Source organism: Symsagittifera roscoffensis, chromosome 2 (assembly GCF_963678635.1).
Source record: "Symsagittifera roscoffensis chromosome 2, txSymRosc1.1, whole genome shotgun sequence".
Taxonomy (NCBI): domain Eukaryota; kingdom Metazoa; phylum Xenacoelomorpha; order Acoela; family Convolutidae; genus Symsagittifera; species Symsagittifera roscoffensis.
The window spans coordinates 44,850,751-44,919,202 of record NC_087063.1 but is presented as its reverse complement, the minus strand read 5'-3'; the positions used below and the strand labels follow the sequence as shown (position 1 = coordinate 44,919,202).

Here is a 68,452-nt window from a genome sequence, read left to right as displayed (position 1 = left end):
TGTAATTGAATTGAAAAAACTGTATTTGTAATTGAGTTCAAGCGTTTTTTATTCAGTAATGTAAAAAGATCACAAAAAATTTTAAGCAAAAGAATAAGAAACCACTTTGTGGTCAGGATAGTTTAAGTAAAGCAATTCTTAAACTAATTTCACTAATCCCTGATTTGAACACCTAGTTTTTGCTTTGAATAAAAGAACAACTAAGCGCACTTTCAATTTTTGTCTTTTAACGGCAAAATTCGTGCCATATAAAAAAAGCTGGAACTAATCAAAGTTTTTTCGGCTCACTTAGACACGTTGATTCGATTGTTTGCTTAAATGTATGCTTATATGCTCAAGTTTTTTTAACTTCCAGCAGTTTTCACAGCAACCGTTCGGTTTCCATTTAAAACACTCGTTCGTTCATGTAAAACGGGGAAAAACAGAGTTTATGCAGACTGCGACTGAAGAAAAAATATATTTTCATGCAGTCTTATTTGACGTTATAAAAAAATTCCATACTCAAAATCATCAATTAATTTTTTTAACTTTAAAATCTTTTCCAATTTTAATATAAACATATAATTCTCCAAAGAAAAATCTAACTTGCTAAGATCCCCAAGTTTGTTGGTGCTTCAATTTTTTTTCAATTTTCTAAAATTCCAACTAAATAACTTATTTAGGATCAGTCAGTGATTGGCTTATTGCTAACGAAGTATCAATTATTTCGTCTAAAAATTAATTGATTTCCTTCGAAAACGTACATCGTAACGTAGTAGAAACCAAACCTAAATTTTAACGTAGTAGAAACCAAACAAAAATTTACGTGCTCACTTTTGTAACAAACCAATGTCCGATAATCACATATATCAAGCGGTCAAAATATTGAATAAATTTTGTGCTGTTATCTACAAAATAGGAATTTTTCCCCTTGATGTTTCGTCTAAATTTCTACCATTTTTCTGGAAAAAAAATCTTTTAACAACTAGCATTTTGATTTATGACACTATCTGCTTCACTCCCCTACAAATAAATGTACAGCGGCCTACAAATAAATTTACATCCTCAATCAAAACACGGCCAAAAAAGTCAATTAAAATTATTTTAAAAAACCCTACTTGTAGGCATGAGTGATGAGTCTTTTTCCAGCAGTAAAAGATAAATTCATTTCTAGGAAATTTTATGTATGTAGACGTGATCAAAAAATTGCGTTTAAGATGAATGAAAAAAATTCAGGACATTTTTTTCTTCTAATTAATACCTTAAATCATTCCTTCATGCAGACTACTATATACAAGAAACCACATTTGATCTCTCATTTTAAGGTTTGTTGGGTGAGATGACTTTAATATACTCTGCTGTTTCTTAATTTTTCTAAGTACAAATTTTCCAATATCGATTAACCCAGGAAAATAGAAAACAGAAAAATAAAGGGAATAAGCTAAAAAAAAGAAATGAACAAAATTTAATCAACGACAAAAATTTATAATCAGCATTTTCCAAGTAACCAGTTTTTTTCCAAATTAAAACTCTTCCGATTACAGGTGTTTGTAAATCTTAAAATAGCTTTCTGAAAAATTGAAAATCGGCTTGAAATAGGCAGGCACATTTGTGTACATCTTTTAACTTAATTATGCTTACCCGGGTTGACCAAAAACGCTTATCATGCAATTCTCATAAATGGGAAATTTATTTTCATACAATTTCATACAATTCCATACGTACAGAAAATTGTATGAAAACTCTATGATAACCGTTTTCCCATAAATGGAAATTGTATGATAGTTATTTTCTCCATAAACCAAAAAATTGTTTTTCTGAAAAATTTTTGGTTGTGTTGCAACCGAACACAAGTGACAAAGACCTTGGTTACTCAAAGCACCAAAGGTTGGACGGTTTTGCATTTACAAGGCATAGAAAATGACCTGAATTTTCTTCGAGTTGTCTTTCACAAATGATATAACAAAAGTAACAAACTTTTAATTTTTGGCAAAATTTTTCAATGATTATTTTTTTTAATTTGTGAATTTTCAAATTATCAGACATTGATCAAGGCATAAATAAACACACCATACAAAAGAAATAGGAAATTTCAGCGTTTTTTAAAAGAAAAAAAAACTTAAGTGAAAAGAAAAAAAGCCAATACTATGGTATCCAGGATTACGTTATGCACACAAAAAGTTAAATTTTGCATGCAAAAAAAACTCTTTCGGAAAATGTTTGTTTGCGTACAAATTCAATTTGCGCTTGAAAAAAACAAATTTTGGGGCAAATTTTCAAAATTACTTGTGTCGTATATGGAAATTATAAATTTTTGTGTCGTATATGGAAATTGTATGGTAAGCATTTTTTTTCAAAAAAAGTTGAAAATCAGTTTTTTTTTGTCACCAGTCTGTTCTCAAAAAGCCGCAGAGAGGGTTTAATTTTGTTTATCTTGTTTTTCGAAAATGTATGAAAATTATATTACAAGCATTTTCTCCATAAACTTGATGTATGTAATTGTATGATAATGATTTTTGTTGTATGGAATTGTCTGCAGAGGCGGATTTAGGGGGGGGGGGGCGGACGCCTCCCCCCCCCCCTCAGGGGTTCGACACCCTGCCGACCCAAAGGGTCCCCCCTTTGGTACTTTTTAAGAAATCCATTTTTGGCCGACTGACACTGAAATTTTTCTAAAGGCGCCTTTGGCGCCAATATTTACTAATTTTGAGGGGGGTCGCGCGCCGAAAAAAACGCATTTTTTTGGTCAAAATTTTCCAAAAAGTGCCTAAAACGGCTTTTTTGACTGTTTTTTTTTTCAAAAATTTGCCGGCGGCGCAGAAAATTTTGCCAAAATAGAGGCAAAACAGTGCTTTGGGAGAGCTCAAAAAAATTTGGTCGACCTAAAAACAAAAAAAAAGTCGTCAAAATTTTCGATTTTTTTTTGAAAATCCGCCCCCCCCCTCGAGAAAATCCTAGATCCGCCACTGGTTGTCTGATAAGCATTTTCGGTGTATGGAGGTCAACCCGGGTACCTTTAAAATGCATTCTCCATTTGAAATGTGTGTTGTCTTTCTATCGCTGCAAGTCTACAAAATACATTTAAAAAAATCTTAGAAAATAGAAACCAAAACTTATTTTTTGCGCCTTAGCCTTTTTTTATTGAAACGTACAAACTGGTTTCTAATTAGCATGTGATGAGTTCGAATATCAATCAGTAAAAATATAAAAAATAAAACCCATCAAATGAAAGAATTTTACGTGCTTCAAAAAAAATATTTACTTTGATTCATTTAACCTTAAACTCTTAAACTCGTAAAAAATCTTAGATGCCATATACAAACTTCTTTGCAACGTTATCTTTGCACAGCAACCGGATTCCTTATTCTATTTTACTATCTCTTCGGTATTTGGTTTCATTGATTGCACTTCAAATTAATCTTGTATATGGGTTGAAAGAACATGTTTGATTTGCACCAGCTGGATGACCAGCTCATCTTGAACTATTATGAAAAAATTTGAAAATGATCGTATTTTGGTAAAATTTTAGGTAAAAATAGTTACTTACATACGCATGCAACGGACACTTTGATAAAGAAAAAAATCATGGGTCCATTGCTCACTCTGTGTGTACTAATCAGAGAAAGTAAAACTAGAATAAAAAAAATTTTTAGGTCGCTTTGCGGTTTGTTTTAACTGTTCGCGTTTGTTGACTTTTGATAGAAGTATTTTCCATTGTACAAAACAACTCCTCTCACTTAAATGAAAGCGAAAAATGAAGTTCATTTTGTAATTGAAACGAATTGTGAGTTTGGCTGAATAAACAAAATCAAAGAAAAATAATTTTTCCCTAACCTTACAAATAATTCCGTCTCCTGGTTTAAATTTTGAAAAATTTTCAAAAATATACGTGTGTTTAAGAACGCTTAGATCATGCCTAATGCAAAATTTGGCAATTTATTTCAGAACAATCAATTTAGGTTTTATGATTTTAGAAGGTTTGTGAAAAACAGTTTGTGTTGTTTTATGCGGTAACAATTTTTTAATGCTACAAAAGGTTTGCGTTAAAAAAATTTTTTATGATAATTATCTCAGAAGCTTTAAATGGAGATTGGCATAGATATTTCCAAAGTTTTGCTTCAATACAAGCAGTTTTGTATGATTAATAGATAATTTACTAAATCGTAGAACTTTGTACTTAAAATAGTACAAACAATTTAGCTAAGACTTCGTTGCACAGATTTTTTGTTGTTAATATTGTATGCAAACGTGTCATACTTCATTCTGGTGATTTTTTTCCAATTCGAAACAGTAATAGGCATTTCCGCACAAAAAAAGGAATGGCTGATTCTGTAAAGAAGGGAAACTTATACTTAAAAACTGGTTTAGTATTTAAAAGGAGTGCTTTTTTGAAGGCGGGTTTTGAGTTTCGGTGTTAGGAACTGTTTTAAATAGCTTGCAAACTTTCTTGAACTTTGTTGAAGATATTAAACCTGTTTATAATTCTGGTAAAATTTTGCTAGAATAATTACTCAATTACGCATACTATTTGAACAAAATCATTGCTTGAATTTTACGCCGGCAATTTTGATAGAACAAACTTTGATAGCCGAAATTTTAATAGCATACTCAGATGAAATCAATGTTTTGTCTGTTCGGTAGTAATCATAAAAAATAAAAAAAGAGAAAATTACTTTACGTATCTTTGCGGTTTGTTGTAACTTTTCATGATCTTACCTTTTTTGAAAAGTTCTTCTCACTTAATTGAGAGCCACAAGTGAAGCTCATATTGTAAAATCTACAGACGGGTGATTTCGGCTGATTAAAAAAAGCTAAAAAAAATCTTTCTGCACTTTAATTTTTTTCTCCTGGTTTAAACTTTTAACCGTTACAAACATTCGGGTGTTTGATAACGTATGGATCATGCCTATAGAAAAACTGAGCTTTTTTCAATTATTAAATTTGTCGTTATTTTCAGATTCTCTTTAGATACTTTCAGTCGCATCAGCAACGCCAAACTTTTGCTTTGATACCAGAAGTTTTACTGATTAATTTTTTTTTCAAAATAGCAACATTCAAAGAGATTAAAATGGTACAAAGCGTATGCCTCATGTTCATTGCAGTAATTGTATTGCAATTTGAAACAATAGTAGCCGTTTTCAGTCAAAAAATGTACATTGCTGTTTTTGAATATGATGAAAAATTATATGTAAGCTAGTTTAATGATAAAAAAACTACTGTTTTTTTAGAGGCGGAGTTTGAATATTGCTGTTTTCAAATGTTTGTTTTACTCAAAGTTTAATTCTTGCATATCGTGTGTTTGAATAGTCGTTTTTTGGTTAGATTATCCCTTTTTATTAGAATTTTTTATATCTTCTGAAAGGTATTCTGGAACTGATAATGGTACTTATAATTAGCTGGCTTCAGGTAAAAAAGGAACAATTTCCGAGACAGTTTGAATCAGCGATCACCGTTATAAAAACAAAAGAAACTTTGCGTTAATTATCCTAAATTAGTCAATTTCATTAACTTTAAACCGCCATCAATTTACAAAAAATGAACGCCAGTGGATTTTTTTTCAAAATTTAGCTCAAACTATGATGCTTTGAGCACAAATTTTAAAAAAAATATATCCACTTGCGATCATTTTTGCAAATTTATGGCGGTTTGACTAACTTAAAATCATTAACGCATATTTTTTTCAAATGGACTCGGAATTTGTTCCAATCTTAACAGAAGTAAGCTAATTAGAAGTAACATTGTCAATTTTTAGCTTACATGGCGTGTGGCTGGAATTTTTTCAAAATGTCATCCTGAAGAAAATTTTAAGATTTTTTTTTTCAGTTCGTTAGTTTCAACTTGAAAAATTTATCCTAGACGTTGAAGGGCAATTGAAAAATTCAGATATTCGCCCTGTTTTAAATAGTCTTCTATGAAGTGAGTTTTTTTTCGTTTTTTAACGGAAAGCGAAATTCTATGTTAAAAAATTCAAACAGTCACGAGTTTTTTCAGAGTTGCTTGGTTGTTTCAGAAATGTCATTATTTAATTTTTTGGTTCGAACCTCAAAATCAAGTACCAATATAATTTTTGGTCTATTTGAAAATGTGCTTTTTATTTAAAATAGCCAATTATATCTTGCACTTTTTTTATTTGTGCTACTTTCCAGTAAAATGTGTCAAATTGGTTGATCCTGCAAGACAAGTCTGTTGATTTTTTTAAGCTACTATATATAGATTTTTATTCAATGGTGTATATAACAAACACTGAAAGACAAAAGTCCTTGAAGATACTGGTTTGTCTGATTAAGTCAGCTAGCTATCAAAAATTTTTACAGATTTCTGAGATTGTGGAGATCAATTTCAGTTCATGTTGACGGGAAAATGTTTACCCTCGTTTTTCAGACATTTTTTATTCAATGTCAATCTGTTTAAAATTGCCGATAATTTACAGATGTTGAAGCGGGTTTTTCAGCCCGAGTCTTGAAGGATAAGAGAGTGCATCAGATTTCGGTCCGCCGTTCTGGAACACCTTCGCGAGCAGAATGGACACTATTCACGGACACCTTCGCGACAATTCCAGGATTAGTCCAATTTGATCGAAATAATTCTGTTCCGATCGAAAAATTTCTCTTCCTCCAATATTTTTGCGAGCAGAAACAAACAGCAGCTGAATATTGCGAGCCATCTTTCTGTCACGTAGAAAAATCACTCAAAGCTTGCCCTATAACATCAGTAAGTGAATGTTCGGATGATTTTAAGGTGTTGAATCCTAATCACTTTTTGTTAGACCGAAATGGTTTAGGCCAAGATGCTTTCCTTCTCTCACTTTCCAGAAGCACATCGACCCGACATCTTTCCAGAAGCACAGAAGCAATATATACGACGCCAAAGCTACGCCAACGCAATTTGGAGTCGTTGGCTTCGAGAATATGTGCCAGCCCTGAATAAACGTAACAAGTCCTACTCCGATAGTGACGGTTTTTTGAAAACAGGGGGTTTAGTGTGGGTTGATGACTAACGCAGTTTGAGAGAACATTACCCTTTGGCTCGTATTAAAACCCTTAATTACGGAAAAGACAATATAACCCGATCCGGCGTAGTCACGACCCGCTCGGGGGAGCTAAATCGGCCAGCCGTACAACTCGCATCCGTTTTGGCTCTTTTGGGGGCGGAGGATGTTCGCGCTTAATTTAATGAGGTCAGTAGTGGCGCGAAAGTTAGGAAGCTTAAATTAGATTTTCTAAGACAAACAAAAGGCCTTGAAATTACTGGTTTGTCCAATTAAAGTCAGTTTGCCATCAAAATTGCTCACAGTTTTCTGAGATTGTGGAGAACGATGTGACCGGAAAATGTTTACCTCATTTTTTCAGATAATAGTTTTATTATGATAATCTGTTTCAAAATGCTGATAAATTACAGATGCTGAAGCCCGAGTCCAAAATGATACGAAAATGCATCACTTTTTGGTCCGCCGATCCCGAGCTCTTTCGCGAGCAGAAACGACACTGTTCCCGGACACCTTCGCGACTATTCCAGGAGTAGTCCGACTTGATCGAAAAAATTCTGTTCCGGTAGGAGAAACTCTTCCTTCAAATATTTCAAAAGACTGAGTCAAGTTTTTTCGTCTTGATTTTAGATTTTTGCGCAAAATGTCAAAAGCGGAACAGGTTACTTGAAGCGTTGGCTGAAAAAATAAAAAACTGGCGAGAAAAATTTTGGAAAACTTTCGGGAAAAAAATCCGAAACTTCATTTTGTCCAAGTTTATTCGTCCAAATTTTAGATTTTTGAGCAAAAAATGGCAAAATGTTGATTGCGGAACAGGTTACTGTCGGCACTTGAAGCGTTGGATGAAAACATTTTTAAGAAAAATTTGAAAAAACTTTTGGAAAATTCTCGAAAAAAAATCCGAAAACTATCCCAAAACGGAGCGGTTCCTCTGGAAACGTGGTGTAGCTAACTAAACTAGTTCATTTGAATGAAAATAACGTATTCAAGCCCCATACCTTATTATCAAGCAAGTCGTCTTAGTATTTGCTACAACCTTGTTAGCTCAGGGTTTTACGCGAGATCAGGTCGCGGTTTGCTTGACTTTCTCTCTTGAAAATTTGTATAAATCTACCAATGTTCAATTTAGCTGGCAGATTGCTATCAAAATACCTTCGCCCTTTTCGCAAAAGCGTGTATTGCAATCGTGCATAGCCGTTCTCGGGATAAATTTCAACCCTAAAGCAGTAAACGTCCGTAAAACTTGTCATTATCAACTTGATCACTAACTGTCTAACCGAAACGACATTATTAGTTTGTACGACGCCGTTAATAACTCTATCAGTAGACACCAAACTAATAATTTGAACGCATTAACACCTAACCAGCATAAAAAGATTGTTTAAAAACATAAACATAATATTTACTCAATCGTAGAAGATACTCAAAGTAGGTTGAAAGAGTCAGGTATACTATTTTCTTTGTAGTATCAGACTATATATCTAGAAAGAAGCAGATCCTCTATTGTTTAGGGCAAATGTTTTTGCGATTACAGTAGGATCCTTCAATGGAAATGAAAATACTTACGATCCTTAGGCGTTATAACAATGATTTGAGGTATATTATTTCAAAGAAAACACAAAACACCCCTAAACCAGGAGAACGCCAGCGAGAAGCTGAAAGAAACAAAACACTGCTGAGCAGCAACTACGAAATAAGTAAACTGTTTCTCTAAACTGAATTTTGAGTCATAATATAATTTTTTGATACAAAGATTAAAGTCTAACTTTAACTTTTTTTTTCAAATTTAGCAGTTGAGTAGAATTGAGCATTATATAATTATTCAATAGGACAGAACAATCTGAGTTGAAAAAACGACGGTTCACGAATGGTAGAAAATCACTAGTAAATGAACTTTCCGTAGTCCACAGTCGCATAGCTGAAAGTTTAGAAGGGCCAATTAGAAAAACGACATTAAAAACATTAACTGAACCTTGCATTAGCTTTCTCGAAAAACAATTTGCTGAGAATTATGAAATTGTGATTTTAGCTAATAAAGGGGATGAACAGAGCAGTTTAAGTTAGCTCCATAGTGGGATAGGATAGTTAAGGTACCCGATGAAGTAACCGGTAAAGCTCGAACTTATGTGGAATCAAATCCGGCTTCAGAGGCCTGTGTCAATGAAAATAGTCGTTCAAAAGCTTTAATAAAATTGGCGATTTCCGGGTTATACAAGCAAAACTCAAAGAAATCGTTGACCGTAAGCGTTGCAAGAACTGCATATAGAGAAGATGAAGCAAGAATAATTAGAAAAACAATATGCAGCAAGTAACATCAAGACTGAAACAAAAAGAAGCCATCATCAAAGAGCAACAGCATCAGAATGAAATTGAACAAAAACAACAAAAATTCAAATTTGAAAATGACCGTCGAGAGCAAGAAAATCGTTTGCGAATGGAAAATACTCGGCTTGAAATGGAACATGTTAGCGAAGAAAATCGTATTAAATCAGCTGAAACAAAAATTATTGAAACTGAATATCTCAAAGAGCCTGACTTAGATCAACATCTCCAGCTATCCTCCAGGATTGATCGTTGTTCTGAAAGGGTTGAAGATTGGGTTGGTCACGCACTAGAAAATCAAAAAAGAACCGAGGTAGTTCCATCTTTTTTGAGGTTTGTCATAGGAAGAAAAACGGAAAATGGTACGCATCAATATAGAAATGAGGGTTTCCCCTCGGCCATAGTCACAGAATCAAACTCTTGGTTGTGAGCAGCAAGATTACCTTTATCAGCCAACTGTTTCGTTGAGCGATGGCACTGGAATCAAGCACGCTGTATCCACTAACCTGAGCGTTAAGCACAGTCATTGCCTATTTTAAATAATGCTGCACTTTACGAAAACAAAATATCGTCATTTTTTGATATATCTGTAACAGCAGCTACCAACACTCTATAATTTCTCTGTATCCCATCCTTGGACTTCGATACAACAAATCCCCGTCAAAAAATTTAATAACATTGCTCGAGCTGTTCGAAACTTGCCCTCCATCTAGAGTCAATAATCTGGATAATAACTTCATACCAGTTTGTCACAGACACCTGCAAATTAAATCTGCGTAAATCAAAGTTTGCTACCACATAGTATAGCGACTCTGCGGCAGCAAATAATCCCATCAGTGAACAGTCTACCGTTATTAGTCAACCGAACATACCCCTAATGTCCCAGTGCCAACCCGCAGTGTAAAACTGGTGTAGCAAGTGAAGGTAACAAGAAGCCGTCAGTTTGTGCTTTTCATAGGTAACGCCATTATCGCAGCTTACGACGCACCAGCTGAAAAATTTCTGCGTATCAGTAGCAACATTTTGCAGCTAATCCTAGAAATTCATAGCCTTCGCTGCAACCAGCTCCTCAACAAGCCGTGACACTAAATGACTTAGTCCAAGCTTTGTAAGTCTCAAAGAAGGGTCCTCTTCCCGAATGGAAGCTGGCGCAGAACGATGTCAACCCGCTTCAATGGCATGAATGGTTCGACCAGTTTTGCAGTACTGTAGACGCAGCCTCCTTGAGAATTGAGCTGAAGTAAAGTTATTTGAAAACCCTAGTCACTGTAAACGCTAATTCAGCCATAGCAGAGTTCGCACACAATGGAAGAGTGAATAAGGATGCTGTGATAACTTAAGAAATTTAATTTGACCAGCCATAATATGTGATTACGGCCCACATTGATAAGTTGTCCAGTTTTCCGCAGCTCAAAAACCATATCTCTGAGAACATCATCAGCTTCTCGATGACCATTACCAGTCTGATGGCTGTCTTTAGGTCTCTTGACTATGAAGAGCATTTATTAAGCATGTCTTTGTTAAACCAAGCTCTTCCGAAATTATATCATCAAAAATGAGAGAATCAAAATAGTTTTTTGTCGTGAAAAGTATTTGGTCACGCCCAAACCTAATTGATTTTAACAAATTGTTAAAAGATAAAGCAAAGGCTCTTGAAAAATGAAATTTATGCCTAGAAAACCCATGGTCGAAGAGCCTTCCGAAGCTAAAGCTGTAACGACGTTTTTCTCCTCGACAACTACAGTTCAGAAAACACTTCTCCTGCTTACAAGAGCACCACGCACTCTGGCAGTGTCTTCGAGCAAAAAAAATGCACCAAGCCAGGATGCACTAGCATCCAAAAACCACTTCTGTATGGTGTTTAACGTTTTTAACGTAGTCCAAAGCCCGACAAAACTGACAGCCACTAGTTAAAAAAGAACTAATGCGGGCCCAGATAAAGCGAACACAAACGCTGATAGAAAATTTTTTAACAAGAAGAAGCCAAGCGCAAGTTCGAATCATGCGGACACCCATCCCCCTCCAGTGGATGTGAATTCCGCAATCTCGATTGTCCATTCATCAATCATAACTTCAAAAAAATTACTGCCTATAATAAATCTCCAAGTTTCCACATATTTCCAGAGTGCTGATTGTTTAACATTGTGTGATTCAGCATCTAGTCATTCCTGAATATAAGCTCGATTAGTCAAACTTATAAACCTTTCTGGTAGAGATTTGGAAATAACAGTAAATGGTATTATCACAACAACTATTCTTAGAACAAAACAAGTTCAAACGAAGGTCTCTATTTATTTCGATGGTTTTGAATACAGATTCGAATTAACTACTTTTGTCAAGGATGAACCTAAATTGGTACTCTACTGTCAACATCCTTGCGTTACAAAACAATTATCCGTACTTTGCTCCGATCAATCCAATTGAAAACAGTTACGCCAAAATTGGTCAAGAATTTCATGATATTCGGCCCGGGGAGTATTTTAAGAATGATGATGATCCAAATACTTGACCCGTCGTTGTCCGTCTTCCCATAGGCTGGGTCTTGAACGGACCACTGCCGACATCTACCGGTGTCCTTTCCACTTGTTTCAAGTGCAATACATACGATACGGAACTAGCAGTTCAAAGAAAACGCTGGTATGAAATAGAGTCAAAAGTTGCCTACAAACAATTAGAATACCCTTCCGGAGGATCCGACAGCCGATGTGGTTGTATACCAGAAAACCAGGCGTATCTTTGTTGCAAGAGGCTCGTCAACTCGTGCAAATTTTGTTTTGCAACGGAATGCAACGGATAATCATTTCCCTGACGCAGCGTCCGCAGTCCTTGAGAAATTTTTCATGGACGACTATTTACAGACTCCTTTGAGGATCCCGATGTTGCGTTTAATATGGTTAAGAGTTAGTTAATTTTTAGCACTTAAGTGGCCTAGGTTAACGAAGTGCATTAGTAATGTTTGAATGTTTAAAAAAATTTTAAAAATAATTAAAATGCTTAACCCGCCCGAGGAGCTTTGCAACAGGAAAAGAAAAAATTTGTAAAATGTGAAGATAAGTCCTCTCAAGTTCTTGGTCTGAGGCTCCGCAACCACTCGCTGTTTTAAAATTTCGTTAGCACAGCGAACATTGTTAAGTTTTGTATCATCCATTTTCGACCCGAGAGGTCTCGTAGCGTCTTATACCGTAAGATCACGACTACTGTAAGAGCGCGACGGCGACCGCACCAACTGAGTGTGTCGACTTACACAAGTTCGGTGTCAACTCAGATGAAGTTTTTAAGTTTTTTTGTGCTGCAGATTTTCTTAGCGCCCGTGCAAAACTTCACTCGAAGCACAAGTTTCCTTCGTCTTTGGGAAAGCAAGAGTCACGCCCATGAAAGAGCTGTCCATCCCGAACTTAAGATATCTTCAAAACTCTAACGATTCCGGTGTCGAACTCTTGGAATTGCAGGAAGATATCCTCGAAGCTCTAACCATTCCTGTGTCGAACATGTGGACTGAAACCACAACTGTGCTCCATTGGTTAAACTCTGATAGTAAGCAAACCACTTTTGTGGCAAACCGGATTGGAGAAATTGTAGGAAGTATGAAGGTAGAAGGGTGGTTTCATGTCTTGAGTGGGGACAACCCCGATGAGACAGGAACCAGAAAAATCTCAGCGGAGCCATAAACGAGCACGTGTGTGAACGGGCCAAATCTTTTGAAAAATGGCAGGGGGATTTTGAAGCCGAGCATAGAAAAACCTAAAAAAATCCGCCTGGCTGGTCGCGCGTGTGACCCTAATGTGGGCTTGGACCACTCCTCCAATTCTGCAAATGTTGTACAAAAACAAAACAATCCACTTTACTTGCATGGACCGAATTCAGCTGCTTTTGTAGGCTCCAGCGAAGGTCTGCCATCATGCTTAAACTGAGTCCGAAATGCCGGCACTACCGCACTTAAGTCAAGAAAATAACTAATCCGCCTGAATTAGAAACCGCCAAACAACGACTTTTGTTGCTTTCTAAAAAAAATCATTTGAGAGTGAATGTTTACTCCTGTCCAGCTAGAAAACCGTCAATCAATCTAGTCGTATCGCTCAGTATGCATCATTTATTGGTCCTGCATGCCTAATTCGTTCAACAGGGCTAACTTGCCACCTAGTTAAAACTGAAAGTGAAACAATAAACACATTAATCCTCGAGTTTGCATTTTTTAAACTTCGTTCGCTCTTACAGTCCACTGACGTCAACTGCAATACATGAAGGAAGCTCAAAGCCAAAACTGTCACGCCTATGATGGCAGAGCTTCCAGTTGAAAGTCTTGATTATCGCCAGCCTCCTTTCAAAGATTGTGGGTTTTTTTGTACTTTTTTTCTCGATCAGAAAGAGTTCTGAGAATCGATGATGCTTCTTCATTACATGTTTGACCACAAGGATTATACATTTTGAGATTGTCTCATCCATAGACACGAGTTCATGTGTAATGGGAATTAAAAAATTCGTTGCCCATCGCGGTACTCCATCAGTCATTTGGTCCGATAACGGCACCAACTTTGTGGGAGAAGAGAAAGAACTCTTAAAATGTATTCAGTCGTTGAAAACACAAGCACCCGCAGAGCTGGCGAAAAAAGTACTGAAAAGAATTAAATCCCCTGGCAGCCCGTTATCACAGTGGATCATGGGAACGTCTGGTTCGATGTTGTAAAAAAGTTTTCTTCGCAATAATTGGATATGGAAGACTCACCCCCGAAGCTCTCCAGACAACTTTCACAGTCCATTGACGTCAACTGCATTACATGAAGGAAGCTCAAAGCCAAAACTGTCACGCCTATGATGGCAGAGCTTCCAGTTGAAAGGCTTGATTATCGCCAGCCTCCTTTCACAAATTGTGGGTTTTTTGTACTTTTTTTCTCGATCAGAAAGAGTTCTGAGAATCGATGATGCTTCTTCATTACATGTTTGACCACAAGGATTATACATTTTGAGATTGTCTCATCCATAGACACGAGTTCATGTGTAATGGGAATTAAAAAATTCGTTGCCCATCGCGGTACTCCATCAGTCATTTGGTCCGATAACGGCACCAACTTTGTGGGAGAAGAGAAAGAACTCTTAAAATGTATTCAGTCGTTGAAAAGACAATCACCCGCAGAGCTGTCGAAAAAAAGTATTGAAAGGAATTAAATCCCCTTGCAGCCCGGTATCACGGTGGATCATGGGAACGTCTGGTTCGATGTTGTGAAAAAGCATATTTGAACGAAGTAGACTCTCAGTTTGTTCTGATTTGTTTTTGTTGTCCTCGGGAAACAATTTCATTTAGTTCCCGCTCATTCCCGGCATTTATTTATGGACTCTGCCCAAATAAATGGCTGTAATGCTAAATTATCGCTTTTGTGTTGATGTCGTTTTCAGGGGAAAACCTCCCGGGTCGAGGTTCGCGACTTAAGAAAACACCAGCGCGACTCAAATTTGGCAATTCCAGACTTTAAATTGGCACGACTTTAAATTGGCAATTTCAGACCGGCGCGACCGAAACTTGGCAATTGAAGACCGGCTCCAAAGTCCCGCCAATTGCCAGACATTTAAATTGGCGCGACTTTAAATTGGCAATTCCAGACCGGCGCGACCGAAACTTGGCAATTGAAGACCGGCGCGACCGAAACTTGGCAATTGAAGACCGGCGCGACTGGAAAAAAAAACACCGCTACCGGCGTGACTCAACACACCGTCGGAACCGGCGCAATCTAAAGTAATGGAGCGAACGGCGCGACTGAAAGTTTTCAATTTCAGATCGGCGCGGCTGAGAATAAACCGCCGCGACATGCGCAACTGAGCACAATAACAAACATGTTTTCTTAAGTCGCGCCATCGGTCTTATTTTAAAAAGCGCCGCTGAAGTTTTTTCTTAAGTCGCGGCGTCGATCTTTTCTTAAGTCGCGCGGCTTCAGTCTTCTCTTAAGTCGCGCCTTTAAGGTATTTTTTTAAGTCGCGCCGCTTAAGTCTTTTCTCAAGTCGCGCCGTCGTTCTTATCTTAAGTCGTGCCGCTTAAGTCTTTTCGTAAATCTCGCCATCAGTCTTTTCTTAAGTCGCGCCGCTTAAGTCTTTTCTTAGGTCGCTCCGTTTAAGTCTTTTCTTAAGTCGGGCCGCTTAAGTCTTTTCTTAAGTCGCGCCGCTTAAAACTTTTCTCAAGTCGCACCGCTTAAGTCTTTTCTTAAGTCGCGCTGTCCGTTTTATCTTAAGTCGCGCCGCTTAAGTCCTTCCTTAAGTCGCTCCTTTAAGTATTTTCTTAAATCGTGCCGCTTAAGTCTTTCCTCAAGTCGCGCCGCTTAAGTCTTTTCTTAAGTCGTGCCGCTTAAGTCTTTTCTTAAGTAGCTCCGCTTAAGTCTTTTCTTAAGTCGCTCCGCTCAAGTCTTTTCTTAAATCGCGCCGCTTAAGTCCTCTCTTAAGTCGCGCCGCTTAAGTCTTTTCTTAAGTCGCGTTGCTCAAGTCTTTTCTTAAGTCGCGCTGTCCGTTTTATCTTAAGTCGCGCCGCTTAAATCCTTCCTTAAGTCGCTCCTTTAAGTAATTTCTTAAATCGTACCGCTTAAGTCTTTCCTCAAGTCGCGCCGCTTAAGTCTTTTCTTAAGTCGTGCCGCTTAAGTCTTTTCTTAAGAAGCGCCGCTTAAGTCTTTTCTTAAGTCGCGCCGCTCAAGTCTTTTCTTAAATCGCGCCGCTTAAGTCCTCTCTTAAGTCGCGCCGCTTAAGTCTTTTCTTAAGTCGCGTTGCTCAAGTCTTTCCTCAAGTCGCACCGCTTAAGTCTTTTCTTAAGTCGCGCTGTCCGTTTTATCTTAAGTCGCGCCGCTTAAGTCCTTCCTTAAGTCGCTCCTTTAAGTATTTTCTTAAATCGTGCCGCTTAAGTCTTTCCTCAAGTCGCGCCGCTCAAGTCTTTTCTTGAGTCGCGCCGTTAGTCTTTTCTTATGTCGTGCCGCTTAAGTCTTTTCTTAAGTAGCGCCGCTTAAGTCTTTTCTTAGGTCGTGCCGCTTAAGTCTTTTCTTAAGTAGCGCCGCTTAAGTCTTTTCTCAAGTCGCACCGCTTAAGTCTTTTCTTAAGTCGCGCTGTCCGTTTTATCTTAAGTCGCGCCGCTTAAATCCTTCCTTAAGTCGCTCCTTTAAGTAATTTCTTAAATCGTACCGCTTAAGTCTTTCCTCAAGTCGCGCCGCTTAAGTCTTTTCTTAAGTCGTGCCGCTTAAGTCTTTTCTTAAGAAGCGCCGCTTAAGTCTTTTCTTAAGTCGCGCCGCTCAAGTCTTTTCTTAAATCGCGCCGCTTAAGTCCTCTCTTAAGTCGCGCCGCTTAAGTCTTTTCTTAAGTCGCGTTGCTCAAGTCTTTCCTCAAGTCGCGCCGCTTAAGTCTTTTCTTAAGTCGTGCCGCTTAAGTCTTTTCTTAAGTCGCGCCGCTCAAGTCTTTTCTTAAGTCGCGCCGCTTAAGTCTTTTCTTAAGTCGCGTTGCTCAAGTCTTTTCTTAAGACGCGCCGCTTAAGTCTTTTCTTAAGTCGCGTTGCTCAAGTCTTTTCTTAAGTCGCGCCGTCAGTCTTTTCTTTAAAAAAAAAGATTTGAGCGATGCGACTTAAGAAAAGACTGACGGCTCGACTTAAGAAAAGACTGACGGCGCGACCTAAGAAAAGACTTAAGCGGCGCGACTTAAAAAACGTATTAAGCGGCGCGACTTAAGAAAAGACTGACGGCGTGACTTAAGGAAAAACTTAAGCGGCGCGACTTAAGAAACGTATTAATCGGCGCGACTTAAGAAAAGACTGACGGCGTGACTTAAGGAAAAACTTAAACGGCGCGACTTAAGAAAAAACTTAAGCGGCGCGACTTAAGAAAAGACTTACGCGGCGCGACTTAAGAAAAGACCTAAGCGGCGCGACTTAAGAAAAGACTTGAGCGGCACAACTTAAGAAAAAACTTAAGCGGCGCGACTTAAAAAAAGACTGACGGCGTGACTTAAGAAAAGACTGACGGCGCGACTTAAGAAAAGACTGACGGCACGACTTAAGAGAAGAGTTAAGCGGTGCGATTTAAGAAAAGATTTAAGCGGCGAGAGCGACTTAAGAAAAGACTGACGGTGCGACTTAATAAAAGACTGATGTTGCGACTTAAGCACGCAGCGCGATGCCAAACCCAGTCTGAAAACGGTATGCTGCGCGACTCGGACTTTACGAAGTTGTAACTTTTTAAGACGCACAAAATCGTGTGTGTGTAATTGTGTGCCTATGCGATTGTGTGGAATCCAAAGGCACGCCTTTCACTTGACACAGTATGGAGAAGCCTCGTAAAGTAAATATTTGGATAAATTAGACTCAAGTACAAACTACATATCTCGGGCGCAATGTTTTCAAATTGGGTTGAGTTCAGACGTAAGAAGACGAATCGATGACTAAGTAAAAATTTCATTAGTGAGAACTATAACAATCCATTAATTGTACTGGTTCGTTCAAACGTTTTGGTATTAATTTGTGTGGCCATAATATGACTATGAAAAACGACATCAACAATTCCATTTAAATACGATAAGAGACCAGAGTTTTGATGGAGTTTTGAAAATTAATTTGTGTATTCCTTTGACCCTCTTTAATACAATGGCAAATTGTAATGAGCAAAACTTCACCTAAAATTTTTGGCTTCCTGGCAAATCTATAACGTGAGAGTATAACTTTCACGTTAAGCATTTTGAGGCAGCAAACTTTTCTTCGAAAAGCCATTCTTGAAACAAACTGAAAAATTCTAATTAAAAGGAAAGTCGTATATTCAAGGTTCCACCCTAACAATAAAGCTCTTGCACCTTATAGTTGCACAAGCTCTTTAATTTTAAGAAGAGTCCTGCTTCTTCAATTTTTTTACTGCATGTTTTTTTTATAGAGTCATGAAATGTATTTATAAAAAGAATGTAGAATAAGTGCAGCCACTTCTAAAACATGAATTTTTGTGCTCTCTTGCTTTTTTTTAGCTCATTTTTTTTGAACTTAATCTATTTTTACAGGCAATTTTTGAAGGATATTTTGAAATTTTAAATTCTCAAAAAATTTTTCCAAAACTCTGAAAAAGAGTTTCACCGACGTCTAATTTTTGTGAAACTATGGGGTTTGAAATTGGCCAAATTGGGATTTTAAGTTTTTTAACGCGTAGCGTAAGCGGCAATTAGTTCTGCTTTGAAAACCTTTCGTTTTAAATGTAAAATTTCTAATTGATTCAAATATTGCATTCCAAGACAAAAAGTTTATAACTTTATAACTTTTATAAAATTGAAAACTTGTGAAATTGTGTATGGGCGGATTTCCAAAAATCATTCACGATGATCTTATATCAATTTGATAAGTTTTTCTGAGAAGTACATAAATCCTATTGAAGGGCAGTTGCAACATTCAAGCCTTTGCTTGATACGAGCAGTCTCGTTACTTTTTACTATTGAAAAATCTTAAAAACAACTATTGAATTCAAAGATCATGCAAAATGGAACAATTTGGTAATTAGTATCACCGTTGTGTGATAATAGCTATCGGTTTTACAACACCGAATCTAATTAAGCTTGGAAGTTAATCGGACATAGAAATTTGAAGAAGTTTGATTGAAATACTAGAAACGCTTTGGATGTAAAATATGCTTTTCCACAAAACCAAAATACTGCGCCGTGAAATTAAAACTGAAATGACATAGAAGAATATCGAGAAAAACAAAGAAAATTGGTTAATGTACAGGAAGCATAATGTTCTGACCGGTCGCCTATGTTTGGCCGGGCGCCAATGTTCTGACCATGGTCAAAACAATCTACAAAAAATATATTTTTTTTCAACTTCTTATCGTTTTCCAGCTTTGGTGATAAAATAATAATAACAATGTGGTTCCTGTGAATCGGACAGGAGCTATCAGTAGGCCTAAGCAGTCCTGTCGAGGATAGTTTACTTGTATTTTGTATTATCTCCCCACATTCCAGACTGTGTTATTTTGTTGAGCGAAGCTCTTTTTTTGTGGATCAAGGCCGTTTTTTTGCGTCTAGAATTTTCACGTAGTACCACTATTGCAGCCGAAATTGGTCAGGCTAGTGTAGACCTGAAGCTGGAGGTTAAGTGACCGCTCGTCGTCTCACGCTATCATTGCCATGGCATGGGATCGATTACACGATCTGACGATTTCAGAGTGAACGCCTTACCACTATGCGCAGTGCCTCTTCAAAAAAATCTGAACGAAAAACTTGGTCTTAATCATATTTGAGAGGCGTACTGAAGAAAACAAATTGGTCAACAGTTTTTTACAGAAATAAATTTGAAAAAAAAATCATTGGGAAACTCATTAAAAAAAATTTTTTGAACTTTTTGAATTTTTGTGTTTGTTTATTCCCAAAACAGCGCAGAAAAACATTAATACTAAATTGAGTAAAACTATATTTCACGGCGTAAATTCAAAATTAAAGAAAACTATTTCCTATTGCAAGTCTCAAAATTAAAGAAAACTATCTCCTATTGCGAGTAAAAATCAAAAATTTCAAACCAGTTTTTCTCAACACAAGGACAATGATTTGAAAATTTTTAAAAATTCATACGAATCACGAATGAAATAGTTTTAGTATGATATATCACTCGACCTTTTCCGATGATTATTAGTGATACCTGCGTTAGCGTGGGGAAAAAAGAAAAAAAAGAAAAAAGAAAAAACAAACTAAAACCACGTGAATACAAAATTCCTACCTATTTTTAATTGTCGGAACAAAAAGTAACAGTACAAATATTACAAAAAAAATACAAATATTTCAGGGATATTTATGGATGATTATTGGGAAAGAGGATTTTGTTTACTGTTGTGCCCTTTATGGCTGTAAAAAGTTCCGTCCCCATAAAGACATTTTTCAATGGTTAAGCGTTTGCATTCCATGGACATAGCGTAACTTTGGGTAAATTGACCCGCAATCAATTTGCAGTCGCTCGAGAGTCGACTAGCCGTGTGCTCGCAGGCTGGTTATTCTGACGCGACGAACACTGTTGCGACTGCATAGCCATAAAATTCCTCTCGTTTCTCGCGCGTCCGTTGTTAAAGCACACAAGAAACTCTCGGATCTCGGCTCGTATTGACCTTGAAAAAACGATTATTATCAATGGGTTCAGAGCCGAATTCAGAAACAGAACGAAAACGGCGAAGCATATTTCAGTCGGTTCATGACGTCTAAAGCCGAAGTAGCCCAGAAAATTGAGCAATTGTCTCGGAAATGAGCAAGCGGCAAAGCACAGTGTAACACATATAAGCATTCGAACTGTATTATTTCGGTCTCTGTCGCGTAAAACCATTGACTTGTTTGAAGCCGCCGCTCTCTGATGCTGACCTTGAGAGTGACTTTGACCTTGACCGTTTATCCTCACGTTTTTGGCAAAACTGTCTAGTCTTGAGACAACTCCCTTTTTGGCTTTCTTCTCTGATATTTTCTGACTGCAGCTTCCAGCTGAGGTTTTTGGTTTATTGCCGCCGCGGCAGTTCACGTTTTGGACTAACTGGGATGCCCCAATGATGCCCCCCATCCCCCCATGTGTGGTCTTAGTGCCGAGGTGTAGCAGTAGATGATGGGAGTCGGTGGTCGTGACATTTATGGTGGGTGTGTAGAAGGTCGCATGGGACGGCTGATCTGAAAGCAAACATTTCAAAATTCAAGTCAATTTTGACATAAGATTGTCTGATTTTTCCTTCGAGATTTTCTTCAAGCCTTTTGGAGAAGACATATGCACTGAAGGTAACTCGAGATATTTCTTAGATCTGTGTTTCGCATTAAAGGTTGCGTATAGGACTTCATTATAATTTACTCAGTTTGAAAATATGCTCAGGTATGTTCAGACTTTTTTATAGACGTTGACCACGTGTAAGAGCTACGAAATTGTACTTTACAAACTTTTTTTCTGGACAATGAAATTCTGAATGCAAAACACCCACTTTGACCCAGGAATGAAAAAAGTTCGCTAATCGAACGTAGACAACAGACAGTTGGAAAGAAGTCAATGCAGGCAACTAAACAGCAAAAAAATACTGCTTGTTTTTTAATCTCAATTTTGGAATATGCGAGAAAAAAAAAACATATTGCCTTAAAGCTATTGGAATTTCTAGAGCAATTGATGATCGACAAATTTCTGGTTATGGTAAAATTAACCCAACTTGAAGAAACTGAAGCCATGGGTTTTTCATTCCGCAAGCGAATCTTAAAATTAAATTCTACTTTCAAAACAAAGTTTTTCAAGTTTTTTGCACCTTTTTTGCATCTGTATTTAGAGAGCGCACTTTAATTACAAGAGAGCGCATTTATCTAAGTGCAATCAAAATTGCATTAACATGTACGAACTTTCTTTTGTACCCGCACTGACAACAATGGGTTAGGTTCAAATTTATTATGAAAAAAATTTGTAGATTTAATTCAGATCGATTTTATTATGAAAAAATAGGAAGATTGAAGAGAAAAGATTAGGACTGATTTGGATCAATTTAAAATCGATTTAAGTTGAACTGAAATCCAAGCTGAGAAATCGATCGTAATCAAATTTAAATCGATTTAAATTTTTTTTTTTCAGTATTAAATTGAAATTGCTTTTTGAGGGAATTAAAACAGACTTTAAATTAATTTAGGTCGAGTTTTTTTTCGTTCGAAATTCATCAATTTTGAGTTTGTGTTGCATTAATCTATTGCATTATGTTTTTCATTCTACATCCATAGCGTATAATAGCAAAAAAAATAGTTTTAAAAATTAGTTTTGAAAAATTGATAATATTTTAAGATTTCCAAAATATGATTTAAAATGACCATTTTTAAAATTTTTTAGATAAAATTTTGTCGAAGCTGTCTAATCTGATTTGCAATGATGATTTTCTATGAGTTCATTGCATAATTTTGAGCTAAAAGTCTGATTTTTTGGACCATTTTCTTGAATTCGTTAACATCTAGCAATTGTGTTATTATTTAAAAAATTGAGATGAAAATGTTTCAATTATTTTTTTTAAACTACTTTTTTTTCCGCCAAAATCTGTTCTTTGTGTGACAATTTTTTGAACTCTATTACAACTAGCAAGTGTGTCTTTTTAAAATTAAGTATAGAACACTTCAAATAGTTTTTTTTTCTAATTACTCGTTTTTTTTTGCTGTGATTAAAATTGATTTGAAATGGATGTTTTTGACATTTGAAAGCTTGTGCTCAGAGATCTTTTAAAATGGGTTAAAATGGATTTAAATAAAAATCAGATGGTTTTAACTGAGACTCGGACGGATTTTAATGAATCGAAAAATCCATCCAAATTATTTTTAAGTTTTAGACACTTGAACTGATACAGAAACGTCAAGAAAGATTGATTTAAAATCCATTTCAGTTCCTAAAATGTAAATTTTTAATCATTTTGGATCAATTTAAAATTTTTATTGATCCGAATCTATTTAGTCAGTCCGTGTAGTTATACGAACATCAAAAAATTTTTCCTGATAAAAAAAACAATAATTGTTTCACTTCATTCTTTGAATTTTGAACAGTTTTGCTGCAGCTGAAACAAAAAAAACAACATAAAAATTGACGTAGTTGAAATTACATGATAAAATTCAGTAAGATTTTAAATTCCGATTAACATCTCACGCTCGGAAATTATCTCAGGTCTAAGGATACACAGATCAACATGGTTAACCTCCACTCGTGAGTCTTGTAAAAAAAAAACTATATTGATGTAATTTCTGAAAAACAGTAATTTCTTCTATATCAACAAAAGAAGTTTCAACCAAATCCGAGGATGTTCAAAACTGAAACCCTTAATTCAATGGTTTCAAAAATGATTTTGGCGATAAGAAATCAAGAAAACCGATATTACGCTTTCTCTTACAAAATGCTAGCCATAAAAATCATGCTATGAAAACTGTGTGAACAACAAAAATTTAAAAAAGATTTTGTTCTGTAATAAAAAATTGATCCATAAACTAAATTGAAACTGATTCTTGACATAAAAAAAACTCTAGAAAAATGTATGTACTCTTTTTCCTTGTAAAAAACGTCAATCAAAATTTTCATACCAAGAAAATGATCGAGCTTACAGTTTAAAGGTTGACGCATTACGCACCCGCTTGCCCAGATTTTTGGCCAATTTAGGTCTCTTCTTTCAAAATTAAGCAGAAAATCAGTGCTCAAAGAAAAAATTCCCCGCGGTTTGAAATTTGTTTAAAGTTAAGTCTTTTTTTGCATAGGAACAGCTGAATGAGCCCAATCTCTAAGAAAGCGGCAAAATACGCCTAAATTTTATTAGAAAAAGATGAATTAATCTAATTTCTATATAATTGTTCCAAGCAGGGACGTACTTTTGTGAGAGGGCGTAATTGTTTTCGAGGCTGATCAAGTGGTTTTTCTGAGCTCTCTTAAAACACTATTAAGAGTAAAATTGGCTGAAAATTACTTTGCCATATGCAAATTTAAATAAAAAACAGTCAAAATGTTGTTATTATGCAATTTTTGGAAAAAAAAGGTTTCAAAAGTTTGTTTTTCGCTACGCGTTCTTCCAAAACTCCAATTAAATGGCGCCTAAAAAGATTTTAGAAAAATCTCAGGGTTGATTGGCCAAAAATGGATGTCGCAGTTTAGTACCAAAAGCAGACCTTTAGTTAATGAGGATTAAGGGATGTCATGCCCCCACCTTACCACATCCAAATCCAACCCCTGAGTTCAAGTTATAGGTCTCAAATTTTTCAGTAAGGGAAGGAATGAGATCGAAATTGTATAGTTGGTTGAATGAGTCAAAAGTCGTTTGGAGAGATGAATGAATGAATTAATTTTCTAAAAAAAAACGGAGGTCATTTTAATATTAAACCAATCAAAACAAGATTAAAAATTATTTTTTTCACGTGATATTTTGCTATGATATGCATGATCAAAACAAAAATTAACATTCTAAGAAGGAGAATACATTGTAGCGGAAACTATTCTTCATTGATATATCCCTATTTAGCGTAAACTATACAATACAATTTTCCTTGGCGCGAGAAAAGTTACCCTCATATTGAGTGAGCACTCTTACATTTTTTCAAATTGGTATAACTGAATTTTGTTTTAATTTTCAAAGAAATCAAAAAGTGATCTCTGGCGGTGGTATTATATTTCAGTCAGTTTTCGCGTTGTTCATTGAGCGGTTTTAACGTATTTTCATCCATTTAAAACGGCTGATCCCCTGAGCTTCAAAAAAAATCACCTGCAAATATTTTTTTGTTTAGTAATGTGGATTGAAAGTGCTCAATTTCCGAATTTGGGACATGTTGAACGGGCGACATGTTGCGTTCTAATAGCCGGCTTAAGTGTTGAGCTAAAACATTCCAAAATGGATCGAGGAAATTCATTTGGTCGTTTCTAGATTAGGAGAATAAACACATATCTGCGTATTGGAACCAGATCTATAATAGTATTCATCATTGGTTATTATTATGATATTCTATCTCTATAAAATATTAAATACTAACCAATCATACTCCATCAAACTAACAACTCACTTATTTGTAAAGTTGTGAAACAACTTGTAGTTTCAACACCAGAACAATTTGAATTAAACTTAGAATACAGTTGTTCTCATTCTGGAACTAACTCGTGTAAACCGGTGTACACTAGATCTATTGAGACTAGGAGATATAAGAGTAAGATTAAGATTGGTATAAGACTAAGAAGTTGCCTGAATCTATCCAGCCGAAAATAAGATAGCGTGACGAGCAGACGGTGTACCCTATCTGAAATTAATGTATGAGTACAGTACGACAAACAGACCTTAACTAACCTAGAATTAGACGAAAATTAGATTAGAATTAGACAAATACAACATTTCATAAAAATGATATATGATAAGAACTTAATAGATATGTTTCTGCGTTTCAATAGATCAGATCCACTATTCCGAACAATACGAGAACTACCCGGTATGGGAAGAAGACATCGACCAAGAAACGACATACGACTAGGAAGAAATCTAATAATCGATTTCATGATTGCACGACAAAAACGAGATCAAACTTTTGTATTTAGAATACTTTCAGCAGTAAATTTAAATTTTCATTTACTGACATAGTATTTGAAGAATAATCTTCAATAACCTTTCATTTTTTCAGTAAGGGAATGAATGAGATCGAAATTTTATAGTTGGTTGAATGAGTCATAAGTCGTTTGGAGAGATGAATGAATGAACTAAATTTCTATAAAAAAACGGAGGTCTTTTTAATATCAAACCAATCAAAACAAGATGAAAAATTATTTTTTTCACGTGATATTTTGCTATGGTATGCATGATCAAAACAAAAAATAACGTTCTAAGATTGAGAATACATTGTTGCGGAAACTATTCTTCATTGATATATTCCTGTTTAGCGTAAGCTGAACAATACAATTTTCCTTGGCGCGAAAAAAAATACCCTCATATTGAGTGAGCACTCTTACTTTTTTTCAAACTGGTATAACCGAATTTTGTTTTAATTTTCAAAGAAATCAAAAAAGTTATCTCTGGTGGGTGGTATTATATTTCAGCCATTTTTTGCATTGTTCATTGAGCGGTTTTAACGTCTTTTCATCCATTTATATTTTGATCCCCTGAGCTTCAAAAAAAATCAACTGCAATTATTTTTTTGTTCAGTAATTTGGATTGAAAAAGCTCAATTTCCGATTTTGGGACATGTTGAACGGGCGACATGTTGCGTTCTTATAGCCAGCTTAAATGTTGCTCTAAATCTTTCCAAAATGGATCGAGGAAGTTCATTTGGTCGTTTTTAGATTAGGAGAATAAACACATATCTCCGTATTGGAACCAGATCTAAACTAGTATTTATCATTGGTTATTGTTATGATTTTCTATCTCTATAATATATTAAATACTAACCAATCATACTCCATCAAACTTACAACTCACTTATTTGTAAAGTTGTAAAACAACTTGTAGTTTCAACACCAGAACATTTTGAATAAAACTTAGAAGACAGTTGTTCTCATTATGGAACTAACTCGCGTAAACCGGTGTACACTAGATCTACTGAGACTAAGAGATATAAGAGTAAGATTAAGATCGGTATTAGACTAAGAAGTTGCGCGAATCTATCCGGCCGAAAATAAGACAGCATGAGGAGCAGACGATGTACCACATCTCTATGAGAACAGTACGACGAACAGACCTTAACTAACCTAGAATTAGACAAAAATTAGATTAGAATTAGACTAATACAACATTTCAAAAAAATTATATATAAGATAAGAACTTAATAGATATGTTTCTGCGTTTCAATAGATCAGATCCAATATTCCGAACAATACGAGAACTACCCGGTATGGGAAGAAGACGTCGAACAAGAAACGAAATACGACCAGGAATAAATCTAATAATCGATTTCATGATAGTACGACAAAAACGAGATCAAACTGTTGTATTTAGAATACTTTCAGCAGTAAATTTAAATTTTCATTTACTGACATAATATTTGAAGAATAATCTTCAATAACATTTCATGGCGCTAAACCTATTAATTTTACAATATCGACTGATAAAAACAACACTTGTCGTTTTCCTTAGATCAGCTGTAAATTAAATAATATCTTGAGAAAATATTTATTGAATATAAAAAGACAAAAATTAGTTAGTATAAATCATAAATTGTTAGTATATATAAATCATCTCATCATCCCGGCTCTATCACCTAAAACATAACAGCAAATTTCAAAAACTAATAATCACCAAAACTAAAACTCTCTATTTAAAAAAAAAAACTATCAAGGCTTATTCTTGCTTTCACTTAATTTAATGTCATTCAAATAACAGATCATTAAGGCTTCCCTTGGATCTTTAAATTAAACTACATCTAAATTTTCAAAATTCTAAATATTTAGTTGTTTTTGTTCTCCCCCTCCCAACGTAATCAGTGTCTAACGACCTCAAACGTCAATTCACCAACCAACCCTTATCAAAAAGCCAGAATTAACAGAAATTTTTCAAAAAACTAACCATTTTAATTAAGATAAACAGTGAAGAACTTCGGTTACTCATCCTTCACTTGATCCCCTTCCTCTTAGACGACCCAGGCTAAAACACTTTAACTTAGTATGTCATAAAATAGTATCTTACGAACTACTCGCAATCTAATTATACCTGAACCTTGTGGAGCGATTTACTTTTCTCCAACCCTTGATCACCAATCACAACCCCTAAGTAAGATTAGGTAGGTCAATCTTAGCTTAGAATTAGTCACGAGAAAGTACAAATCATTCTTCGGAGTCGATATACGCTTTTCTCTCCAACCCAAATATACGACCCAAGTTAAGCTAACGACAAAAAATAGTAAGAACTAACAGCTTAAGGCATTAAAATCACTAATCCAGATTTTGCGCCCATCGTCCTAATTCTTTTGTCAAGAGGTAACTTAGGAAACAAACAAACAATCATAATACACAATAATTTAACTAACGACGACAAATTTGACCTCATAATCACACCACACAGACAATCAGTAGGATATATAAGAACGAAAGGACAAACACTAAGAAAGAAAATAACTAACAAACAAAAACAAACTATTAGGAAAAGATTTTCAAAGCGAAGAAACGCAGTCTCAGAATCAGAAACAACCGCAATACAAGAATTTCACAACTTAAAAGACTCAATAAACAAAAATCACCAAAGTTGACGACCAACTATATTTCACTGACTCAGAAACCACGTCACCAGCATCAGTAAAAACTTAAGGAAAAAAAATTGCTACATAAACAAACCAATACGTTTGTACAATTGGAATCAACCAATACGACACATTGAAAGTTATACACTAACAGTAATACAACACAAAAATGATTCGAAATCAAGATAACCCAGAAAATTCAGTACTTCCATTTTTACTATCTCCATTAACTGAACCTCGAGGACAGATAGAAGTTTGTAAAATTTTAACTGCAAATTTATTCGAAAAAAGAGAAAGTCCGTGCACAAAAGATTTTCCTGATGTAAAAACTAAAAGACAACTTCGTGACCACTATCTCAAAGGTATATGTAGTCTCACATCGCAATATGGAATTTACACAATAGAAATTAGATCACCAAATGCATTTCTTGACAGATATCTCATCCAAACTGATGATGTAGATATTGAAATTTCAAAAGTTTTAGAACTAAATTAACCTCAAGGCGATTCACCTACTCAAACATCTCAACATACAATTGTACGACAGGAAATACACAAATTTTCAAAACTTTCAAATGCAATTCGAGAAGATCTAACAAGAAATGAGATAACACAACATGTTAAACACGATTTACAAAAAATCTTAGCTTGGTTGATAATCGATTATTTTAGTCACAATCTTGATCTTATTGAACGAGCAAAAAAAAATTTCGACCACAAAATACAGATAATGAAACTGTACTAGCAGAACAATCAGATTATGTTTGGGACACTGAATGGTCTCATGAATTATTTATTAATATCCCAACAGATATAACAAGTCAAGCAACTAACACAATCTCTATTCACAAAGGTTATCTTAGAGTATATCCACTTATAGTTGACGCAACACCTTTAAATTGTAATTCATTTTCCCCTGAAAGAACAGGAAAAAATAGCTTAAATTCTACTTTTATAAATAATGATAACTTGATTGGAACAAGAAATCTTACAAAACAAGATATAAAAAGCCCATCACATTTTGTAAGCAAAGAAATTGTTGAAACAACAACAACATCAGAAGCACGACGTAGCATTTCACCTATTCAACCAAATTTTACAACTCCAAAATTAAAAAAAACAACGTTACAACAAACAATCATACAATCAACAATAAATCCCTCTGTTGCACAAAAATTTTTACAAATGGATTATCAAACGTTTCGACCAGTAACAAAACCACCATACGAACAACAAATATCGCCTAGAAATTATTTTGCAGAACATAATTACAATTATGTAAATTGACCAAAAACTAAAAAACCTGTGACAAATACTTAACTATTTGCTCAAAGTCAAAATATACCACAACCGACTTTAAACACAGTAAATTTCCATGATCAACCAGGATCCTCAGAAGAACAAAGTGGAAATTACCCATTTTTTCAACAAAATAAAAATCATACAAATAAATATAATACCAAAAATCAACCTCATTTTTATGCACAAAATTATTTTCCATCAGATGGTGAAGAATATTATAACCAAAATCATCAACGGTTTTACTCAAGTGAAAGACCTCGTTCTTACAGTATTGACCAACCAGATAATCTCGAACCAAACACACGAAACGAACAAATACGACAACCTAGAAATAATACAACATCTTACAACAATAATTATCAACAACAAAAACCAGTTAACACACAATCAATCCAACCAACTCGAATGCATAACGAAATTCCACTGCCATATTAACTACAATAAGACGGAATAACAAAAAGCCAACTTACAAATTTTTCACAAATGCCACATGCCGCAGAATCACTGCAATTGACTATGATTCCGTACCTAATGGGTGAATCATCAATAACATCAAACAAACCATTAATGGTATTCACAGGCAGAGATCCTGAAAACTCTGTAGATGTTTATCTAAACGCAGTCACAGCAAACCTAAATTTTAATATAGGACTTGAACCAATAAACACGCCACTTCATCAAAATTGGATACATAGAGGTACAGCTTTAATCCAAACTACACTTGACGGCGCAGCCCAAAAATGCTTTTCTGTTTTACCTATAGAAATAAAATCAGATTGGAAAAGATTCACACTAGAATTCACAAAAAAACAATCAACATCAAAGAGTTTTATGCAATGAAATTTGTAAACTACCAAATGAAACAAAAAAAAACAAATTGCAGTAAGAATAGAAACACTAGTCCGAAAAGCATACTCACTCAATACTCAAGATTATAAAAATACAAAGATGACAGAAATCCGAATGATGATTCTAACACCTCAATTACGAAAAATAGCAAAAAAAAGAGAGCATCACATCCTTCCCCAATACGAGAATCACATTTAGACTTTAGGAAACTAGTAGATAAACTAGAGCAAGCAGAAATCACTATGAAACTAGAAGAAACGGAAAAATTAGAGTAACAATATGTCAACAACATCCAAACTACTACTTCACAGATAAAAAATATCAACGACTCTGATACAGAATATAGAGAACCTAGAAAACATAGAGAACCCACAAAAACGTAGAGAACCTAACAAATCATCCCATCAATACATGAAAAAAGATCAAAACTTACCCACTAAAAACATTCATAGTAACAATAGTTCGGGAGAACCACCTCCAAATAAGTCCAATTTAATACCAAAGAAAAACAGGAAACTTCTCACGAAACAGATATAGTCGATCACATAGTCGAAATAGTCAATATCAAAATTCAAGATTCAAACTAACCTGAATTTTCGTTTAATACCAGTTCCCATTCAAATTCTAGAAATAGAAATTATTCAAATAATCGATCTAGAAACTCTTCATACATTCGATATAGAAATTATTCCAACGAGAGGAACAGAAATTAATCAAACAATCAAAACCCTCGATATCAAAATAATAAAGGATCACGCAATTATTCTAACAACATATCAAAATATAAGAGTTAACAAAATAGATTACGCGACAATTCACAGAACAGAAATTCAAGCCTAAGCAATGGACCAAGCAACTACTCTCAATCACCACATAGGAATAACACACGTTATCAAAATCCACCACAAAATTATAGGACTAGTTTACTAAACATCAAAGACAAATTAATCAAGTACAATCAACTGAATAAACTCAACCAGACCCCCCTGCTATTGAAAACAACGAAAGCACAGAACTGCAATTAAATCACATGAATTGCGAATCCACAGACAGCGAAAGTGACACAGAAAACACAATTTCAATTAATAAGATAAACGTTGAAAATGACTATGAACCTATTATATATGAACAACCGATATATTCTCTTAATTATCAAAATCCTGACCAATTTCTTTTGAACTATTATACAAGACTGGTATCAAATAGCACAACAAAAAATTAGAAAAAATAGTCAAAGAAATAACAGAAAAAAACCCACAGAATTCTCAAGCACAAATAACATTTATCAAAACATACCTAAAGAACCACAGACACAAAAGGAAAAAATATGGACAACCCCAATTCTTTTGGAAAGTCCAAAATCCGAACAATTGCAAACACCAGACCTTGAATAAGATTTTTTAATAGATTCTGGAGCAGAATCAAATATTATAAACATTCCCACTTGGAATGAAATAAGCATTCTACACCCAAAATTATTACCCTTGAAAACAACAAGCAGACTAGCAATCGCATAAGGATCAACTTTAACAAATTATGGAAAAATCCAACTTTCCTTGTTCCCACTCGAACAATGGAACAAAACCAACTCTTGAGCAAACCATTTAAACAAACTTTCCACATCACTGATATAAAACATAATATCATTGGAATCCCATTTCTTACTAAATATAAACCAACAATAAACATCTTAAATAGTAGAATTCATAGAAAAGATAAATACACAAGAAAGAAAAACACAGCTTTGACATTTTTTCAAAGAATAAACAAACAACCACCATTTTTCTCTAAATTTTACCCCATACACAATCAGGAACGAAAACTCCTGAAACCACTATCAGGAAATGTGTATAATTTTTCAATCAAACAAGTTCACTAATATGATAAAGAATGGAAAAGTAACATCTCTTTATGTCTGACCTTGAATTGAGACCAATTTATAAATTTTTCCGAGTAACATTTTCATCTATCAAGTACATGAAAAACTCAAACTTCGATATGATTTCTCTACCTATCTATAACAATTCTCCATGTAAAATAACCTTACATCTAAGACTCTTAGGTTATTGTGAAACTAACGCAACAATATCCCCCGAAAAAGATATAGCGTATAAAGTAAACAATATTTTACAACCATTAGACATATGTAAATCAGCAATTCTTGACAAAGAATTGTCAATTAATAATAATTTAAGAAATGAAAAACGAAATACCGATTATTTCACAAAGACACCCTATTTTAAACCATCATTTCAAATTATCAAAATACACGGAAGAACACCAAAGGTTTCTAACAATGTTTAATTTTCAACACTCTCAGATAACACGAATTAAACAATTAGCTGAATTATTATTAAAAAACCCAAAAACTTCCGCAACATCAAAATTTGATGTTGGAAAAGTAAATTCACTATTAAAATTACCCCTAAACAACAGACGCAGTTTTCAAAAAAATCACGAGCAAGTAAAGTCCGAATTCACTTGCAAGATAAAGTTACCCGATTACTTGAAATACTAGAACAATATGAAATCATCTCTCCAGTAAATAAAGGGGAACAACCAAAAGGTAAGACATTCATAAATTCCGTTATCAGTTTAGCAAAAAGAGATTCATTAAAAATTGTTCTAGATGCAAGATATCTTAATTCACTAATTGGTGAATCTAATTGTAATTGGCCTATTGAACCAATTCATGTAATTCTCACAAAAATAAACAGTAAATACTACACAACAGCAGACATGAATAGTGCAAATAATCAAATGCCGCTAGATGAACAATCACGACGATTAACGCAAATCATTATTGGAATTCAACGATACGAATTCAACAGATTATTTTGTGGAATTTCCATAGGACCAGCAGCATTTTCAGTATTTATGAGTAAAATTTTCAGACCACTAATACTAAAAAAAAACAATCACATAATTAGACGATGTTTTTTTTATGTAATCACAAACAAAAATCGAAATGATCATTGTCCTAGAAAAACATCATCAAATTTTACTACAAGAAAACATGGAAGCAGTTCAGATGAATCACACTTTTTTCTAACACGAGTAAAATTCCTTGGACATATAATAAAAGGAAACACATTAACTCCGTTAAAATCTTACATAGATACATTCCAAAAAATCCAACCACCTTTAAATAAAAAGAAAATAAAAGAAATTCTTGGAATGTTAAACTTCTTAAGTAAATACGTATACAAAATGCAGTTATACTTAAAACCATTCTATATCATCTTTAGACAACAAATCAATTTCGAATGCACAGTAGAACACCAAAATGGTTTGAAGAAATAAAAACTCTTCTCACTGAACAATTATCAAACACTAATCCAGACCCCAATCAACCATTTTATGCCATGTGCGATGCGTCAATTTTTGGCATCGGCGCAGCTTTATTACAATCCCACAATGGAACAAATACAATGAACCTCATTTCAACAAACTCACACAAGCTAACTTAGACTCCCTACACTTATGAGAGAATGTACAGCCATAAAATATACACTCACAGAACATAAATTCTTGATACTTGGATCTAAACATCCAACAGTTCTATTTACAGATCATAAATCAATAATCTTTCTTTTTACACAAAAATCAAACCCAAACCATAGAGTTTACAGATTTCAACTAATTTTAATGCAATTTCCAAACTTACATATAGTTTGGACAGCAGGAAAAAACCTCGCACTACCCGATACTCTCAGTAGAAATATACCACCTGAATTATAAACACGAAAAACAACAGTTGAAATACCACAAAATATAAAATTTTTCCTGGCAAAAGATGAAACATCACCAAGATTACAATGCAAATTTGCAGTAAAAACTGATGTAGATCAGTCACAAATAAATAATCTCCAATATTTTTCACTATATCTAGATTGTCGAAACAATCATTACGAAATAGGTTTATTAGGAAAATCTACATTCAAACCGATACCATAATCCTCATGGATAAAAAACAACACATAGCAAAAACCAGTAAAACAAAAATTATACGAAAAAGATATATTCCCTTTGATAGAAAAAAAATCTCACTGATAAAATCAGTTTATCAGGACCACCAAATAATGATTCAAAAAATACAATCAACCACGTTTTTAAGCTTCATGGCCCACTAGATACAAAACCTCTATCAAAAATAGAAATTGAAAACATTTTTCTACCAATAACAGAAAAACTAACACTTGAATTGTTAGAAAAACATCAAAACCTTGACCCAGTCATCACAAAATTAAAATCTTGGCACAAGAAAAAAACCAAGCCACGTACCACCATACTAGGAAGCAAAACGCTTCTTGAATATTTCAGAAAGTTTAACAACACTACTATCAATGAAAACACAGATATCCTACTACTTCACAGATAAAAAATATCAACGACTCTGATACAGAATATAGAGAACCTAGAAAACATAGAGAACCCACAAAAACGTAGAGAACCTAACAAATCATTCCATCAATACATGAAAAAAGATCAAAATTTATCCACTAAAAACATTCATAGTAATAATAGTTCGGGAAAACCACCTCCAATTTAATACCAAAGAAAAACACGAAACTTATCACAAAGCAGATATAGTCGATCACATAGTCGAAATAGTCAATATTGAAATTCAAGATTCAAACTAACCTGAATTTTCGTTTAATACCAGTTCCTATTCAATTTCTAGAAATAGAAATTATTCAAATAACCGATCTAGAAACTCTTCATACATTCGATATAAAAATTATTCCAACGAGAGCAACAGAAACTAATCAAACAATCAAAACCCTCGATATCAAAATAATAAAGGATCACGCAATTATTCTAACAACATATCAAAATATAAGAGTTAACAAAATAGATTACGCGACAATTCACAGAACAGAAATTCAAGCCTAAACAATGGACCAAGCAACTACTCTCAATCACCACATAGGAATAACACACGTTATCAAAATCCACCACAAAATTATAGGACTAGTTTACTAAAATTAGCCCTAAACAACAGACGAAGTTTTCAAAAAAATAACGAGCAAGTAAAGTCCGAATTCACTTGCAAGATAAAGTTACCCGATTACTTGAAATACTAGAACAATATGAAATCATCTCTCCAGTAAATAAAGGGGATCAACCAAAAGGTAAGACATTCATAAATTCCATTATCAGTTTAGCAAAAAGAGATTCATTAAAAATCGTTCTAGATGCAAGATATCTCAATTCACTAATTGGTGAATCTAATTATAATTGGCCTATTGAACCAATTCAAGTAATTCTCACAAAAATAAGCAGTAAATACTACACAACAGCAGACATGAATAGTGCATATAATCAAATGCCGCTAGATGAACAATCACGACGATTAACGCAAATCGTTATTGGAATTCAACGATACGAATTCAACAGATTCTTTTATGGAATTTCCATAGGACCAGCAGCATTTTCAGCATTTATGAGTAAAATTTTCAGACCACTAACACTCAAAAAAAAGCAATCACATAATTAGACGATTTTTTTTATGAAATCACAAACAAAAATCGAAATGATCATTGTCCTAGAAAAACATCATCATATTTTACTACAAGAAAACATGAAAGCAGTCCAGATGAATCACACTTTTTTCTAACACGAGTAAAATTCCTTGGACATATAATAAAAGGAAACCCATTAACTCCGTTAAAATCTTACATAGATACATTCCAAAAACTCCAACCACCTTTAAATAAAAAGAAAATAAAAGAAATTCTTGGGATGCTAAACTTCTTAAGTAAATACGTATACAAAACGCAGTTATACTTAAAACCATTCTTTATCTTCTTTAGTCAACAAAATAATTTCGAATGCACAGTAGAACACCAAAATGATTTGAAGAAATAAAAACTCTTCTCACTGAACAATTATCAAACACTATTCTAGACCCCAATCAACCATTTTATGCCATGTGCGATACGTCAGTTTTTGGCATCGGCGCAGCTTTATTACAATCCCACAATGGAACAAAGACAATGAACCTCATTTCAACAAACTCACAAAAGCTGAACTTAGACTCCCTACACTTATGAGAGAATGTACAGCCATAAAATATACACTCACAGAACATAAATTCTTGATACTTGGATCTAAACATCCATTAGTTCTATTTACAGATCAAATATCAATAATCTTTTTTTTACACAAAAATCAAACCCAAACCATAGAGTTTACAGATTTCAACTAATTTTAATGATATTTCCAAACTTACATATAGTTTGGACAGCAGGAAAAAACCTCGCACTACCCGATACTCTCAGTAGAAATATACCACCTGAATTATAAACACGAAAAACAACAGTTGAAATACCACAAAATATAAAATTTTTCCTGGCAAAAGATGAAACATCACCAAGATTACAATGCAAATTTGCAGTAAAAACTGATGTAGATCAGTCACAAATAAATAATCTCCAATATTTTTCACTATATCTAGATTGTCGAAACAATCATTACGAAATAGGTTTATTAGGAAAATCTACATTCAAACCGATACCATAATCCTCATGGATAAAAAACAACACATAGCAAAATCCAGTCAAACAAAAATTATACGAAAAAGATATATTCCTTTTAATAGAAAAAAAAATCTCACTGATAAAATTAGTTTATCAGGACCACCAAATAATGATTCAAAAAATACAATCAACCACGTTTTTAAGCTTCATGGCCCACTAGATACAAAACCTCTATCAAAAATAGAAATTGAAAACATTTTTCTACCAATAACAGAAAAACTAACACTCGAATTGTTACAAAAACATCAAAACCTTGGCCCAGTCATCACAAAATTAAAATCTTGGCACAAGAATAAAACCAAGCCACGTACCACCATACTAGGAAGCAAAACGCTTCTTGAATATTTCAGAAAATTTGACAACGCTACTATCAAGGAAAACACAGATATCCTACTACTTCACAGATAAAAAATATCAACGACTCTAATACAGAATATAGAGAACCTAGAAAACATAGAGAACCCACAAAAACGTAGAGAACCTAACAAATCATTCCATCAATACATGAAAAAAGATCAAAATTTACCCACTAAAAACATTCATAGTAATAATAGTTCGGGAAAACCACCTCCAAATAAGTCCAATTTAATACCAAAGAAAAACCTGAATATTCTCACAAAACAGATATAGTCGATCACATAGTCGAAATAGTCAATATCGAAATTCAAGATTCAAACTAACCTGAACTTTTGTTTAATACTTTTGTTTCAAATTCTAGAAAGAGAAATTATTCAAATAATCGATCTAGAAACTCTTCATACATTCGATATAGAAATTATTCCAACGAGAGGAATAGAAACTAACCAAACAATCGAAACCCTCGATATCAAAATAATAAAGGATCACGCAATTATTCTAACAACATATCAAAATATAAGAGTTAAAAAAATAGATTACGCGACAATTCACAGAACAGAAATTCAAGCTATAACAATGGACCAAGGAACTACTCTCAATCACCATATAGGAATAACACACGTTATCAAAATCCACCAAAAAATTCTAGGACTAGTTTACTATACATCAAAGACAAAATAATCAAGTACAATCAACTGAATAAACTCAACCAGACCCCCCTGGTATTGAAAACAACGAAAGCACAGAACTGCAATTAAATCACATAAATTGCGAATCCACAGACAGCGAAAGTGACACAGAAAACACATTTTCAATTAATATGATAAACGTTGAAAATGACTATGAACCTATTATATATTAACAACCGATATATTCTCTTAAATATCAAAATCTTGACCAATTTCTTTTGAACTATGATACAAGACTGGTAAAAAATAGCACAACAAAAAAAAAGAAAAAATAGTAGAAGAAATAACAGAAGAAAAACCCACAGAATGCTCAAGCACAAATAACATTTATCAAAACATACCTAAAGAACCACAGGTACAAAAGGAAAAAATATGGACAATCCCAATTCTTTTGGAAAGTCCAAAGTCCGAACAATTGCAAACACCAGACCTTGAAATAGATTTTTCAATAGATTCTGGAGCAGAATCAAATATTACAAAACATTCCCACTTGGAATAAAATAAGCATTCTACACCCAAAATTAATACCCTCGAAAACAACAAGCAGACTAGCAATCGCACAAGGATCAACTTCAACAAATAATGGAAAAATCCAACTTTTCCTTGTTCCCACTCGAACAATGGAACAAAACCAACTCTTGAGCAAATCATTTAAACAAACCTTCCTCATCTTTGATATAAAACATAATATCATTGGAATCCCATTTCTTACTAAATATATACCAACAATAAATATCTTAAATAGTAGAATTCATATAAAAGATAAATACACAAGAAAGAAAAACACAGCTTTGACATTTTTTCAAAGAATAAACAAACAACCACCATTTTTCTCTAAATTGTACCCCATATACAATCAGGAACGAAAACTCCTGAAACCACTATCAGGAAATGTTTATAATTTTTCAATCAAACAAGTTCACTAATATGATAAAGAATGGAAAAGCAACATCTCTTTATGTCTGACCTTGAATTGAGACCAATTTATAAATTTTTCCGAGTAACATTTTCATCTATCAAATACATGAAAAACTCAAACTTCGATATTATTTCTCTACCTATCTACAACAATTCTCCATGTAAAATAACCTTACATTTAGGACTCTTAGGTTATTGTGAAACTAACGCAACAATTTCCCCCGAAAAAGAAAACGCGTATAAAGATATATGTCAATCAGCAATTCTTGACAAAGAATTGTCAATTAATAATATTTTAAGAAATGAAAAACGAAATACCGATTATTTCACAAAGACACTTTATTTTAAACCAACATTTCAAATTATCAAAATACACAAAAGTTTCTAACAATGTTTAATTTTCAACACTCTCAGATAACACCAAAAGAATTAAACAATTAGCTGAATTATTATTAAAAAACCCAAAAACTTACGCAACATCAAAATTTGATGTTGGAAAAGTAAATTCACTATTAAAATTACCCCTAGACAACAGACGAAGTTTTCAAAAAAATAACGAGCAAGTAAAGTCCGAATTCACTTGCAAGATAAAGTTACCCGACTAATTGAAATACTAGAACAATATGAAATCATCTCTCCAGTAAATAAAGGGGAACAACCAAAAGGTAAGACATTCATAAATTCCATTATCAGTTTAGCAAAAAGAGATTCATTAAAAATCGTTCTAGATGCAAGATATCTCAATTCACTAATTGGTGAATCTAATTATAATTGGCCTATTGAACCAATTCAAGTAATTCTCACAAAAATAAGCAGTAAATACTACACAACAGCAGACATGAATAGTGCATATAATCAAATGCCACTAGATGAACAATCACGACGATTAACGCAAATCGTTATTGGAATTCAACGATACGAATTCAACAGATTATTTTATGCAATTTCCATAGGACCAGCAACATTTTCAGTATTTATGAGTAAAATTTTCAGACCACTAATACTAAAAAAAAAAAGCAATCACATAATTAGACGATGTTTTTTTATGTAATCACAAACAAAAATTGAAATGATCATTGTCCTAGAAAAACATCATCAAATTTTACTACAAGAAAACATGAAAGCAGTCCAGATGAATTTCACTATTTTCTAACACGAGTAAAATTCCTTGGACATATAATAAAAGGAAACACATTAACTCCGTTAAAATCTTACATAGATACATTCCAAAAACTCCAACCACCCTTAAATAAAAAGAAAATAAAAGAAATTCTTGGAATGTTAAACTTCTTAAGTAAATACGTATACAAAATGCAGTTATACTTAAAACCATTCTATACCATCTTTAGACAACAAATCAATTTCGAATGCACAGTAGAACACCAAAATGGTTTGAAGAAATAAAAACTCTTCTCACTGAACAACTCTTCTCACTTTTATGCCATGTGCGATGCGTCAATTTTTGGCATCGGCGCAGCTTTATTACAATCCCACAATGGAACAAATACAATAAACCTCATTTCAACAGACTCACACAAGCTGAACTTAGACTCCCTACACTTATGAGAGAATGTACAGCCATAAAATATACACTCACAGAACATAAATTCTTGATACTTGGATCTAAACATCCAACAGTTCTATTTACAGATCATAAATTAATAATCTTTCTTTTTACACAAAAATCAAACCCAAACCATAGAATTTACAGATTTCAATTATTTTAATGAAATTTCCAAACTTACATATAGTTTGGACAGCAGGAAAAAACCTCGCACTACCCGATACTCTCAGTAGAAATATACCACCTAAAAAATCTCCAAATAATTAATCATCGCAGCTCCGTAATCAGCCACGAAAAAATTACAAAACATTCATCCCACAATCTAAAATTTTAAAGAAAGTTGAATTTAAAAACCACCTTAATTTAAATAACAATTTCACCACTTGAAAATACTTTCATGGACCGATTATTTTCTCAAATTTCATGCTGAAAGGCACTTGGCAAGTTCAAATTCAGCCAATCAGAAGATTTTCCGAATCATCATCACATTTTAACACTACTTCTTTAGCCGACAAATAAACACCTTCAAGCCAAAATCTAAATATAATTAAAAGAACTCCATGTTAAAAATCAGCAAACCGCTAAACATTGACAACTGAAATAAACGAAGTTTCAATATTACAACTCTCCCCTATCAAGTAGTACAAAGATTAACAATATTGTCCCAACTTGGATCTCAAAAACCTCTCAGGCAAAATTATTAAATTAGCCCAAAAAACAAAAGGAACATGATCTTTTTGCCTAAAGTACGATGGTTTCTCAGATACCGCTAACCATCCAATGAATAACAACAAAACCAGGAAGACACTTAGGAGCCCTCAAACTTTCCTTTTTCAAAAATTGCCGAGCTCCAACCCACTTGTCAAAAAATCAATAAATAATCCGACCACACTCAAATTTTGTCTCACCACAGAAAATAAAAAATAAGTCAACAAAGAAATCACTTCTTCAAATGCTTTTTTCTCAAACAGTTCACAAATTTTGTAATATACTTTCAAATTTTTGTCCAATTCTTTCCAATTTTTTCGAATCTTGTATAGTTTCCATATCCGACATTTTAGAAATATTCCTCCTCACCCTGATAATTTTTTCATCATTTTTTATTCCCTAGCCCAAACCTATGTAAATTTCTCCCAAATCCTTGAGCACCTCTTCAGGTACGATATTTTAAATAACTATCTAAATGTTCAAACATCTATTCAGTAGAACAGATATTTTTCTTCTTTTTATAATATTTCTCACATTTCTGACAACCCTGTAAGGACAATATGCAAATGCAATAAAGAAGGCTATTGTAACCTTTGCATTAGCAACGATACTTTTAATCCTTTTTATTGAAGAATTTTACAATAAACTAAAATTTCTTCTTAAATAAATAATTTTCGAATAATTTTCCAAAATTGCTAATCAACAACCCCCACATCAGTCCCCAGCAACAACGTCCTAAGAACCTCCAACAACACCAACAAACACGCAAACAAATAATCCTCAATCATCAACACGCATCTCTTTTCAAGACAATCCATATACATTTGAAGAAAGACACACACAATTGTCCGAACCACTAGAGCCAGTAAGTCGCCAAGCATCACTGAGCGAACCACAAAACGAACCAGTATATAATATATATCCCCCTCTAGAACAAGATCTTAATAGAGCAAGACATCAAAGTCAAAACCAAAACACACTGGAAATAAATTGACAAATTATTCATCCAAGACGAAATAGAAATTTACAAAACCCCATTCAATTCAACATACCCCATTCACCAACAACTAATGCTGTAAATCTTTCTAGCAGTAGAATTCAAAGTACCCCACAGACTCCATCACAGCAAAATATATCAAACATCCCATCAGATTATTTAGGTTCAACTCCTACATCTGAACACATCAGAGAAAACCCTTTTAATCCCCCAACCACTACAGAACAACTCCCTTATTGGGTGACACAAGTTTTTACTCAAGACGAACCAAATTCACTGAATGATCCAATAGACGTTTCATCTGACACATCTTTTGCACTACCTGAAACTCTTTCACTTCCTTTAAATCCTTCTTTAACTCTAATTTCACAAACCCCTTTCCCTTCCCGTTTTCCTACAAATCTCGACGCCAGATATAGAGAAAGTTCAACAAATAACATGCAAATACGGTTAGATTGGAATACATTCGTACCACCCCCTCCATTATTTGGACAACATCACGAAAGTCACAGATTACACAACTGGGCACTGAACAGGTTACAATACCGACAAGACATTCACAAAGATATCAAGACCATAACATACAAAGACTTACACAAGACAACTTGACGCTAAAATTTGACATCACAGTAAAACTAATTAGCATAATTCATCATCCTTTACCCCTAGCCCCTCCAAATATAACAGCTCAATCTTTAGCTCCTCCGTTTATAACCACAGAAATCATCTACAAATACGATAGATACATAAAAAAGACAATTGGATATATCACCTTTTATATTCAATATTTAGGACTATCGTACACATGTATCTTTTAAAGATACTAATTTTTCAGACTCTTTTCTTTTTCAATTTAAAAAAAGCAGATCACAGCAACCCTTCCCTTCGAACAGGTCCCTAGGATTTACTAGTCACACACTATGACTGTGAAGAAAATGAACAAAAAACATTACACAAATATGCAATAAACCAAGTCACTCAATGTGAATCTGAATCACAATCAATCGAAACAACAAAAGTAATAGCAACACTTTACTCAAAAGCACGAGCTACAACACTAACAGGATACAATTTCACAGCAACATTTTCCGAAAAGAAAAAACATTGTTCCCAAGTTTCATACGGAAACAAATACAGATTAGACAATGAATCTTTCTACCAAAGTAACATCGAAAATTTCAAAAACGAACTTAAAAGATCAAAAATCACATCAAATAAAGGCAAAAATAGAAAACTAGTAAACTTCCAAGTTTTTCCAGACTCCGCACATCAAGCTGAACTTGAAAAAAAACAAGGGTCATATAAGAATAGATAAAAAATTCCAATTTCAAGGAGAACATGAAAGATTAACTTACAATCTCCATGATAAAAATTGGATAACACACATTGGAATAAACAACCCCTCAAATTGTTAAGCAGATACAAAACATAAAAGATACCAAGAAATAACGTTTTTCGATTGGAAGATACAACTTGAAAAAGTACAACTAACACGCGATTTAAAAGATGACACTATAATTTTTCAAGGAATCAGACTGCCTTGCAAAAACGACCCAGGATATTGCGATCCTACTACACGCACACAAACAACAATCGTTTGATTCCCCGACGACACCTGTACCACATTTCAAGTAGCAAAATTAAACGCTAGAATGATAAAATCTCACCAAAAATATTTTATTGAATCAATCCCGTTTGAAGATGTAAACCCTGATCCACTTAGACATAGTAATTACAAATTTAGAAAACTCCATAATATAGAAAATAAATTGACACGTTTCCAAATATACGCAGAAACGGAATTTGCATGTAAAAACAACAAGCCACTTTACAAAACACAAAATTCAGAAATTCTTGTCGAATACGAAGACGGTTTCGACATGAAAACAGGAAAACTAATAATACATGAAATGGCTATATCTCGTTCAACAACTGATGAAAACTCATTAGTCTTAGTAAGATTTCAAAAGAATACATGAAGAATTGGTGGAAAATTAAAACCACAAGACACAGACAGTACACGTTTGCAAGAACTATCACTCACGAACAACACTCATTTTGGTGCAATTCACTATGATATATACTTAGTCATGAAACTAGACTTCACAATCAGTAGAATTTTTCAAGAAATGTCTTTGACAGAACTTGAGACACTCCATCAATTATGCGAACTTGAACGCACGCAGATTTTACAATCACTTGCACTAGCAGTACTGGAAATCCCTTATGCAGGATAACTTTGGTCAGGAAACAGATCAAATTTTTTTTTTGCTACGAAGGAAATATATTGTGGTATTACACTTGTACCAAAAATTATCACCTTTATACATTTTTGAAGATAAAAGATGCTTTAAAAGAATCCAATTTTCTACAAAAACAAAATACATTTTGTTGATACACTCTCCCGCAGAACTTACTTTTGGGATACAGCAGTCTCATGTGGATCAGAAAACAGCCACAATATAGTACAATTAAACCCTGACGAAACAAAATACTATCTTCTCATACCTCAACCTACACTCATGCAACCACTCAAAAATTTTTCACCAGAAAGCATTAGAGCTATTGCACGCAACCCTATTATTGATTTACAATCAATCGGTATATATTCTAAATCTGACATCCATCATCACATTCGAACACAACAATTTCGAGAATTATTCACAAAAATGGACACAATACAACGACAATCCATAGATCAAAACTTACGCAATCTTGCAGAAACAGCAGGCTCTTCAGACATATAGGCACAAGAATATAGCGGATATTTTAAAGATATGAAAGATTACATTTACCTAAATGGCGAAAAATACAGACCACAAGATATATCACCAGAAAATATTTTTAGTTTTGTAAATTTAAAAAACGAACTTCTTGCCTTTCTAGGATGGCCCTATTACATCTTAGAAAGGTTGACTATATTATACGCAATGTCTAATTTTCTTGGATTTCTTTTCTCCTTCTTAAAAGGAATCTACAAAACATGCGCTGTACCCACACAAGTAAACAGACAAGCAAGCGTAGCACGCATACTATTTGAAGGATTTTTTGGAATATTCTCAACATCCATCAATAAAATTCTTTTAGACGCTCAAATAAAAGAATGCAATACCAAGCTATCAACAACACCAAACACGTATATCGAATCACGAAACGATACAAATACAACACCTACAGCATCACAATTGCAAAACCTCAACCATAACCACACCCTATCATTAGTACCACAAAATTTCAGAAATATCGCCCTAACAGACCTCATAACTTCGAGTTCAAATTATCCACAAAGCCCGATTCGACACATAATAACCCAACAACCCAACATGGACGACACACACGAACAAATTATAGAACAACCACATACCACTAATTTTCGTTCTCAGAACAAACATCTTTTTGGCCCACAATGAGCCGCCAAGTTGGATCCCTCCATCGATCAATATCCCACTCAGCCAAGGTCCAGAACAACCTTCCCATCATCCCTCTTTTTGCTTTCCCCCCCACCTCAGTCACCTCATCATAACACTTCATCCAGCATGAAATCAGATACTATTTCCAACACCACAGTATATAACACTATCTCCCAACTCAACAACTGCGATATCGAAACACCCGACGAAATTGCCAACTCTGAACATAGTCCATCTACAATTTCCCAACCTCCCTTTCAACCCATCCATTCCCAAGTCAAAATTGAACCCCCTTCCCCTCCTTCTCCCATTTCAAATGTTACACCCATATATTCCCTTTTAACCAGTGAGCCATCCGATAACAACGACCAAGATAACACACAAATATCACATGAACTTGATAACTTCATAAACTACAACAACAATTACAACACTCTCAAATACTAACTATTCACCAACTCTCACGATCTACAACATCATCCAACCCATCAACCCCAACCCCCTCTTCAAATTATACACCTTCCCAAAACTCGACTTCCTCATCAAACCTATCATGTAGTACCAACCGCACTTACCGAACCCTTAAAAAAATTCCCAAATACCCCATTCCCATCTAACCCAGGAACATCCACCACATTTGTCAATCATCCACTTCGCACTAATACCAAAGAGTTTCTCCAAATATGTCTACACTTTTCTCCGCAATATACTTACTTCCATTCAGACCCCAATGATGAAGAAACCAATTATGCAAAGGAACATGTTTTATACCCTACACTTACATGGACATTTTATTACCACTTTACTAATCCACTATCACTACCACTATAAATCACCCCTTATGATAATGAAGTATGCAGCACCCAACTCTATCTTCTAACAACAGCACTAACCCCAAAACAATTTACGCAAATAGGATACAGGCAATCACTAACCAAATTCACAGCAGCTAAATTTAATGATTATCCTATCGATTATTTTAATCATAACGTCATTCGACCTAATGAAGAACTATTTCTAAATAACGACCCATTTGCTAACCCCCAACTAACTGAAAAATTTTTCATCAAGACCCCATACACCTTCAATCAAGACCCCATACACCTTCACTCAAGACCCCATACACTTTCACCCTCAACATCTTAAATAAAAAGTATGACAAAGTTATCTCAGCAGGACTACGAAACTTTTATGCTTATGATATTTTAACAAATTTAACAGCTTTTCACTAACCTTTCATTTCCTCACACCCGAAGAACGTGATTTGCACTGTTCACACGAAGCCATGTTACGAACTAAACAAACACACACATACACTTACTACAAGTTCATTCAACGCCATTACACCCTCAATACACCAGCACGACAACCTCACCATCGATATCATTATATTAACTTTAAATACACATCACCATTTTGTCTTAACTTCAACTATTGTATTAAAGACACTATCATCCACGATGTTTTCCCCATGCTTTCTTCACCGACGATTAGGTAATATGAAATCAATATTCAACTAATAAATTCAAACAACCCTAACCAGTCTTATTCAATGTTTTTTTTTCTTCAGAGGCAAAATCATCAATTATCTACAAAACAAAAAGCAAAATAAAAAAACAGAAACTTTTTATCAATTCATAAATTTCGATTAACCCATTCAATAATTGAAGCAATAAAAATCCCCCGAACAAAACAGTAAATTATTGTTTAAATTCTTTTCCCTAATGCAGCAAATATTCATACAATTGAAAATAAATTAATAATTTCAACCCCCAACTCAAGCAGTAAACTTCAAACTTTCCTTTAACGCGGTTGGAATGGAATCACATAATAGTTCAAGATAACCAACGCAAGCTTACTAAACACCATTAACCACAACCTAACAGCATGACTGAGAAAAGAAAATCCACGGTACCCAAACTGGATTAACAGCAGCTTAGAACTAGATAAATTATTCTTTTGAAGACTACTTTTAAGTCTGAACACAAAAGAACAAAACAGCAAAAAGTCGAAAGACAAACCCAAAACAAACAATTTGATTTTTGAGAAAAAGACATAAAAAAGAAATCAAAAGAAAACACGAGTGATAAAAAAAAGCATGAAAGGTTGAACTAAAACAGGACCCTCCAAAAAGAGAGCACGAAATTATACCCTCACTTCTGGCCTAACCCACCAGAAGAGGACGTCCTGAGCATGCTCTATAGCCGGCCTCAACCACCGTGCTACATCCACGCTTTGTGACAACCACGACATTATTTTGACGGGAGTTACTCAAGTGTGAGTAGCTCTTAAAAATAACCGAACTAAATAATAACGCTTTTGCGATAAAACCTAATACAAGATCATGAATAAAAAACAAGATTAATAAAGATTTATATATGTAAATCATATAATGAAATATATAGATAAAATACAGCCCAAAGACGAGCAGTAAGGGAGCTTGACAACCCAATCACACTCCAACTATGGAATGGCAAAACCCGACTGACATGCTGCCTGCAATCACGACACTCAATTAATTTGAAGTACGACTTGGCATCGCAGCAAACGAATTCCATTGCAATGGGACAATGGCCAACTCGATGTTCAAGTACACGTACAGATCCAAGTCACCACGCACTGCATCTAAAGCCGAACTACATGCCGTTTCCAGACAAGATTGAGAATAGCAATGTTCCTATCTAGCAGATCAACCTCATCACAACTGATCAGAAATCATGATACGATCTCCCGAAACGATTGTGATGACAACTCTTCTTCCAAACCAGAAAAAAGAGTATGCTCGCAACCTCCAAAGAAAAATCACCATTATCCATTCTACACTACATTAAAGAACATTGAAAAACTAAAATTTTCTAAACCCCGGATGGGTGGAACCAGATCTAAACTAGTATTTATCTTTGAATATTATTTTGATATTTTATCTCTATAAAATATTAAATACTAACCAATCATACTCTATCAAACTAACAACCCACTTATTTGTAAAGTGTTGAAACTACTTGTAGTTTCAACGCCAGAACAATTTGAATTAAACTTAGAATACAGTTGTTCTCATTCTGGAACTAACTCGCGTAATCCGGTGTACACTAAATCTATTGAGACTAGGAGGTATAAGAGTAAGATTAAGATCGATATTAGACTAAGAAGTTCCACGAATCTATGCGGCCGAAAATAAGATAGCGTGACGAGCAGACGGTGTACCCTATTTGAAATTACTCTACGAGTACAGTATATAATACATAACTCAGTTATTCACCTGAGGAGAACAACGAATCAGAGAAAAATATAAACAAATGTTTTTTCAAAAACTTTAAAAAAAATTAACCAAAAATTTTTCAAAGGGCCTTCAAATGCAGTAGAAAAAAATTATCCAGATAAATTAGCAGTCTTTATTCGTGGTATTATAATTCAGCACTCATTTTGAAGTGGGAAAAACTCTCACTTCGGCATGATCGTTTGCAGAAACCTAACCTCATTTGAATTCGTGTTCGACAGACAATTGGAGCAGAGTGATTGAAGGAAGTAGACAAAAAAGACTAACGCGATTTATGAAAAAAATCTCGAAAAAAAAACTTCCGAATTTCAACGAAAAAAACCGTTGGCCTTTTCAAATTTATCTACTTGTTTTTTATTTTATACAAATAACGCAACTTGAGAATCCAGTTATTGTTCTAATTACTACGTTACTAAAAGCTAAAAACACCTTTTTCTTAAAAAATACATTAATTTTTTTTTTTTGAAAATGTTCACCTTTTTCTAAATAGTTTATCACTTTTCTTAAATTGAACACAAATTTATGGGCGTCAAAGGGCACTCGAATCTTTCAGGGCTTCACCCTGATAAGAGTCATCTTGTCAAGTCTTCTGGTCAAAATCTGTTTTACAATGAAGTTCTGTATAATTACATTTAGCACATTGCAGACGAAATTAATTTGTTGAGCAAAGTTTCTTTGCAACTCAAGGACGTGTTTTTTGCGATGGAATTTTGCAATCATTAGCAATTGGGAAGTCATGGGAGAACCTTACATCATAACCTTACCATTGGACGTTTGCCTTCCGCCGCACTCCTTCTGATTGCCACTCGCTCCTCCAGCGGTGTTGCGAACAGTATCTTGACAGAGTGCTTTGTCCATTTTGGCCTGAAATGAATTCAAGAATCCTGTTTCTTGTAGACGTAAACACGAGTGCACACCAATATCAATTCAAAATGTTATGTATCGATACTAGTATCGAAAGAACATTTCAAGAGATAGATAGATAGATAGAGAGAGAGAGAGAGAGAGAGAGAGAGAGAAACCTGAAGTTATTTTTCAGCAGTAGTTTTTAGGGGCGAAGGCGAAAAAGCAACATTTCTAACCTTATAAAGCTTGCGTATGATGAGAGCGTATGTTGTCCCAATCACAATTAAAGGTATGAGGTAATACGCCAGGAGTTGGTACCTAAAAGAAGCTGAATTATCCAATTTTGAATTATAAAAAGAGGAACTTAATTGCTTGCAAAATGGAGCTAAACAAAACTGTCGATACGAGGCCAAACTGTGCACTGCCCAGGTTAATCTTCATAGACCAAAAATGCTAATCATACAATTCCATAAACTAAGTCCATGAAAAAATACTAGTCATACAAATTTCATACATTTTGCTAAAATGGTGGCATAGAATTTTCGAAGAAATTTTTTCTTGTTTTGGCATAAAATTCGATGTATCGTAATAAATAAAAAAGAAAAACTTTTTGTCAAAAAAATGCTTATCTTACAATTTCCATGTATGGAAATTGTATGACTAGTATTTTTTTGATGGCGACAACAAAAAATTTTCAAAGTAATTTTTAAATTGGCCCTGAAATATTTTTTGTATTTTTTTTTCAACCGCGAGTCGAATTTGTACTCGAACAAACATTTTTCAAAAAAAAATTCTAAGCAAAATTTAATTTTTTTTGTGTATAACGTAGTCCTGGATACTCTAATATTGAGTTTTCTTCCTTTTCGCTGAAAAACTTTTTTTCAAAAACGCTAAAAATTCCTCTTTCATTTGTATTGCATGTTTATGCATGCCTTGCTCAATGTCTGATATTTTAAAATTTCTAATTTTAAAAAATTCATCGTTGAAAATTTTTGCCAATGTTTAAAAGTTTGATAGTTTCGTTATATCATTTGTGTAAGACAGAATTAGGACATTTCAGGCCATTTCCAAGGCGTTTTTAATGCGCGACGGTCAAACTCTACGTTTCAGAAACCAATGTTTTTGTCACTTATGTTCGGTTACGTACACAACCAAAAAATTTTGAGAAGTTAAATTAAAAGAAATCAATAATTTTGGTTTATGGAAAAATGCTAGTAAAACAATTTCCATAAATGAAAAATCACTAACCATAGACCTTTCAAGCAGTTTTCTGTACTTATGGAATTGCATGAAAAGTGTATGGTTAGCATTTTTTCATATATGAAAATTGTATTATGAGTTGAGTAGCATTTTTGGTCAACCCGGGTGGATAGGCGCACAATTTTGTGTCTGTATGTTCCTGGATTCCAAAGGCAAGTCTTTAAACTTGTTAAAATTTTGTCGGAACAATCAAACAAAAAGAAAAAAAAACAAAAGAAAAACAATTTAATAATTTTTGGACCTTTTTAATAATTTTTCGTTGAAAGATGATTGAACTTTCAAGAACAATGAAGCACTTTTTTCCAGATTTTTTTTCTCTAAAAAAATCAACCCAAGCACTAGCAACTCTGCCTTAACCCTTATAAGGTTACGTATGACAAGCAAACATACTTATCACAGCCTAATTATTCCGCATGCTTATTTTCATGGCACCCGAGAGCGTGAAAAAAAATACTTAACAAAAATGCAGGCCAGTGAATAAAAACGCCGTAGTATGGGAGTAAAAAGTAGCAGTATGAACCTAATTTATGAAACGGTTTTCTAAAATTGTTTTCCTAATATTGGGTCTTTTTTCTTTTTCTTCCTCCCTTCCCACTTGTGACACTTTACAAATAAAATTTCCTTCCCCTCCCACTTGTGAAATTTTGCAAGTAAAAGTAACTTCACATGAATAAATTGGGCTCTTTTCCCTTTCCCCCAAGTGCAAACTTTTACACAGGGTTTTTGATTACAATTTCTAATTGAAAATTGGTATGCGAGCTACCTAGGCAATAAAAAAACATATTTGGCCTTCATGCTTAACCTTAGAAAGCCCAACCTTACTCCATGAAATTGATGCTTAAGTGCGGTGGGGGGAAAAGAGCAAAAAATAGCCTTCGATTATTATGAAAATTGATAAACAGACTAGTTAGGCCACGGCAAACCTAATTGACTTCATAATCACTCGTTACATCATAAAAATGGTGCTCGTATGAGGCGCCGGAGGTTAAAAAAAATAGGACTCCCGTACTCAGTAAAAAGAGAAAATAATAGATTTAAATGTATTTTTAAGGTCATTATCCATAAATTTCAAAAAGAATCGATTATAATCGATTAAAAATAGATTATAATGTTACTATTTTTAATCGAGGATAATCTGTTTTTATTCAACAAACGTCATCGCTTCATTTTGTTTTGTTTGCGTGCTTTTCAGTTGGTATCTTTTCTTATAGACACCAAGCAAACAGTAAACGGTAAACAGTAACAAATTAAAATATTTACTGTTTACTTTCTTACTGTTTTTTGTTTACTGATTTCTTACTTCTTTTTAGTTTTCATGTAGAGTAGCTAACTTATTATCCCTTCTAGCTGATTTTTTTTTGTGAAATAATATTTTGATGGAGAAAGGGTTTACAATCAATTATAATAGATTATAATAGTTTATAAGATATTATAAGAGAATATAAGAGATTTTCGGAAAAATTAAAATCAATTATAATTGATTATAAACTATTGAAAAGTCACCAAAAATTTGATTATTATAATGGATCATAAATCTTTTAAACATCTAAAATTGGCGCTTATATTTCATTATAATTTTGCTAAAAGTACAATTATAATTATAATATAATCCATTATTTTCTCTTTTTAATGAGTGCGGGCTACTATTCTGGCAAAATTATCTTTTTGCTCTCAAAACATAACAGTCAGAGCATAAAGAGAACCAAATGTGCTAGTAAGCATCAAAAACTTTTCTCCAAGAAAGTTTCGATGCTCTATTTTGGTTCCTTTTCAATGTCAACTTCTCACATCATATCATCAAACAGGCTTAATGTAGTCTAATGGCGCTCTCTCAAGTGACGTTTTTGTATCATATTTCTTAATTTGTAATTCCGTTTTTGTAATGACTTCACTTGGTAACAATTTATTATTATTGTTCCGACTTTCGATACGAAAATAACAGAATTTTTATGCTAGGGGTGAGTTTTTTTCTTCAGATAAATTTCGATTTTTTAACTAGCCATTTTTGATGAATTTTTTTTTATCATTCAAAAGGTATTGGTGTCCTGAGCTTAAATTTGGAAAGATATTTCACCTGTGATCATTTTTCGTAAAGTTATGGGGGTTTAAAGATTGCCATTTCGGCCAATTTGGGACAATTAACGCGCGATATATTTCGCGCTATTAACGCGTAAGCGGAAATTTAATCCGTCTCAGAAATCGTTCCAAATTGGTTGAAAGACGCTTATTTGCCATAATGACTTGTTACAATGAGCAAAATCTATTCTCCTGTACTTTATATGGCGTGTGGGGGGATGAATTCATAAAAAAAAATTTCGTTTTATTTTTATTACATTTTTTTTTGTTTTAATACTGCTCCATAAACCTTAAAAGGCAGTCGCAACATTCAGGACTTCGCCTTGATACGATTAGTCTTGTTATCATATGAGCATCAATTTCATGGTGTCGCGAGTGGTTTTATCACGTTAATTATGAACATTCAATAGTTTAAGCATAGCCTAAAATGTCCGCATGTACGAGGCAAAGTAAAAAGAGCTCTCATTTCATTTAATTTTAAAACTTTTTGCTTTTGCAAAAATTAAGATTTTATTAATCCAAATATTTTTTTTCTGCTATGCATCCTCAATAATTCAACTTCAAAATTTTAATTGGAATCACGCAAGTAATAGGTTAGGGCTAAAACTAATTCAATTTTAGGGGACGGGGGAGCCAAGAGAAGGAGCCTTTCATTAATTTTAGCACCTCCATTTTATTTAAAATAAAGTGTGGAGGGGCTATAGTTATTTTGTTTCCAGACTCGACTCGCTATAAGGTCAAAGAGCCGAGAAAAGACCCCAGAATAACTATACAGACCAGAAGTGTATTTGCAGCAGTGCTTTGGCAATTGGTTGCATGAAGTCATAATTAGTCCTCCAGTGATTTTGACACAACTCGGCTTGGAACTTCTTTCCCAATATGGTCACAAACTGAGGAATACTAACTGCATACATGAAGTAAAACACGATATTACTCCCGAAACAGAACATCCAGCTGACTACTGCAATTGTTCGGAGGAAGTGCTTGTTTTTCCACAATTCCCCGCTGTTCACACACATAACGTTGTCGGATCCTCGGCTCATGGGTTTCCGAATGACGAAGTAGCGCTCGAGAGCTGTGATTTGTCAGATTTAATAGTCCCATCCTCATTTTTATTCATCCTGCGTTTAGTTTTCAATAAGTTATCAAACAACTTTTCTAAAACTCAAAAAATGACAAAACGAAAAGGCTTAGAACGACCGGGACTTTGCCCTCAGAATATCAGAGTTGAAATAAGCGTCTTAGCTTGTTCACTTAATCGAATTAGTATTTTTTATTACTCCCTCAAAGTTTTTTTTCTTAATAAAACTTTTTCAAAAATTCTCACTGAGTTACTACCCACCACTGTACATTTTCAAAATAAACACATCCAAAACACAATTCCGCAAAAGCTAAGCCGAAACGACAAAGTCTGAATATACCAAATGCTCATTTTGTCAGTTTTCATTTTAGAAGCTAAGTCACAAACCAGTGAAAAAAAGACAAACTTTGCTTCGCTTGATTTTTTTGATTTCTTAGGGATTAACCCACATAGTGCAGATTGACTGAATCAAAATCGCAATATCAAAAAGAGCTGGTATAAAATATATATTTAGTGCATGTTTTTGGATCTCGCGAAGGGTTCATATTCTGCTACCTGCTAGGTAAGAATCTTCAACCAACGACTACTAATCTACTACATCATCGGCTATGTATATACAAATATTGTACTAGGTAACAATCTGAAAATTGGAGGAGGGACCTAGGAGGAGGGGCATATGCATGTTTTATGGTGTAACGAAGGGTTTTACAAGGTTAAATTTGCATACCAAATATGTTTTCATGGCTAATTAGTCCTTATTAACAAATTTTGTAGCAATCAGACAATGCGATCAAAAAACTATTTGAAACTTTTGCAGCAGGGAGGAAGGAAAACAGACGGGATATGGATAAAAAATCACGTTTCAATTTAATCGCAGAGCAGCAACGGGGAATTTATTTTCTACACATTCGTAAAACAATTGATTGCTTAAATATATTGTTTTAGGAAGAAGTTCTTGAGGGTATAAGTTGCTCGATCTTTTTGTCAAAGCATAGCATTTCAACAGGTTTTTTTTGGTTAAAATTATTTTAAAAAATATATATATTTCGACTGCTGTATTTCAACACGATCTTTAAATAGCAAAACCAAAACTTTCCAGTTTTTCCGTAAAATATGCCAAAAATGTTAATTCAATCATTTTTGAAACAGTTTTGGAGTTTTTTGCTCCAAATTTTGAAAAATATTTGAGTTGAGTGTAATTTTTTTTCTGCAGACAAAATCAGTTTTTGTTTGCGATTGAGGAAAATTGGCAAAAAAGTGCGAATTTCGATACGCTTAATCTTGGCGTTTCATAGATTGGAAGTTATTTAAGTGGAAATACTTAGCAAGATCGCGATTTTCTAACAGGCAATTTGAAGAAATTTTTTACAAAGCAAAAATTAGCAACACCGTGAATTCAAAATCAACAAAAAGGCTGCTCGTATATCAAGGCTAAGCCTCGAGCCTTCCGACTAACTCTTTTGTCGATCACAAGTTTTTTGTTTAAGAAATCATTAAATTGAAACTTTTTTGAATATTTACAAGAAAAAAATCCTTTTTTATCCCCTCACAAGTTATATTAGGTAACAAATGTTATATTTTGCATCTCATAACGTAATAAAAAAGTGAATTGCGAATTGCTTGGCTCAGTTCAAATTGAAGGAATAATTCGACCCGACCGCTCGCTTACGCTTTAAAAGATTGAAATATATCGCTCGCTAAGTATCCCATTTTGATTTGTAATCGTCAAATAAGTCCCAAATTCGAGCCCTTATAACATTGTAAGACCTAATCACAGATGAAACGCTTTATAATTGAGCTCCAAACAACATTTTCTTTCATATATATATTTCAAAAAAAAATTCAAAAATGCGTACTCGAAAATTCGAAAAATACGCCGAGCATAAATTTTCAGCATTTGTTTGAAAATTGGAGCAACAAAACTTTCATTTTTGTCATTGTTTCAAAAAAACTATTTTGCGACCACTGTAAATTAGTTTAGGATTGTTAACCAGCGATGTATTTTGTCCTAATAAAGCGCAAGCAGCCGTCTAAATCATTCCAACATGAATTGAGCTAAGCAATTTGATTATTTTAATACGTTACAAGACACAAATAAGAAACCTTAATTTACGAAGCCCGTGGAGATGAAACTTAGAGATGAAAATCATTAAAGATCTTTATTTAGAACTTTTTAACCATATCTGCCCCAAAAAAGCTCTTAACTGCAACCATTGTTTCATTGAATAAAAATTTCTAGGAGCAAATACTATGCTTTTTGGACAACCATCAATACTGAGCTGACGCCTGCACTCAAGGATTCGACCCCTGATTACCCAAAAGACTGCCGCCCTTTAGTACTGTTTCATGGTCTCCAGTTTGAGCTGGCTGGCCCTAAAATGTTAGTAAAGTTTGCCTTCGGCGCCAATATATTCGGCGCCTGAGGGGAGAGCACGCCTCAAAAAAACGCGATGTGTAGGTCAAAACTGTCCAAAAGTGCCTAAAAACGCGTTTTTGACCTGTTTTTTTAAGAATTCGCCCTCGGTCATATTCGCCCTCGGTCGGAAAATGAACTTGGTCAACCTTAGAAGAAGTAGACAAATTTTTCCATTTTTTTTTGAAAATCTTCCCTCGAGAAAATCCTAGATCCGTCACTGACTATAGTTACTAGTTTATAGATTTTGAAGCGCTGTCGCAACAACAGGGCAATGTCCTGATACAAACAATGTCCTGTTTTTATTGAATTCGGATATATTTTTAGCCACTTACCCTGAGGCTTAAAAGCTCCCTGAGAAAAGAGAGAAAAAACCATTACTATTTTCGGGTCGCTCTAAATGTACTTCTTTCAAATTTAATTATTTTGACGCTCCTTCAACGCCCAAAGATGTTAACTTTAAAAGCATTTGACGGAAGTATGTAACTTTATCTGAACATTTTATTTTCTGAAACACTATTTAGATTCAAATTACAGCAAGTAATTGATAATTCTCGGAAGTTTGATTCAGTTTAAGGAAAATTTAATATTGGTACACAATACACATGAAAGATAGAGCATTTTCACCCAAAGGAACATAGTTCGGGCAATAAAGTGACGTCTAGGTCATATTCACTAATAACTAGAGAAACAAAATAACTCTCCCTTTTCATAACAACTACGTAGTTTGAGAAATAATCAACCGGTGCTTAAAATATTAGCGATTTTATACCAAGGTCCATAACCATCAAATGATTGCATAAGTTAAGATATAGATAGATATTTATAAGTTCAAAAAATTACGGTATTTTTCTTTTTTTTTGGCAAAGTTAAAACTAAGCTGTAACAAAAAATTAGTGTTGCATTTGATTGCATTTGCAAATTTAATTGCATCTGGTGCATGTATATATTTCACTATAGTGCATTTATTGAAAGTTTCATTATATTACAGAGTTTTTTCATAGCGTGCAGATGTCAAATTTTTTAGATTCCTTTTTCTAAACTGAGTTTATGCTAATTGATTGAATCGATTCAGTTGAGATATTTAGAAGTAACCAACTTTTTTTCCTTTTTTTTCGCCTTCAGCTGCAGAGTTTTTTGGTGCCTTCGTTGGAGATAATTATTAATGTTAACGTTCTAAAACAGTTCTAATTTAGTTCTCATTCTCATTAAAAGCGTTCTAATTCAGCAATGGCCCCCTCAATTATAATTGACAAATTTTTGAAGAGGGCCCCCGTTACCACTATATTACACCACCACTTATATGTTGAACGACTCTGATTTTTGTGCTTTCGGCGCTAATATGCTCTGAATTTAAAGAGGGAGCGCGCGCCAAAAAACACGATTTTTTCAAAAACTGCCTTAGCGCCACATTTTTAACCTGTCTTTCAATAGTTTCCCGCAGTGACAAAAACGGATAAAAATTGATACTGTACAGAAAAATTTACAGATTAATGTAAGTATAGAGTCAATTTTGCTACAACCATTTTGCGCACGATAGATAGAATCCTTTTTTTTTCTGTAAAAAAAATTGAGTAAAAAGCATCCATTATAATTTTATTTCATAAAACTCATTTTATCTGAGGGCGAAAGTGTTGAGAAAATCGGTATATAATGTTTTATAATATGTTTATAGTCTGTATAAAAACTGTATATAATCTGTCGATAATGTGCATATAATTTGTTTATAGCATGCATAAAATTTGATAGAGAAAAAACAGTTTTTGCGTGTTTTGGCAATGATTAAATAATGAAGATATACAGAATGAAATTTTTGCATAACAAAATGTATTATAATCGATTATTAAAAGTACATAATCGAAGTTTTACTATATAAACTTACAAAAAAAATGTATTTTTTCTAATGATAATAGACTTTTTTTTTTTTCATTTTTGTCACTACGGGTTGCCTGCGGCACATGATTTTTTAAAGTAGGTACTTAGATGTGTTTAGGGGAACTCGGAAATTTAGTTTGGTAAACCAATTTTCTGCCCACACCACTGGACCTTATGTTAGTTAATTCAAACGGCTAGTGTTCACTCCTAGATCCCATTTTTGATCATGCGGGCATAAGGCAAGAACAAAAAAGGCAGTATATTTGATGAGTAGAGAGTATAAGCATCTTGCGCAGTACTCAGAAACAAATAGGAATAGCATAAGAATCGGGTATCCAAAGGCAGACTACGATCTCAAAAAAAAATTAATTGTGCTTCAAATTTTGAAGAAATGGACTAAAAATTTATTTTTACCTGATGTTTATTCAATTAGCCAGATTTTCACATATCAGTTTCTCAATTAACCGGTTTTGATAGCAGTTTTCTTACGATCTGAAAAAAAACTGATGTCGGAAGACTTAATTGAGCTCAAATTCTAAAATTTAATTTGTTTGTGATTTTTTTCACACCAGTCAATGAGTTAGCTATTTTCAAATTTTCAGTAGAATGTTTGTTTAGAAAACCATTTTTTCTATGAAGTCTAAACATCAATGCTTTAAAATTTAAGTGCATGTGAAAGTGTTCCTCTGGAAAACTTTAGATTGGCCCCTGGATGCTGGCACGTTGAGCGTATAAAGCATTTTCTCGGAATGACCAAAACTTTTTATCATACAATTTCATATAATTCCATACGTAAAAAAAACCTGAAATTCCTATGACCAGCATATTTTCGTTTATGGAAATAGTATGACTAGCAGATTGTCCGCAAATTTATTAATTTTTGCTGCACATTTTTGTGTTCTGTACTCAAACGCAATATTCAAGGAGTAAAACAAGAGTAAAAACCTTAACTTTTTGTAATCGGCTTGAAAAAGTTTACTCAAAAGTTGATAAATTTGGCCTGAACTTTTTGATAGGTTAGAGTATATCTTGCGATATCAAATCATTCAAACTATCAAATTTTGTTCGGCAAAAAAAAATCTTAGTCAATTTTGTTTTATTTGAACAAAAAACTCAGCCTGGACTAAATTAAAGAAAAAAACTGCATTCATTTTTTTGAGAAATACTCATTCGTGCAAAAGAGTGATATTGCGCCTAATAATAGTCGAGAAAAAGTTTCACTGAAAAAAGGGTTTTAAATTTTTTGCAGCAATATAAGAATTGCTCATCATACAGCATTTAATTTTCATATTTGGAAATTGTAGAATTAGCGTTTTTCCATATACTCTGTGTATGGATTTGTATGACAAGCCTTTGTCTTGTAGTGAATTGTATAATGAGCATTTTTTGTGCATGGATGTCAAATCGGGAAGCAATTTAAAGAAAGTTTTTACCAAATGAAATATAGCAACGCTGTTAACGCAAAACAAAAATATGGTTTATGTGCGACATCTTTTTCAAAATGTTTTTCATTTTGCGACTACTGTAATTGAAATTCCGAGTTTGATATGGCAAAGTTTCCAGAAAACTTCGACGATTTCAGACCCTTTTTTGGCATTTTTTTTGTCTGCCTAAGTCCCTATGAGATGCTCTATGGGACCTTTGTAGTCCCAATAAGGGAACAATTTCAACCGCAGACGATGGGAGTGAAGTTCAATTATAGAGCGCCAATTTTTGGATTAGAAGATGGTAATAGATTAAATTTATCAGTAAACTTTCTCAAATATTGAGCCTTAACTGTACACCCTCGAATGGAGCAATGTGAATTTGAAAGCGTTAAATAAGAGAAAGGATAAAATGTAACCTTCATTATGAAAAAAATGAACGAGGTAAAAAAAAAGAGCCTGGTTGAGGGGGTGGGGATGATTATGCACCCTTAGATGGCTCCATTCATTTAGACATTTAATCAAAATATAATTGCGCCACAAATGAAGCTGATTCAGATTTTAATGGATTATTTTGGTTTTCAACTTATTTCATGTCACTAGTAATCGTCACTCCACTAAAACCGAATAAGTGTGTCTCAAGTTTTCTCAATTGGTGGACAGTACACTAATATAATTCAACAACAAAATCAGATAAAATCCTTTTTTTCATTCCGCTCTTTTAAGAAAATGAAAAAATCAGGCCTTCAAAGAAGGCACCTCAAAGAAGACTATTTTAAAACCGTTTCGAACGTTTTTTTTTCTTAATTCAAACATTTTATTTTAAATCATTATTAAGGAAAACTAATCTGAAAACATGTTTTTTCAGATTGTTTTTACAGCGAGTGATTCCTCGTCCACTGACTATCACGAATGCATCGTACACTGACTACCAACCCCAATAAGTTTAACCTACAACCTATAAGTGTGGTAGGGGGATTGTCGATTGTGTAGATGTTGATAATGTGGATGAATGAGAGGTGAATGATTATGACGAATGAGAGGACAAAAAGGGGATAAGTTGGGGGTAAATTTGGGCGAATATGTGCAGGGGCGAGAATATAATATGAGGGCAGGAATTGGTGTGTGGGGATAGGAACTAAATTGAGGGATCAGCAAATTATAGAGAACTGAAAATGTACGAAATAAACTTGTGGAGAGAAAAAAAACTAGAAAGCAAATTTGTCTTAAGCTTGTATCAGAAGTTTTTTAATCTTGCTTTCTAGGTCCCATGACAATCTACCTGCTTCGAAATTACCCTATGAAATTTTACCCTATATTCATCTACCTTATGCCAGTTTACCCTATGTCAATTTACCCTATGTTTTAAAAATATATCAATGGGCATAGGTTAAAATAAAAAAGAGTAAGTTGAAATTGGGTAGATTGTTCTGCTACCAAAATAAATTCTAGCTCGACGGTCACAAAAAGAATCTATAAGTTGCAACGATCAAGTTTCGATGTTGCAAAATTTCAGAAAAATCTGAAAAAGGTCAGCTTTCTTTAAAAAAATGGATTGATTTTCATCATAATCAAATGCAGTCAGTTTATTATCGATTGTATCGATCTTTTTAAATTTTACAACTAAAACAATAATGAATTATTATTCCAGAGAGAGCTTTAATTCAAATCTTCTTATGAAAAAGAGTTCAGGTCGGAGCTCTAAAATTTCCGACTCAACTTCAACGTCTGTGAAAGTTTTTTTGAAAGTATCAAGTGATAAAAAACATAAAACAATTGAAAACAGCTGCATTACGAGGCCAAACTGTGCATTTTGTGAATTATAAGCGAATTCCGCAACAAGGACGCCCCTTTATACTACTTTTGTTCTTTCATTCTCTTTGATCGTTCCGACAAAATTTTAACATGTTTAAAGACTTGTCTCTGGAATCCAGGAACATACAGAAACAAAATTGTGCGCCCATCCAGTGCACAGTTTCGCCTCGTAAGGTATTAGTCAATCAAAAAATACGTCAAAACTCTAAAATCAATTACGGTCAAAGTTATATCAAAATGAAACTCTGACATGTCTCCGCCAAGCTTAGGAAGATTATGATCTCCAAAAACTTGGAAGACTTTATCCTTTTTAAGAGAAACGTTTATAAAAATTTGTTTTTATAAGATTTGTTTTTTATCTAGTATTTAGAATTTTGTAGAACACTACACCACATGATGTGTTAAGTACAAAATGATGTTTATAGCGTCTAGCAGCCTGTTAATTGCAGCAAATTTTTTGTCTCAGTTCAATTCGGAATAGTTAATGAGCGTCTAGCCTCTAGTAGCCTGTTAACCGCAGCAAATATTTTGCCTCAGTTCAATTCGGAATGGTTAATGGTTCTCATCTTTTTGGATTTTTAGGAAGTCGCTTTTTTTAAGAATATACCAAAAACATATTCCAAAGAATTGAAAATCGTCTGGATAAAAAAACAAATACCCAAGCACAAATAGTCCGTCACTTTCTTCAAGAGCGGGAACAAAAACGTTATTTAATCAGAAATTGTCCAAAAATTTAAGTGCCAAAAAAATGATCAATTCATTTCCAAGAACTCCAGCGCAGTATAGTTACTTGTTAAACCTGTAAACCTACTTTTTGTTCTATTGTGACAAGTAATTTAGGGGAAAATTTAGGTGTTGAAAATTTTGAAACCTTCTCCAAGTATATTTTTAGTCGCAATTCTTTGAAAACCCATGCTTTTAAATTGTTTTTTCAAAAATGCATCAACTTGGTTCTAAAATTTCCTGGCAACCAAATCAAATCACTTCAGGCGCAGTGCTTGACAAATGAAAATTAATTCAAGCTAGTTTACCAGTTCAATTATAAAATTAAATTTTGTCTTACAAATAGAGGATGCTACGTTGATTCGAATCTAATCTAAATTTGTAATTTAAAAAAGAATGCTCGTATATCAAAGCAAAACCATGAATGTTTTGACTGTCCTCTAACTGGTCTCCAATAAATTTAGATTAAAAACTTTGTAAACTATAAAATTTGGTATCCCAGCATGAAATATTATCTTGTAAATTTGAATCGTGTTGGAAATCGATTTGATCATTTTAGTTCGCCTCGGTTTGAGTCTGAAAAATTTTATTAGCAAATTATAAAAATATCCACTTAATGTTTTATCATTTTTCTTTCAATTCCAATTCAACGATCGTATGTGGAAACGATTTAAAATTTCGCAGAAGAAACTACACGGTCTTTCAAATCCAAAAAAACTTCAAAGAAACAAAGTGTGACATCCAAATGAGTGCAGGATAGTTCGCTACACATCAGATTGCTCAAACTATTCTAAACTAAAAAGCTTTTTCCAAATGAAATCAGGCTGGAGTATGCACCAAGTTCAAGAACATTTTAAACTACTTTTCCTAGAGATCTTTAAAGCTTTAGAAGAAACTTCGAAAAATCTTAGAGAATCTTGAAGCTATTTTCAAGATTTCAAGAAAACTTCAAATTTGCTTGATTGGCTGCAGGGGATGTGTTTATGGCGTTGGACTATTAAACGTTTAATGAAAGACATGAAAAGTTTTTTTGTTTTTGATAAATTTTCAACATTCTTCAAGACTTTTGCAAAATTTTCAAGTTGAGTAGACCTAGGAATTGATTGAAAGGATAAAGTTGAGCAACTTAAGAACATTCGATTTTCCTCTTTTTCTTGTTCAGCGGCGCAGTTTTTAGGCGCTCACTTTGGAGGCGCTCACTTTGAATTAAAACTGATTTTCAACGTTAACGTTTATAAAAACGGTCACATTGAAAATCAGTTCTAATTCAGTTTTCATTAAAACCGCTCTAAGTCAATAATGGTCCTCTTCAGATCTAATTATGAAATTTTCACAGCGGGTTTTTCTCTATCACTATAAATTTTCACCATTTTTAGGATGCACGATTAAATTTCTTTTTTGATTTTGGTGGCAACATACTGTAAATTTGAAGAGAGAGCGCGCGCCAAACAAAGCGATTTTTTAAAGATATTCCAAGAAGTGCCTAAGCGCGACACTGTTGGCCTTTTCCTCAATTCTTTGCCTGTCTCGTATAACTTTTTTTGAAGAGGGACTCAGATGTGTTTAGTTGAGCCCGGAAAATCAATTTGGTAGACCAATTTCCTGCCCACACCACTGGACACTATGATAATTAATTCAAATACCCAGTTTTCTCTCCGACGATCAAATTTTGATCATGTGGGCATAGGTCAAGAACAAGAAATGCAGCATTTTCGATTTAGAGGAATAGGAATAGCATAAGAATCGGATGTTCAAAAGCAGTCTACGATTGCAAAAAAAAAATTCTAGTTTTGAATAGAGTGACTAATAATTCACTTTTGGCGTCGTTTTCAATTCAATTAACCAGGTCTGGAAATTTCGGCTTCTCAATTAACCAGTTCTTACGGAAATTTTCTTGCCATCTGAAAAACTTGATGTCTTAAAATTTAATTGAGCTCAAATGTTAAATTTTCTTTGCGGAGTAATTTTTAAATTTCAATTTACCTGTGAACTTTTTTGTGTAATAGCCATTTTGAGTGAGATAAATCGCGCCAAATTTCCATTTTTTGAAGAAAAAAACGTGTAGCAAATCGAGGAAACTGATCTGTTTCGGAAATGATTACAAAACTAATAGTGCCACGCTTATTGAGCCTATTAGTGTGATAGTAAGTACAAAAAATATCACTTTATTTTCTAAGGGAAAAAAACACCGCACCAACCCCATCAGCTTCTTGATTTTTTCCAACCAATCGATGTGTTAGCCGTTTTCAAACTTTCAAAAGTAAAGTTGTATAGAAAACAGTTTTTTGTTTCAAATTAATTTACGGTGAGTAATTCCTCGTCAACTGACTATCACGAATGCATCGTACACTGAATATCAACCCCACTATTTTTAACCCAAACTATGAGTGTGGTGGAGGCATTGTCGATTGTGGAGATGATGAACGAGAGGACAAAAAGGGAACAAAATTTGGGTAAATTTGGGCAAAGATGTGTGGAGCGAGGAGCAAAAATGAAGGCAGGAAATGGTAAGTGCGTGGGGATGGGAACTAAGTTGGAGGATCAGCAAAATTTAATGAACTAAAAACCTACAAAATAAATTTGTGAAAAGAAAATTTATAAAGCAAAATTTAAAAACTTCTGTTACAAACTTAAGACAAAGATCCCATGACAATCTACCCAATTCTAATTTACCCTATGAAATTTTACCCTTTTTTCATCTACCTTATGTCAGTTTACCCTATGGCAATTTACTCTTTGTTTAATAATTATTTTAATGGTATAGGGTAAAATGAAACAGGGTAAGTTGAAAAGGATAGATTGTCCTGCAACGAAAATAATTTTTAGTTCCACGACCACAACAAGAATCTATCAAATGCACCAATCAAAGTTTGTGGTTACAAAATTTCAGAATAACCGGAAAAAAAATGATTAGTTTTCATCATAATCAAATGCAATCGATTTATTATCGACTTCAACGATCTTTTTAATTTTTACTACTAAAACAATAATAAATTATTTTTCCAAAGAGAGAATTATTTCAATGAAAAAGGGTTCATGGCAGAGCTGTGAAAATCCGAATGCACTTCAACGTCTTACGAAACAGTTTTTGAAACTATTAAGCGAAAAAAAAATAAAAAATTGAAAACAACTAAACACAAAAACATTAGAGTTTGAGACTGCCTTTTAACTGGTCTTAATAAATTTGAATAATTAATTTTTTGATAAACTATGAGTTTCGGACGACCATCATCAATTTTTATCTGAAAAGTTTGTTTCGTGTAAGGAATCAATATGATCAATTTTGTTCGCTTCTCCATATCCGTCTAGTGCTTTATCATTTCTCTTTCAATTCCAACTCAACATTTTTTATATGGAATTCGTTTGAAATTTTGCAGAACAAAAAGACATGATTTTTGAAATCCAAAATATTGTCAAAGTAAACAAGGTTGGCATCGTAAGAGTGCTGGATATTACGGTACGCATGAGTTTTAAGCGTATTGAAGCTATTCTAAATCAAACAAGCCTTTTCCGACCAAAGTTACGCCAGTGCATGCAACGAGCCTGAGAACTGAAATATTTCAGGATTGATCCTAAAGTTTTCAAAATCTGAAGCTTTTGGTCTGCGTCAAAAATTTAACTTTTTGATTTTACTGAAAAAAAAGAAAGAAACAAAAAATCGTTTTTCGTAAAATTTCAGGGGTTTAAAGATTGCCATTTTGGCCAATTTTGGACAATTAACGCGCGATATTAACGCGTAAGCTGAGATTTAATACGTCTTAGAAATCGTTTCAAATTGGTTGGAGGAAGTTTGTAAGCCATCATTGATTGAATTGTTACTAGGAGCAAAATCTGTCACTTTGTACTCCATATGGCGTGTGGGGGATGAATTTCACAAAAAATCTCAAACTAAAAATAAAATCATTTTTATTTATTACTTTTAATTTTTTCAGGTTATTACTGCTCCAAAGACCTTAAGAGGTAGTCGGAACATTCAGGGCCTCGCCCTAATACGAGCAGTCTTGTTTACTTTTTAAATTCGATTTATTTGATTTCCTGAAAACTGATGTTATATCAGATCGATTAAAATTGCGATCTAAAAATTAGAAAAAGAATGCAGAATTTTTTTTCAAATTATTGTTTAGCATGTTGTCACTAAAATTCAAAATAACAACCAAAAAATATTATTGACAACAAAAACCTGAAAAAGTTCCATGTTCATTTTTTTCATTAAAAAAAGCCTGCTGGAGCGCAAGTTGAGATTGATTCTGTTGCTTTCTGCTGGTTTGGCCTGCTCCTCACTTTTAATCTAACGCTTGAAAAATTTTGTAACTCATCGTTAAGTAATACAAACTACAGATTCGGAGTTAGAATGATTTCCTCAACTTCAGAGGTTCCCCGGGTCGGTCCAAGATATGAGCGGTTTGAGCGGTTTTCCAGCAAGATTTGAGCGGTTTGAGCGGTTTGAGCGGTTTTTTTAGACAATTACGCTCAAAATCTTGCTTCAAAATGAGCGGTTTGAGCGGTTTTTGAACGGTTTATCTAAAAAAAACGCTCAAAAACCGCGAAAGATTTGAACGATTTTGATCGGTTTATCTAAAGAAACCGCTCAAAAACCGCGCAAAATTTGAGCGGTTTTTGAGCGGTTTTTCTAGATAAAACGCTCAAAAACCGCTCAAATCTTGCGCGGTTTTTGAGCGGTTTTCTTAGATAAACCGCTCGAAACCGTTCAAATCTTGCGCGGTTTTTGAGCGGTTTTTTTAGATATCCTTTCAAAAACCGCTCAAACTGCTCATTTTGAAGCAAGATTTTGAGCGTAATTGTCTAAAAAAACCGCTCAAACCTTGCTTCAAATTAGGTGAAAAATTTCGACTCGGGTCATCTATCAAAAAATTTTGGCGCTAAGAAATACGTAAAAACAGCGAACGCCATGGTAAATGATTAAGCAAAACTCTAAGATACTATACCAAAATCAGGTCCTAATTTAGCAATCAATTAGCGCTAAAACACTACAAACAATCTTTTAGGAATGATTTAGCAATGGATCATTGATAGTTTTGTATTTTCAAATCAGAACAGATAAAACTTACGACAAAAGTCCTGCAGAGCGTCGCACTTAATTTCTCCTGTAAACTCGTCACCTTTGTTCATTCTGCTTCAATAACCTCCCATACCGAACGGAAGCTGTTTTTCTAGATAAAAATTCTATGTCGATTATCTAGCCTATGTTTCTCGTATTTTCCGTGCAGAAGTGATCTATTTCTAATTGGTTTAGAAACAAACAGTTTCTCCCGCACTGACAGAAATGGTTTGCGGTCGATTTAAATTGATTTTAAATCGATTTTAAATCGATCAAAACTGATTAACCATGTACATTTTACGAACTTAAATGGATTTTAAATCGATTTAAATCTATCTTTTTGAAAATTTTAAATCGATTTAAGCGTCTAAAAAATCGATTTAAATCAATTTCGATGGATTTTTCGACTCACTAAAATCCATCCGAATCTCACTTAAGCACATCAGAATCTCACTTAAATCCATTTTAAATCGATTTAAATCGATCTTATTGAAAATTTTAAATCGATTTAAGTGCCTAAAAAATTGATTTAAATCGATTTCGATGGATTTTCCGACACACAAAAATCGATTTTTTATGCTAACACGGCGAAAAAAAACATACCCTTTAAAAAACTGTTGGAATTTTTTATTCTCGATTTTTTAAACAAACACTCTTGCCAGATGTTATAGAATTCATTAAAATGATAAATCAGTTTTTTAACCATTGTAAATCAGATTATGGGCATAATCTTGTGTAACAAACCAGAAAAGGGTCAGGTAAAATTAAATTGTGATCTCAATAATATGCAATAAAACGATAGAAGTGCCTAAAAAATCGATTTAAATCGATTTCGATGGATTTTCCGACACACTAAAATCGATTTTTTATGCTAACACGGCGAAAAAAAACATACCCTTTAAAAAACTGTTGGAATTTTTTATTCTCGATTTTTTAAACAAACACTCTTGCCAGATGTTATAGAATTCATTAAAATGATAAATCAGTTTTTTAACCATTGTAAATCAGATTATGGGCATAATCTTGTGTAACAAACCAGAAAAGGGTCAGGTAAAATTAAATTGTGATCTCAATAATATGCAATAAAACGATAGAAAACATAGTAAATCAAATTTTAAGCAACAAATTATGAATCGAATCAAGAAAAGGGTAAATTTAGATTAGTTTTTGAACTCAAAATATGCAAGAAAATCATAGACTTTTATCAATATTTTGGTCTTTTTATTTGGTATTTTTATGCTACAATACGCTATGGATGAAAAATGAAAAATGATAGGCAAGAAGTAAACGCAATAAAAAATTGAAACTGATAAAACTCGAATGGAAAAAATCGATTTAA

The 68,452-nt window shown here is 33.8% G+C and overlaps 1 protein-coding gene across 1 annotated transcript; it reads right to left on the bottom strand.

Moving 5' to 3' along the window:
• Positions 1 to 19,986: 19,986 nt before the first annotated feature.
• On the bottom strand, positions 19,987 to 53,794 carry LOC134840372 (uncharacterized). Its single transcript, XM_063856139.1, has 4 exons — positions 53,501 to 53,794; positions 49,624 to 49,705; positions 49,306 to 49,405; positions 19,987 to 20,911 (listed from the first exon to the last, which is right to left on the bottom strand). The coding sequence occupies exons 1-4, from the start codon at positions 53,764 to 53,766 to the stop codon at positions 20,205 to 20,207; spliced, it is 1,155 nt and encodes a 384-aa protein (XP_063712209.1). The 5' UTR covers positions 53,767 to 53,794; the 3' UTR covers positions 19,987 to 20,204.
• Positions 53,795 to 68,452: the final 14,658 nt, after the last annotated feature.

Bases quoted from the DNA above. Each gene is read 5' to 3' on its own strand.
- LOC134840372 (XM_063856139.1), bottom strand. From the start codon at position 53,766: ATGAGCCGAGGATCCGACAACGTTATGTGTGTGAACAGCGGGGAATTG. The intron at 49,706-53,500 runs GTCTGTATAGTT...AGCTTCTTTTAG, and splicing joins CTGCTGCAAATACACTTCTG to GTACCAACTCCTGGCGTATT. The intron at 20,912-49,305 runs GTAAGGTTATGA...GTTTGCTTTCAG, and splicing joins CGGAAGGCAAACGTCCAATG to ATCAGCCGTCCCATGCGACC.